General features: G+C 34.5%; 1 protein-coding gene across 1 annotated transcript; it reads left to right on the plus strand.

Annotated features, from left to right (window-relative positions):
- The first annotated feature begins 39,236 nt into the window (after positions 1–39,236).
- On the plus strand, positions 39,237–51,851 carry LOC120351143. Its single transcript, XM_039427335.1, has 4 exons — positions 39,237–39,559; positions 49,373–49,528; positions 49,855–50,013; positions 51,598–51,851. The coding sequence occupies exons 1-4, from the start codon at positions 39,482–39,484 to the stop codon at positions 51,787–51,789; spliced, it is 585 nt and encodes a 194-aa protein (XP_039283269.1). The 5' UTR covers positions 39,237–39,481; the 3' UTR covers positions 51,790–51,851.
- Positions 51,852–72,089: the final 20,238 nt, after the last annotated feature.

Genomic DNA, 72,089 nt, shown 5'->3' on the forward strand with positions numbered 1-72,089 from the left:
TCCAATGGCTATGATGCATTATTGGGTTGCGAAACATTGGAACAACTTAAAGCCTCCGTTAATTTGTCAAAAATGCAACTTGAATTCGAAAATGGTATCTTCATTCCCATAAAACGTGAAAAAACTAAAGTTGACCTGGAACGAGGATTGCATAAATACAAACTTCCTGTAAAATGTAACCTCAAATATGGAGTCATTCAAAAAATCTAAAATAATGATTTCGCAATCGAAGATTCCCTCGTGCAAATTGATGAACAATTTACATATTGTCTGATTCATGCCAACCAGGACAAGACTGTTTATCTTGATCCCCTTGACATTGAAGAAGTGCTTCGTGTACTCAATCATGGAATAACACCTGATACAAAAAATATCTCGGTCACTAGCCTCGATATGCAGTAATTGTTCCACTCTTTTAGTGAAAATACATTAGATGAAATACGCAATGAAATACCCTCTCTAATTCGTACATCTCACATGAACGAAGAAGAAAGAGAATTTATTATGGAATTGTTATCAGAGTTCCCTGAAATAATTAAGCGTGAACACGACTCTCTAACAAGCACTAATCTTCTCCAACATAGAATTAAAACCAAGACTGACGATTATATCTATACCAAGAACTATCGCTACCCCAAATGCTATAGAGAAGATGTTAAAATTGAAATTGGAAAACTCTTGAAGAACAAGGTCATTCAACATAGTAATTCCCCGTACAATTCCCCAATTTGGGTTGTCCCAAAGAAAAAAAATCCGGTAAGCGTAAAATTCGCGTAGTAATTGACTATTGTAAGCTTAATGACATCACTGTGAGTGATAGGTTCCCACTCCCTAACATTGAAGATTCATTCGGAAAAATCGGAAAAGCTACATACTTTTCAGCGATAGATTTGTCATCAGGTTTTCACCAGATTGAAATGGATCCTGAATCTATCCCAAAAACCGCTTTCTCCACAGAAAATGGTCATTTTGAATTTCTGCGCATGCCTTTCGGTTTAAAAAATGCTCCTCCGACTTTTCAAAGAGCAATGAATCTGATTTTCTCAGACACACCCAACGTCCTTGTCTACATGGACGACATAATTATTTTTTCAGACAGCCTTTCCGAACACAAAAAGCATCTTCGGACGGTATTACAAAAATTGAAAAATCACAACCTTCAAATTCAATTGGATAAAACCGAATTCTTCAAACTGTATTTAGGGCACATAATTTCGAGTGATGGCATATGCCTTAATCCAGAAAAATTAAACGCTGTAAAGAACTTTCCAATACCTAAAACACCTAAAGCAATTAAACAATTCTTAGGTCTCACTGGCTACTACCGTAAAATGATCCATGATTACGCGAAAATTGCTAAACCTCTTACGCGTTGTCTTCACAAAGATGCAAAAGTCGATCCCACAAACAAGGAATTTTTGAATGCTTTCGAAACTTTAAAATCTGCATTGCAAAACGAACCAATTCTCAGACTTCCAGACTTCTCAAAAAGCTTCACACTCACCACAGATGCAAGCCAATTTGCGATTGGAGCAGTCCTGTCGCAAAATTTTGAGAAAAACGATCTCCCTATTGCCTATGCCTCTCGCACTTGTAATGCCTTGTAATGGATTGTAAATAAGATATCAGTAATGGATTGGACTAAGTACATAGAAAGATAATATCAGGGAAAGCTAGATTAGACATTACACAATAAACAATAACAACTGATTAGACCAATTTAGCTTTATTATGTTGATTAATCATTGAACTGAGTATATAGAAAGTTATAATCTAACTGAAGTCAAAAGTTATGAGTGTTTGAAATTTTGATTCTTGAAGTGTTCTTGTACACTCCTCTCCACTAAATTAAGAGCAAATAATGGGTGATTCTCATAGAACATGATCCAATGAACTTACATCATGGTGCGAAATCTGAATGTGATGACAAAGGAGTTGCTGATGATGAATGAAGCTAAAACTCAGGTGTTTTCCAAAATACAAGGATCATTGTTGTCAGGTTTACCTGGAAATATCTATATATATAAGATAAAGCCTGTAGAGCACAAAACTACGCTCAGACTACTACTACATTTAAACATTCAAACATTTAACCATTTAAACATTTAAACATTTAAACATTTAAACATTTAAACATTTAAACATTTAAACATTTAAACATTAACATTTAAACATTTAAACATTAAACATTTAAACATTTAAAATTTAAACATTTAAACATTTAAACATTTAAACATTTAAACATTGAACATTTAAACATTTAAACATTTAAACATTTAAACATTTAACATTTAAACATTTAAACATTTAAACATTTAAACATTAAACATTTAAACATTTAAACATTTAACATTTAACATTTAAACATTTAAACATTTAAACATTTAAACATTTAAACATTTAAACATTTAAACATTTAAACATTAAACATTTAAACATTTAAACATTTAACTTTAAACATTTAAACATTTAAACATTAAACATTTAAACATTTAAACATTTAAACATTTAAACATTTAACATTTAAACATTTAAACATTTAAACATTAAACATTTAAACATTTAAACATTTAACATTTAAACATTTAAACATTAAACATTTAACTTTAAACATTTAAACATTTAAACATTTAAACATTAAACATTTAACATTTAAACATTAAACATTTAAACATTTAACATTTAAACATTTAAACATTTAAACTTAAACATTTAAACATTTAACATTTAAACATTTAAACATTTAAACATTTAACCATTTAAACATTAAACATTTAAACATTTAAACATTTAAACATTTAAACATTTAAACATTTAAACATTTAAACATTTAAACATTTAAACATTTAACATTAAACATTTAAACATTTAAACATTTAAACATTTAACATTAAACATTTAAACATTTAAACATTTAAACATTTAAACATTTAAACATTTAACATTTAACATTTAAACATTTAAACTTTAAACATTAAACATTTAAACATTAAACATTCAAACATTTAACATTCAAACATTAAACATTCAAACATTCAAACATTAAACATTTAAACATTTAAACATTCAACATTTAAACATTCAAACATTCAAACATTCAAACATTCAAACATTCAACATTCAAACATTTAAACATTTAACATTCAAACATTAAACATTCAACATTCAAACATTCAACATTCAAACATTCAAACATTTAAAACATTCAACATTTAAACATTCAACATTCAACATTCAAACATTCAAACATTCAACATTAAACATTTAACATTTGAACATTCAAACATTCAGACATTTAATTTTTCAAACATTCAAATATTCAAACATTTAAACATTAAGAGAAATGCCAAACCGTCGACTTGAATCTTAGACCTCACTTCGCTCGGTCAATAAAAACTAGCAGGTAACCCGTGCTCAGCTAAGGTCTAAACAAAAACTTGATAACCTGAAAACTTGACGTACTGAATTATGAAGTATTTCAAATAGGTCTATAACCATCCTCGGTAAATGAAGGGTCTATGTGCAAAATTTCAAGTTATTCGTTCTAGTTGTTCAGACGTGATGATGCGTCATTTGTGAATTTTCTATTTCGTATGTGTATAGGCCTAAGCCAATTCATTCAATATATTATCATCAAAGATTCAAAAATCCAACCTTGAATACTCTCAACACAAGATTATTTTCTCCCAAACTTTGAAAAATTTTGACATGCGATTTTTCGTTTTAAGATTTTAAAACAGCTGTAATAAAAAATTAGAAATTCATTCCTCATCAGTTAGAACCAAAGACCTTAAAGAGCATCTTTAAGGTCTTTGGTTGGAACCAATTAATTCGTAGCGTTTCCCAGGCGTTTTTTGACGATTCGGCAGAGCTTCCTACCACGAAAACGCCTGAAAAAACGCTCGTGTGGCCTCGCCCTTGGAATTGAATAGCAAGTCTTGTGATGCGATTTGCCTGTCTGCGATCTACCTCATGCGATCTACCTTTACTACTGCGAAAATTTAATTTATCTAATGTATGAACATAAGCTAGAAGGATCTATTCAATTATTAGGTTTTCAAGGTAAAAGGGGTGGTTGGGTGGTTAGGGAGGTTAGGCTTTTGCTTTTATAAGGCGATATTTCAATATTATTTGAAATGTGTTGATAATTTTATATGATAAACACAAATAACGAAAAATTGAAATAATCGCACGTTTGAGTATTATCGTACTCGTGAATGTCACCCATTAGTAGAAGTTACGAAGTTCATTCATCTCTAATGATAGGGTAAAGCCCCTGCTAGTCTTCCAAAAAGGAGACTCATGCCAGTCCATGAAGCTCAATTCCCAGTGTATCAATTTGAATGGAGTCCTTTAAGCCATATCTGATAAAATTTTTATTGGAAATAGACGAAATTGATTTTTTTCGAGAATGTGTCAGAGCTTCTCCAAATTTGTCAGAGATGAAGCTGATGTCGGTTGATAGGACTTTTGAACAGCTATCCAGGGTATGAAGTTGACAAAATCGTTGGAACCGTTTCCGAGAAAACCTTGAAAGACATCATTTTTGATTCATCATCCGCCATATTTATTGAATTTTATTGGGGTTCCTCAGGTCGGATCCTCATGCTATTAGCTATAAGAACATTACTTCAAAATTCAATGCCAACGGAAATCTCATAGCCTAATCCAATTAGAAATTTACGAGAAATGACGATGTTGTGTATACAGACACCTGCTTTCAAAAATCACTTTTTGGACATTTCTGAAACTGGAAATTGGGGTACCTTGATTTTTTGGTGAAAACAATACCTTCCTCAACGTAGTTAGGGCAAAAAGTGGAAATAACAGAAAATAATATAAACATTCAATAATGAACAACGTCCCTTCAAAACGTGAAAATCAGTAGAGGTATGACCTGTGCGCAAGCCTTATCATTTCAGGTGAGTGAACAGATTGAAAATTCATACCGAAGCAGTTAGTTCACCTGCAATCATAACCTTGCAGCGTGCTCTAATTGACAAGCGCGCCTAAAATCCGTCAGAGCTGAAGCTTGATCAACGAAGTGCAGGTCTGCTGGAAGCTCAGTTCGAATAACAATTTCAATTTCAACGTCAATTCACAGTGGGCGAGCGAGGAGGATCGATTCAATTATTAGGTTTTCAAGGTAAAAGGGGTGGTTGGGGAGGTTAGGCTTTTGCTTTTATAAGGCGATATTTCAATATTATTTGAAATGTGTTGATAATTTTATATGATAAACACAAATAACGAAAAATTGAAATAATCGCACGTTTGAGTATTATCGTACTCGTGAATGTCACCCATTAGTAGAAGGTTACGAAGTTCATTCATCTCTAATGATAGGGTAAAGCCCCTGCTAGTCTTCCAAAAAGGAGACTCATGCCAGTCCATGAAGCTCAATTCCCAGTGTATCAATTTGAATAGAGTCCTTTAAGCCATATCTGATAAAATTTTTATTGGAAATAGACGAAATTGATTTTTTTCGAGAATGTGTCAGAGCTTCTCCAAATTTGTCAGAGATGAAGCTGATGTCGGTTGATAGGACTTTTGAACAGCTATCCAGGGTATGAAGTTGACAAAATCGTTGGAACCGTTTCCGAGAAAACCATGAAAGACATCATTTTTTGATTCATCATCCGCCATATTTATTGAATTTTATTGGGGTTCCTCAGGTCGGATCCTCATGCTATTAGCTATAAGAACATTACTTCAAAATTCAATGCCAACGGAAATCTCATAGCCTAATCCAATTAGAAGTTTACGAGAAATGACGATGTTGTGTATACAGACACCTGCTTTCAAAAATCACTTTTTGGACATTTCTGAAACTGGAAATTGGGGTACCTTGATTTTTTGGTGAAAACAATACCTTCCTCAACGTAGTTAGGGCAAAAAGTGGAAAATAAACAGAAATAATATAAACATTCAATAATGAACAACGTCCCTTCAAAACGTGAAAATCAGTAGAGGTATGACCTGTGCGCAAGCCTTATCATTTCAGGTGAGTGAACAGATTGAAAATTCATACCGAAGCAGTTAGTTCACCTGCAATCATAACCTTGCAGCGTGCTCTAATTGACAAGCGCGCCTAAAATCCGTCAGAGCTGAAGCTTGATCAACGAAGTGCAGGTCTGCTGGAAGCTCAGTTCGAATAACAATTTCAATTTCAACGTCAATTCACAGTGGGCGAGCGAGGAGGATCGAGACCTGTCTATTAGGTTAATTCCATACATCCGACCAGGGATTACAATGGCAATTCCGTGTATTTGCGGAGCTCCCGCATACGAAATCTGCTTTCAATGTTTCCACGCTTCATATGCTTCGAAATAACGAAAGGCTAAGAACAAGCTTCAGGAATAAAAATGAACCGATTCAATCTAGGCTTGCCATGCTCCAAAGGATATTATGGTGATTTCATTACAGGACACTTAAATGCATCGAATTGAAAATTATCCTAATGTTTTTTCAATAGTGACTGAACACCCACATGTATTGTACAGGTGTTCATTCCTGATCTTCTTTAAAAGAAGAGACAAAATTTGTCTCTCGCATACTTCGCAACAACTTAGATGGTTGTTATAACAAGTACGTACATTCTAAGCTCTGTATACTATATACTATATGAATATACTAGCTTACCCGGCGAACTTCGAACCGCTGAAAAGTCAATGTATCCCATGTCACACTTGACGTTATTTGGTGAATCATGAAGTTCATCTGACAGTCAATATTTTCATTTACATTTCAATACGGACTTCCTATGTGCTTAGTCATGCAGCATTTACTATTCCGTATGTGTATAGGCCTAAGCCAATTCATTCAATATATTATCATCAAAGATTCAAAAATCCAACCTTGAATACTCTCAACACAAGATTATTTTCTCCCAAGCTTTGAAAAATTTTGACATGCGATTTTTCGTTTTAAGATTTTAAAACAGCTGTAATTAAAAATTAGAAATTCATTCCTCATCAGTTAGAACCAAAGACCTTAAAGAGCATCTTTAAGGTCTTTGGTTAGAACCGATTAATTCGTAGCGTTTTCCAGGCGTTTTTTGACGATTCGGCAGAGCTTCCTACCACGAAAACGCCTGAAAAAACGCTCGTGTGGCCTCGCCCTTGGAATTGAATAGCAAGTCTTGTGTTGCGATTTGCCTGTCTGCGATCTACCTCATGCGATCTACCTTTACTACTGCGAAAATTCAATTTATCTAGTGTATGAACATAAGCTAGAAGGATCTATTCAATTATTAGGTTTTCAAGGTAAAAGGGGTGGTTGGGGAGGTTAGGCTTTTGCTTTTATAAGGCGATATTTTAATATTATTTGAAATGTGTTGATAATTTTATATGATAAACACAAATAACGAAAAATTGAAATAATCGCACGTTTGAGTATTATCGTACTCGTGAATGTCACCCATTAGTAGAAGGTTACGAAGTTCATTCATCTCTAATGATAGGGTAAAGCCCCTGCTAGTCTTCCAAAAAGGAGACTCATGCCAGTCCATGAAGCTCAATTCCCAGTGTATCAATTGAATGGAGTCCTTTAAGCCATATCTGATAAAATTTTTATTGGAAATAGACGAAATTGATTTTTTTCGAGAATGTGTCAGAGCTTCTCCAATTTGTCAGAGATGAAGCTGATGTCGGTTGATAGGACTTTTGAACAGCTATCCAGGGTATGAAGTTGACAAAATCGTTGGAACCGTTTCCGAGAAAACCTTGAAAGACATCATTTTTGATTCATCATCCGCCATATTTATTGAATTTTATTGGGGTTCCTCAGGTCGGATCCTCATGCTATTAGCTATAAGAACATTACTTCAAAATTCAATGCCAACGGAAATCTCATAGCCTAATCCAATTAGAAATTTACGAGAAATGACGATGTTGTGTATACAGACACCTGCTTTCAAAAATCACTTTTTGGACATTTCTGAAACTGGAAATTGGGGTACCTTGATTTTTTGGTGAAAACAATACCTTCCTCAACGTAGTTAGGGCAAAAAAGTGGAAAATAAACAGAAAATAATATAAACATTCAATAATGAACAACGTCCCTTCAAAACGTGAAAATCAGTAGAGGTATGACCTGTGCGCAAGCCTTATCATTTCAGGTGAGTGAACAGATTGAAAATTCATACCGAAGCAGTTAGTTCACCTGCAATCATAACCTTGCAGCGTGCTCTAATTGACAAGCGCGCCTAAAATCCGTCAGAGCTGAAGCTTGATCAACGAAGTGCAGGTCTGCTGGAAGCTCAGTTCGAATAACAATTTCAATTTCAACGTCAATTCACAGTGGGCGAGCGAGGAGGATCGAGACCTGTCTATTAGGTTAATTCCATACATCCGACCAGGGATTACAATGGCAATTCCGTGTATTTGCGGAGCTCCCGCATACGAAATCTGCTTTCAATGTTTCCACGCTTCATATGCTTCGAAATAACGAAAGGCTAAGAACAAGCTTCAGGGATAAAAATGAACCGATTCAATCTAGGCTTGCCATGCTCCAAAGGATATTATTGTGATTTCATTACAGGACACTCAAATGCATCGAATTGAAAATTATCCTAATGTTTTTTCAATAGTGACTGAACACCCACATGTAGGCCTATTATACAGGTGTTCATTCCTGATCTTCTTTAAAAGAAGAGACAAAATTTGTCTCTCGCATACTTCGCAACAACTTAGATGGTTGTTATAACAAGTACATACATTCTAAGCTCTGTATACTATATACTATATGAATATACTAGCTTACCCGGCGAACTTCGAACCGCTGAAAAGTCAATGTATCCCATGTCACACTTGACGTTATTTGGTGAATCATGAAGTTCATCTGACAGTCAATATTTTCATTTACATTTCAATACGGACTTCCTATGTGCTTAGTCATGCAGCATTTACTATTCCGAAAACATATGATTCTCAATCAATTGGTAGTGATATCTATCAGCAAAGTATTGAATTGAAAAAAATAAATAGGTTAAATCAGTGTTTCAAAGAAGAATTCAATGTTTTTATAATTGTTGATTGTCAATGGATGGTCCATTAAATATGTCATGTATGATGTTACATCGTACATGAATGACACATAATTCCATATTGTTTCCATCTTCCATTTTAGGATGAAAAATTGAAGAAAAATGTAAATTAGTCTGTCATTCTCCAGTGATTAATGAATGCAATATGAACAACTCTCTTTCATGAGGTGAATAATTTTTTGACGTGACAACGTCTTATAAATTGGTTTGCCGGGTGACACTTCAAGAAACTGCGTTACGTTCCCACGTTATGCGCTCACAATGAGAGCGAGTGAGAGCGTTCGTTTCGGTTCACGGTCGTCTGGAAAGAGCACGAATAGGAGCAGTGGCGAGCAACGCTGGCAGCAGCACAGTAATCCGAAGGCTTTCACCTGGAGAGAGAGTGAAACGGAGCAGTCAACCTGCGCAGGCGCCGCAAGCAATCTCCTGCGACTGCGCCTGCTTAGGTGAATAAGTGAATATAGCCACAGAGAAGCCTCTGTGATATAGATTATGTTGTAGTAATCACAATAATGCATAATCACATAATCATGCATAAGTTAATAGGTTATGTTGTAGTAATCACAATGTTGTGGTTCAGTGCGAGATTCTTTGTATAATTATGTTTTAAATATAATTCTTTGTATAAATAAATGTTTTAAATTGTTACTATTATTTCATCCTTCTTCCTACTATACGATTGAATATTCACATTAAAATTATTTTACCACTCAAGTCGTTGTCACGTAAAACTTTCGCCCGTATACCAACTTTACAGGCAACCAAGCAATTTTTTCCAACATTTTCCAGTTTCTCGATGATAGGGGAGTGATAATTATTTGTATAGGTCTTCTAAAGAACGATTATCTACAGCTGGTACCAATCAAATACACTCACTTCAATTCCAAACTACCGTTCTATTAATACCAGTGCAATACCAGTGCAATACCAGTGAACTTTCATTCAAGTTTAATTCTACAATATTCCTTTCTCCAATTTTAGTCTAACTGTTTTTTGAGAGTTTAAAGAGGCACATTGTTTGATTCAAATAATCACTCCAGTTTCCTGGCTCTGCTAGGAATTGTGATTTATTTCAATGTTTCATTTATTAAATGAATACTGAATTGTGGTTTATTTCAAGTTTCACTTATTAGGTGAATATTGATTCCTGATATATTTCACGTTCCACTTATTAAGTGAATACTGAATTTTGGTTTATTACAAGTTTCACTTATCAGGTGAATATTGATTCCTGATTTATTTCAACGTTTCACTTATTACGTGAATACTGAATTATCATTTATTTCAAGGTTCCAATTATTATGTGATTACTGGATTGTGATTTATTTCAACGTTTTCACTTATTATGTGAATAATGGATTGCGATTCATTACGTCGTTTCATTCATTAGGAAAATACTTTATTATGATTTAGCTCGTCACATTTCACTTATTAAGTGAATATTGAATTGTGATTTAGTTCGGCGTTTTATATATTAGAGGAATAGTCAACTTTGAATCAGTCTGATGTTTTGTTTATAAAGTGAAACACTGTTTGTTAAGTGAATATTCAATTGAGTGTTTCATTCTTTTCGATTTGATAAATTGCCGGTATTAGTGAAACATCGTTTAAGTGGGTTTCATTTTGAGTTATAGAATGGGTCTCCATTTATAGTTTGGCATACCCATTTGGTTCTAACTGTATTTGCAGTTGGATTAATTGCCAACATCTGAGTATTAATTGTATCTTGTTATTTGTAGCTTAACTACACTTTCGTTTCTACACAGGGTTTGTGAGATTTATTTATTTATTTGAGATCTTAAGTAGTTTTGTGATCGACTGACTTGATCTGAGTTTTGTTTGAATTCATTTATAGCGAATTGAAGCTTTCTTGTACTTACAGTTACAGTTTGCAAACATATTATTTTATACCTTGCTTTGATTGCTATTATTGGGCTTTAAACCCATTTTTGAAACATTTTGTTTGCACTTGGACACTTGCCCACTAAATTGTTCTTTTACCTCCTCTCCTTCTCTTGTTTCATTGTAGCTGAATAGACCCCTCCCATTCGAATTTATCCTCGCCTTGCACCACCATTTCCCTCTCATTTCGGTTGTGGACGAATAGACCGCTCCCGTTCAAGGCTTCCTTTTCCTCTCGTTTCGGTTGTGAACGAATAGACTGCTCCCATTTGAGGCTTCCTTTTCCTCTCGTTTTGGTTTTGGACGAATAGACTGCTCCCGCTCGAGGTTTCCATTTCCTCTTGTTTCGGTTATGGACGAATAGACCACTCCCGTTCGAGGCTTCCTTTTCCTCTCGTTTCGGTTGTGGACAAATAGACCGCTCCCGCTCGAGGTTTCCTTTTCCTCTCGTTTCGGTTGTGGACGAATAGACCACTCCCATTCGAGGCTTCCTTTTCCTCTTGTTTTGGTTGTGGACGAATAGACCGCTCCCGCTCGAGGTTTTCTTTTCCTCTCGTTTAAGTTGTGGACGAATAGACCACTCCCGTTCGAGGCCTCCTTTTCCTCTTGTTTCGGTTGTGGACGAATAGACCGCTCCCGTTCGTGGCTTCCTTTTTACATCAGTGCAAATACACCGTTACCAACACAGACCTAAATTTGTCCATTTATAATTACTTCTTGTTATTCAGTTCAAGTCAGTGGTATTTATGGGTTAGAGTTGAGTCCCATTCTTGAATAGCATATTGTCATTATTCAAGTCTGCTGGTTGTGGTTGAAAAGCCGCTCCCATTTCCTGCTTTACTGATTCCCCAGAATAAGATTCCATTTCACAAAATAGCCACATTTCTGTGGCCGGAGTTTGACAATGATGACCACTTTGACCAAGAACTAGTTTTGTTCCTTTGGTCCTTGAATAAGAGCTGAGTCAACTCCATACACACATACACAGACACATATTACTCACCAGATCAATTAGTTCTATAGCCCCCTGGAGTGTATCCCAACACCCTGAACTATCTGGCACGTGGTTAAAACAGGTTGTCCTGACACAAGCTGTGCTAACCAATCAACCACAAATAATCGAATTATACAAGGGAAATTCCACCCTTACACACCTGAGTTTCTTCTCAGAAATTAATACTCTCCAAATTTGCATACTAATTATTCGGGATTGGTCAGATACCGTGACGTAGCAAATGCGCCAATTGAGTAGTGGAAATAGATCCAACTTTAAAGCTTTCAAATGAGAAAAATTCCATATTATAAGTTGTTGTAAATTATTATTAGGTTCCATTAAAACATAAAATGAACAATATAATCACATCTAGAACGATATACATTTGTTAAAAAAATGAGATGGGCTTGACAGTTCAAAAGAACTTGTGCTGGCGCTAATTTTGTGAACTTCCAAAATAGCTAATAGTTTGTGAAACAGACGTAATTTCATAAAATAAATTAGAAGTATGAATACATATAATAACACACATGCTTGTAATAATAATAATGAATATATATTTCTTTCGTTTATATTGCTTTTGCTGTAATTGGAAGTCAATCCCAAATCACTACACATAATTAAACCACATAAGAATTCTAAAATAAATATAGCTTTATGACAGCTAATGAATGAATATTTGGGCCCATTTGGTATATGAATTACAATATGAAAAGGTGAAAATTAATATCATATAGCTGTTGCAAATAATTATTACCCAAGCTGCCTTCTCAATTGGCTAGTTGTTGGCACAAGTAAGCTTTGGTTTATTTAGGGTTATGTATCGGTTCAATTCCAACCTCCAAATATTTGAACTACCATTCAAAATAGTAAACATTATGAATACATGAGGTTTTTTGTTAATAAATTTCTGAAAAATTTTCTATATCTGATTTACTAGTTGCAGCCTTTATAGGTCAGATAACCGTTGTTTATCGGCCTTTGATAAGATTATGATTCTTACTCAGTATTGGAATTTGTCTTGTCCGCTCAATAGTTTATAAAATTATTCAATTCATTATTCAGGAGTTGTGCAATCATTTGGTATATCACAATATAATATAATATATGCTGATAGGAAAGTTACAAGGGTTTTATTATTAATCGATACTAGTAAGCATAGTAAGATTTTTAATCAGTCATCTGTGATATTTTTTCTTGCATACTTTCTCATATTGTTTTTATAATTATCGTTTCATATGTTATTATTGCTCGTTGGATATGAATTATGTACAATTACATTTTTTTTTTTTTGAATGGTGTAACTTTCATTTATAATCCATTTCTTCATGCATGACCAATCTTGTACTAGTATTTTTTATCATTATTGACAAATTAATAAAATTTTCAACCAACTATATCCTTCACCGAATGTGTTGGATAAATCAGCGATATACAGCATTGATCGTTGAATCTTCAGAAATATTACGTTCTCTAGATTTATTTAAATGGTTCAACGTAATTACTGAAGTCGAATTGACGGAAACTCAGGGTCATAGAATTAAGCCGAAACAGTTTTACAAGTCATAGAAAGTATAAGGAATTCTAACTAAATACCGTCGTCGATCACACTCGGTATTATCTCACACTGCTGACCGCTTTGTCAGATGGTAGCGAGTTGGATTGGTGTCGGTACCATATTCTCTTGTGCAATATTTAGAGCCCTTATATTTATCTACCTCTTCAGCATCTATGATTGTGGAGTCGATCAGAGCAGCAGTAAGGATTGCCGATTGATAAAGCGGCAGCAGTTTGCAGTAATTGATAGCAGAAATTTATATAAGCTCCTTGAAGAGTTGGTAAGAACCATATCCTATACTATTAAACGAACAATTTCTGTCTATATGTTTAGATGTTTGGATGTTTATATGTTTGTATTTCACAGGATCCCGAAAACGGCTCTAACGATTCTCACGAAATTCAGAACATAGTAGGTTCATAATATAAAGATTCAATTGCACTAGGTCTCATCCCTGGAAAAACTCGCTGAAGGACATTAAAAGGATAATTTATTCATCCTTGGAAGAACAGATTTCGTCGTTTGTCGATAACAGAAGATGCTGTGCCTGTGTGGGAGATCAGCTGTGTGATCATTCAAACAGCTTACCGTATCTCGCGAGAAAAATATTATCTAGAAATTTTAATAGACTATCAAAATAATCTGATTTGTTGACATGACATGGTTCATCACTCACAATTAGAGTATATCATAATATTCAAAGTTAATCATTATTTTACAGTTTTAAGTGATTAGTGAGTGTTATTTTGTTATTAAATTTGGTTTGTAAACAATCTAAATTAGAACTTTTCAGTTTTCAAATATTTCGACTGAAAATTGGACCTGGATTTAAGTGTATGAAACATAAGCTACTTTTTGGACCATTTATAGTGTATAAATCAAAATTCGGGGAGGAAACAGTTTTGGGCTGTGCCTGTTTGTCCTTCCACAATCATTTTGAAAAATTGTGCTCTGTTTATCAATAAATAAATAACGAGCGAAGCTCGGTGCCCCGATATTGATATTTTTAAGTTGGGTTTACACCAAAGTTATTAACAAAATGTTAATAACTTAATCCTTACAGATTCTATAAGATTGAACATAACTTATCATACATTCATACGATGAGTATGACAAACATATGTGTTTGTCAAGTTCCGTTCAATCTAATAGAATCTATAAGGATTAAGTTATTAACATTTTGTTAATAACTTTGGTGTAAACCCAGCTTTATTCCAGCAGGCGCAAAAATATAAAAATCTGGTGTGGCGCACTCACACAACTTTCCTTGCCGTTATGAAAATTCATCATGTGACGCTAGTGTACACGCGCATCTCAAGTCTACTATTCAAAGCTTTGAGCCAGCTGGTGACAGGACTATAACGCTGGAGACACACGAGGTCTGCTATCTCTTCATAGTGAATGATTCAATAGAATGAACAGTTGCCAACAGTTTGCAATTGAAATAATAACATTTTCTCGAATTTTGAGCTTATTTTAAATTTTAGGTGAAAATGTTACGAAACATTAATTGTAGAGATTTTCATGCTCAATCTTTTCCACTTGGATTTTTTTGTTTAAATTATATCTGAGGCTTGATAATTGGGAATCTTGAATCAAACTTTGCATAGATGGGGCAGAGCTCCTGGAGTTTTCACAGATAAGGGATTTGTGGCAGTTGATAGAGCTTATCAATGACTATTCTAGATATAAATTTGATCAAAATCGTTAGAGTCATTTTCGAGAAAATCGCACACACACACACACACACACACACACACACACACACACACACACACACATCCTAAAATGGAAGATGGAAAGAATATGGAATTCTGTGTAATTTATCGTACATAACATATTTCCTGGACCATCTATTGACAATCAACAATTATGAAAACACTGAATTCATCTATGAAACACTGATTTAAACTATCTATTTTTTTAATTCAACACTTTACTGATAGATATTACTACCAATTGATTGAGAAGAATATGTTTTCGGAATAATGAATGCTGCATGACTAATCACATAGGAAGTCCGTATTGAGATGTAAATGAAAATATCGATTGTCAGATGAATTTCATCATCCACCAAATAAAGTCAAGTGTGATATGAGATACATTGACTTTGTGGCGGTACGAAGTTCGCCGGGTAAGCTAGTTGTAAATAAAACTTTATTATTAATAGTCAATGCTGAAAAAAGACAGGCTCAATCACCAGGAATACTATGAATTCTATGAGGGATCAGTAAGTCATTAATTTTGAGTAGTTCAATCACTTCCATTATGGACAATCATTACCGTACGAATGAAATTTATTAGCTACAGAATAAAAAACTTTTGATTGCAGTGACCCCGACTCCTACAATATGAATAACCATTTGGATCAAATGTAACGAATTACTCACATCTCGCATCAACTCGTACTTTTTATTCACAAAATATTAACAAAAAATATATATAAGTTATATTGAATGAACTCACGGCTAGTACTCAAGTTTGTCTTTTTCTGGCCTTGCTAGAAATAAATGTAGGTATATGTTTGACATTTTGTTTTTGTAATCTTGTTGTCTATTAAGAAAGATTCCAATGTGATTTCCGATGGCAATAAAATTTTAATTTGAAAAAAGAATTATCAACAAACTCCTAACCAAAGAAAATCTCTGTGCTCTGTCTCAATCGAAATGTATGAGATTCCATATACAGCTGATAGAAGGCGCAAAACAAACTGACTAAGCATAAGTAGCAACATACAACAATGGAACAAACACGTGGCATGCTCGCACTCTCTTAAAATTAATTCGATCAGCTAATATTGATAAGATTATTTTAAGCTTTCCAATGATTACAACATATGTTAGAATATCATGTGTCAATTATTATTTCAGTTCCATATGGCGTTCACCTTACCATGTTCATGACCTCACTTGATAGGATCCTTTTTCATCCTTTGAAACCCTTAGAGGCAAGATATCTCAAAATCCGTTCTTAGTGCGCGTCTAGCATGTTTGAAGAATATTTGTGCAAAGTTTTAAGGCTGTAGGCAAATTAGTTTGAGCTGTAGTGTGATTTTACATCAAAATTTTCGAAAAATGCCCTTTCCTGAACCCCCCTGTGCTCCTGATCGGAATTTTTCTGCATAGATCTAATTTTTTTTCGTAGCTGAACAAAAACGTTCCTCATGACTTTGCTGTGCAATAAGCGGTTAAAAAGTACGAAATTTTAGGGGGGCCCCAACAGCTCCCTGAGGGGGGCAAATTTCTGAAAATCCTTCTTTAGTGGATGCTTTGAGGCTACCACAAACAATTGTGCAAGATTTCAAGTTTTTAGGCTCAGTAGTTTGGGCTGTGGAGTGATTTCAGTCTGTCGGGGCTTAGCCTTTTATAGATATAGAAGAGAAGAAGATTAAAATTAAAATGTGTTTAGAATACAACTGCTGCTTGGAGCAGCACCAAAGTCTATTGGAATGACTGGAGAATCTATATATAAAAAATTAGTAAGATAATCAATGACTTGAAACTCTAGTTACATTACTTTGGGTCCAATATTTTATTTATTATTTTTCTTTGAACAGAACGTCCAGTTCGATTATGTAGCTTCCAGCGTAAGTCAAAATCGCGATCCACCTTCTACATACATCTATATCAATGACTAGAAATTATTACTGCCAGCTGTATAGTGGTATCAATTGGAATCAAAATCTACATCGCAACTTACTCGTTCTTTTCACATCTTAAAAAAACGAGATCTGGATTATTGGATACTTGATAATCGACGGTTTTCGAATGGATTTGTTTGTGAAAGTATGTTGTAACGTTGTAAGCACTGCTACCTTTCTTCCTATACATGACCATGAGTAGATTGGAAATAATGACAGGTAATCTCAAAAGGATACATAGAAACGAATCCATTATCTTTCCAAAGTAATTCTAATTAGTTACATAGAGGGTACTTGAAATTGATCTCAAAAGGAGGACACTTCTTCAGAGACATAATAATATACAATGAATTATTTATTGTTCATTTATATAATTTATTAATGTAGTTGGTTTCCATAGAACATAATAAATCATTGAAAATAACACATAAAATTGTTACTAAACTCTTTTGCATAATCTTGACTCAATATATTCTACAGTACTACAGTAACCATGATAAGATTGTTGTAACCTGACAAGTACCAAGCAGCATTGCATCTCGAAGCTGCGCCAAGATGCTATCGAGGATCGAGAATGGATGAGCTTATTGGAACAGCAGAACAAAGATGAGACTAATTGCTGGTTCAGCAACTAACCGTACTTTGTTTATTGAACCACTAGAATAATAGTAGCGTAGAATTAGTGGCTGACTGCACTGAATCGTTATGCATTTGCTAGTTACTATCAGAAGGTATTTCTGGTTGAAATACGGCCCTGTGAATTCCGGAGAACTAGATGCTGGGAAGTGAGATTTAATCTGGTAAAATGCCGTGCTCGGCCGCCAGCTGAGTTATGATACGTCTGATTCCACTATGGGAAGCTCGATCGGCTTTAGGAAATCACCTCCGTCAACTGAGTCGATATCTTCCTGGTATGGAATTGATGGCTCTTACTACTGCTTAGCTTTAAGAAGTATTTACTCATGAGAGGTGATATTCACATAATTCCTCATTAAGATCGAGAACTCAAATCCTCCTTCACGAATAGGGTATAGCAATAAAGAGAAGTATTACACATATTTTAGGAATTCCACACATAATATTATTCCACCTTGAAGTTGGAATAGTTGTTGATAATAATTATGAACTCACTTTTATGAACTGGTAGAAATCAGCTCTTAAACATTTAACCAACATTGGTGATAGGTTTATTCATAGAAAATTTAGTGAGTTAACATATTCTATTCTATTCAATTCCATTCTATTCTATTCTATTCTATTCTATTCTATTCTATTCTATTCTATTCTATTCTATTCTATCTATTCTATTCTATTCTATTCTATTCTATTCTATTCTATTCTATTCTATTCTATTCTATTCTATTCTATTCTATTCTATTCTATTCTATTCTATTCTATTCTATTCTATTCTATTCTATTCTATCTATTCTATTCTATTCTATTCTATTCTATTCTATTCTATTCTATTCTATCTATTCTATTCTATTCTATTCTATTCTATTCTATTCTATTCTATTCTATTCTATTCTATTCTATTCTATTCTATTCTATTCTATTCTATTCTATTCTATTCTATTCTATTCTATTCTATTCTATTCTATTCTATTCTATTCTTTCTATTCTATTCTATTCTATTCTATTCTATTCTATTCTATTCTATTCTATCTATTCTATTCTATTCTATTCTATTCTATTCTATTCTATTCTATTCTATTCTATTCTATTCTATTCTATTCTATCTATTCTATTCTATTCTATCTATTCTATTCTATTCTATTCTATTCTATTCTATTTCTATTCTATTCTATTCTATTCTATTCTATTCTATTCTATTCTATTCTATTCTATTCTATTCTATTCTATTCTATTCTATTCTATTCTATTCTATTCTATTCTATTCTATTCTATTCTATTCTATTCTATTCTATTCTATTCTATTCTATTCTATTCTATTCTATCTATTCTATTCTATTCTATTCTATTCTATTCTATTCTATTCTATTCTATTCTATTCTATTCTATTCTATTCTATTCTATTCTATTCTCTATTCTATTCTATTCTATTCTATTCTTTCTATTCTATTCTATTCTATTCTATTCTTTCTATTCTATTCTATTCTATTCTATTCTATTCTTTGTACAACGAGCGATGCAGGTAGGCACTGGGCTACTGCTCAACTATGCCGCGCACCTTTATCTTCTTCCACTCGGCTGCCAAGGGAGGCTCGCCGTGTAGCAGAGAGAGGAGTCTAGCACAGACAGTCGGTTGAGAACTATTGAAGGAAGCAGCACGCGGCCAGAGAGTGAGTGCAGCTCGTGACCAGAGTCTACTCTTACTCCTTCGACTACTTGGAATTACGCCTTCTATTAACTGGAGTTAGTAGAAGACGCTGGTAGCTCCAAGATATAAAGATAAAACACTTGCAGGAAGGCGAGTACTGTACGACCACTTCTGCGACTTCTAGCAGCCAGCCTGCCTGATTCGACCAGTGGCGACCAGTTAGGAATTGGGATAAAACCTGACTGGACCCAGAAATATCACAAAGAGGACCAGGAAGAGCAAGAGGACCTCGAGTAAGGCTTGGGAACGCCTTTCTCGACCCCGTGACGCCAGTCCTAGTAGCCAGAAACAGCCGGTGCCCGAGGTGAGGGACCCGGTGACCAGCTGCGACGCCCGGTACCAGGGCTCTTCTACTATGTCAATTCCATCGGGAATAGCAAGAGGTCATCCAGTGAAGACACCAGATTGTTCCTACTCCTATCTCTCCCCGCCCAACCCTGTTAGGCAGTGCGAAAGCACGGCCACTCTTTCCTAAAAGAGGGAATCACTTCCACAAGGTACTCAATGCCCTGTTCCAACCCCGACTCGAACAAGTGTGGTTGACGGACACCACACCAAGCCTCCCGTCCCGTCCCGTCCCGTCCCTAGACGCCGACTGAGTCTAGCCGGCCCAGAGCGACACTGGGAATTCTATTAGAAGAAGGTGTGGCCAAGAATCTAATCAGACTGTTATTAACTTTTACTTATTTCTGTGTGATTATATAAACAATACAGCAGCAGTTAACAAAGTTAGAATTCCCATGATTGTAGCCATCCTCCGTTATGATAAGGTACCTGAAGAAGAAGATATAACCAATAAAATCACCGAACATATAAACTCAATAATGGGCCACCAAAGGAATTACTTGTTTCTTCATAATCCAATCATATTTCATACAGTACAATGCTTTCTTCTATGACTCTGGTCAAGCATGTTACTTCCGATTCGCTTAATATTAGGCCTATGTTTATGTGTATGGGTGTCACTTTTTATAATAATTACAATGTGCAGTCAATTACAATTTCTCAAAGAAGCACATCAGTGAACTTATCATATTATCACACATAATATTGTAAAGTGTAATAAAGTGAGAAGAAAAGTGAATTATCTTCTTCTCCACATATTGATATCATTGATATCTTGATTCAAGCATTCCATCCGACATTCATATTTATATCCCCTATGCGGAGATGTTAGTTGATGACAGCCACAGCTTGTACATGAGCTAGTTTTCAATTTTCCAAATATAATTTTCACTATATTCAATACTCTTACTTATCCACATTCTCCTCTTCCTATATTGACGAAAGGTGAATGTAGTTTGAGTTACACTGAAGCAACAAAAATTGGTGAGATGGTGATTGTTGTTCATGGTTCAGGGCTCTTCCAACTTTTCTTCTTCTGTTATTTGAAGAGCTTTATTTGATGTTCGCAGGTTACACATGTGCCCTGGGACTTTCTGGAAAGAAAAGCATATGTGATCAGCGAGGCATCTCGCTGTCTAGAAAACTTCACAGGTAAAAAGAGAACGATAATGGAGGCGTTGGAGTGATATGGAAGGGTGACGGTGGGAGAGGAGAGGCCGTTATTGTATGTCTGTTGGTGAAGCGTTGAAAGTCCTCGGGGATCTCAACGTCTGCAATAATCTGCCACAGGCGCGGCAACAGTTTCGTGTAGGAATGCTCTTTCTCTCACACATCACATTCCCTTATTCCTTTTACTCGCCTTCTCATTCTCAGTGACTTTTCAACATTGAATTCCAGTTTTTGAGTTTCAGTTCATTAAGAGTTTGTTAGATAAGTATTCTATGACACTATTGACTATTGAAAATGACATCGATTGAACGAACATGTTCAATGTGTAAAGTGTAAGGGAAGCATTGCGATTTCCAATATTGGAGAAGTCAAAATTCAACAACATTAATATTATTCATCTGTAGATGTGCATGATTCAAGAATGATACACAAATTATGAGGGAGAAACATTTCAAAGCGTTCACTAACACATAGTTAAAGTGAACAGGATTTGTTATCATTGTTCAACAGTTTAGTCTAACTACAGTTTTTCATCAGATTCTATTAATTTTACAATTTTACTATTTATATTTTCTTTGATCCTTATTTTATAAACTTTCAGTAAATTAAATACGCATTTTCAATACCATTTGAATTGAAAAGTGAATGTTATTTTCATTTCCCACATTTATATTCCAAATAAGTTAAATCCATCAACTAGAATCTTCACAGATTAAAATATGGTCATTTTTGATGAGTAATATCAGAAGAATAATAATTGTTACTCATCTATTGTATCATCTCCGCTTAGGGAATAAAGGCGACTAAAATCGAAATCCACGCAGTGAAAACTACTTTCCGCTCGCACGTGACGATTTGACTTTTTCGTTCGTATTATAGCCCTAAGGCCGAAAAAATTCTACCTACTTGGTCAGAAAACGATCACTTTCGACCTTCATAAAAATTACATACACATTCGTAATCCTAGAAATTTATCAATTTTATCACAGAGTTATCCAATCTTTGTTGATAGATAGAATTATACTATGCCGAACGAATATCCCTATATTTTATTTTCTCAACTGAAGTAATATTGATCTCATTCATTAGTTCTCATAATTTTAATTAACTTGAAACATGTCGCCAAACACTGGCTTCGAACATCCAATCATTTTTATTCATGCTCCACCCCCACATCTATGAACACTACTAACATCATAACACTTTATGTAAGAGTTCAAGTGAGAGAATGGCAGAACATTTGAGTTACTCTCAGTGTGAGGAAGGGAATGTCATAGGATATCTTTCAAACATGCTGCAGTGAGAGAAACAGAACATCTTTCGAAACATATTTGCCTTCAAGCAGTGTATCCCCGACTCAGTTTTTTAATGCAGAACAATTCCATTTTCATTGAGTTGATTTGTGATGAGTGAGATGAAGCAGGGGAAAATGTAGTTCACAGGAGGTGGCAATATTTCTTACGGAAACGAATATTTTTCTGTGAGATGAATAACATGAAATAATGCTAGGAAGTTCACCCTATTATACAAAGTTTCAATAGCCTTTGAGCTTTAAAAGCTTGACAGAGAAAAGGAAACACTTGGAACTTGGGTACTGTCAATGGTTTTTACATTTCATTTCTGGTAGTATTCGATTTATTTTAACAATAGTCTTCCCAAGGACAAGTTTTTTATATTATTCAAGTTATCCAATACTCCAGAATCATTGCACGAAGAATTCAGCTTGAGAGTTTTTCCAGTAGTAAGTACCTGGTGACTGGAGGTCAGATGATAATGGAACTTAAAAACTCTTCCTGGCTATTTGGGCTCATTGATGAAGCCCAATCATGTTTTATATTAGACCAGGACCAGGTGATTGTGTGTGTGTGTATGTGTGTGTGTATGTGTGTGTATGTGTGTGTGTTTATGTGTGTGTATGTTTGTGTGTGTATGTGTGTGTGTATGTGTATGTGTGTGTGTGTATGTGTGTATGTTTGTGTGTGTATGTGTGTGTGTGTGTATGTGTGTGTGTGTGTGTGTGTGTATGTGTGTATGTCTGTGAACACGATAACTCCATTCCTAATCAACCGATTGACTCAAAATTTTAAACTTATGGTCCGACAATAAGAAATTCAATAAAATTCAATTCAAGATGGCGGAAAAAATGGCGGATAATTACTAAAAAACCATGTTTTTCACGTTTTTCTCAAAAACGGCTCTAACGATTTTCTTCAAATTTATACCATGGATAGCTATTCATAAGCCCTATCAACTGGCATGAGTCTCATTTCTGGGAAAATTTCAGGAGCTCCTTAATATTCTTGAGAAAAATGGCGGATAATGACTAGAAAACCATGTTTTTCACGATTTTCTCAAAAACGGCTATAACGATTTTTTTCAAATTCATACCCTGTATAGTTATTCATCAGCTGCATCAACTGGCATGAGTCTTTTTCCTGGGAAACCAATGGGGGGTCCTCCCCATCCTTGAGAAATGGACTTTGTAACCTCCTTCTCGTGCATGAGGTAGGTAGAGCAGTTTATAAAAAGAACACAGTCATAGTCAAGATATTATTTCATCTGTAGAACAGCTGTTTTGACGACTCGTCGACGTTTCGACGAAAATCATCGAATTTCACAATTTACACAAAGAAAAAAGTACTCTGAATACAATTTATTATACACATATACAGTAGTCTGATCGTAGTTGCAAATATGTTGACGCAAATCGTCATTATGTTATTCCCATAAATTATTCTCGTTTGAGAATGAGGCTTGCAGTTCAAAAAGCAAGGAAAGTTGTGTGAGTGTACCACACCAGATTTTTTCTTTCTTGATTCTCATGATACTCTCAGTATTTGATGTTGATATTGTGATGTACTATCATGATATATTAAGTTGAACTATATTGTTGAGATTGAGAATACTATCTACAAAATTTCAAACCAATTACAATCACTGTGTCTCGAGATATGGCATGTAGAAAAATCATCAGCTGTTCTTAGTGAGAATTTGTGTGTATTTTTGGCTTCAAAATTCATAAAATAACTTAATTAATACAATGTGTAGTGATAATTAAGTGTAATATTTAACTATAATTTGGTGTTTTGATTTTTCTAAATTTAAAATTTGCATCTCATATTTATTTTTGGACGAAAGTTGAGCTTGAACTTCTTACAGAAGAAACATAACCTATTTTTTAGACATGTAGGTAATCAAAATTTGGGAATGGAATAGTTTTGGGCCAAGCCTGTTGTTCCTTCCCAATCATATTTATATGATTTGTTATTGTATCCACGTATAAATAAATGTAAACAAAGCTGCGATAAGCAGTAATATTATTATCTGGCATTATGTTGTTAAATACTTAAAATAACAAATAGGAATCTGAATAACTTGAATCGAAATAAAAAGATAAATGTTGGGAAATATTTTATAGATGGTGGCTACTTTCTTTTTTAGATTTTCTATGTTTTTCTTGTCATCTATACTTATAAAATTCTCATCTCACTGACTCACTGATCACGATTTCTGGAAAACTACTCGATGGATTGCAACAAAACTTAGAATATAGCTTCCTCATACGTCCTAGGTGCTCACTAAGAAGTCTTTTGGCGATATTCCAACTCTAAGGGTGGTTTTTAAGGGTTTATAGTTCATCTTTTAGCATGTATATTCTTCTTCTCCAAATCTCTTAATTATAATTGAAATGTCCATATCAAATGTTACTATAGAACTATCTGTCAACAATCATAAACTTATTGAGAAGCCAACAAAATAAAAGAGTGGCCACTTTACCCACCCTTCCCCTACTATACAATATTTTTTTAAACTTCACCGTTCAATCCTATTTGAAACTCATCTAAAATAATCTAGCTCTTTCTCAAGCGTCTCCTCTACTTCTGATTTTTCTTTCTCATTTCTCTTCTCAATCTTATAGTTATTATGATTACTAGAATATTGTTGTAATTATTACATTTATTATAACTGTAGTGATTTTTGCAATGATGATTATTATTCTTTTCTATTCTTCTTCGTCTTCTTCCTCTTCTTCTTCTCCATCTCTTTCTTTTTCTTTTCTCCTTGATTAATTCAATATCACAATACGATGTTCTATTTCTTATTCTGTAGTTCAGTTTCATAATCTCTTCTCAATTGTGCACATTCCTTCTTTCTCTTCTCTTCTTCCCTATTATTATCATTATTTTCCCTGTGATTTTTCCACTAGCTATCCAGCATGTTCAAATGTTTATTTCTCTTTCTATCTCTATTTCTCTTTCTATCTGATTACTTTCCACTAATATCCATATTTGATATTCGGTTCTTTCTCACATTAAATCATACTATTCCTCTTCCATTTTATGCAAATATTATTCATTATCAGTTTTATTATGTATCTTTTCTCAATTGATAACTTTCTTCAAAGACTTTTCGTTTTGCTGCTGGCTTTTTCTTCTCTTTTGCAGTTTTCAATGGATCCCATTTCGCTCTATCTCCACCTTGAACACGATCTTCCACTACTGGATTCCATCTCTCTCTATCTCTAATTGGACTCGATTTTCCACCACTGGATTCCATCTCTCTCTGTCCCCACTTGGAATCGATCTTTCCACTACTGGATTCCTACTCGCACAATCTTCACTTTGACTCGATCTTCCACTACTGGATACCTTCTCGCTCTACCACCACTCGGACTCGATTCTTCCTCTACTGGATACCTACTCGTTCTATCTCAACTTGGACTAGATCTCCCACTACCAGTTCTTCCTCAATCTTCATCTTATTCACCATTAGGATTATTCATCACCGTAACTCCACAGATCACAACATCTACATCTTATTGATGTGTTTAGTGTATTTTTTGAACTAGTGTTTTTAAATAGTGAAGGGAGCCGAACTGTCAAGGCATACAGGATGCACTCGAATCAAGAGACTTTTTCATCAAGGTTAAGTTTCATCTCCATTTTCCGCGTCATGTGTCGTTCTGAGGTCGGTTCACGGTTGGTCTGCTGCTTCCATGATGCTTCTCACTGACACGTCAGCTCGCTCGCCCTCAAGTAGGTATGATTATTTCAATAATAGTAATAATGACGCAGGTATGTTTCTAGCAAATAAGCTCCACTCTTTCAAAAAACTTTTCAAGGCTGCTCACCTTAACGTCCAATCCCTCAGCTGCCACATTGATGAACTCAGAGCAATCTTCCGTTTTCAGGACTTCAATATATTTGGAATTTCCGAATCATTTTTGAAGCCTAGTATTTCATCAAATTTTGTTGCATTACCTGGATATAATCTTTTCCGGAATGATAGATTAAATAAAGCTTGTGGGGATGTAGCAATTTATGTGAAAGATGGTATCAAAACAAAAGTTTCATTCACATCTAAACAAGAGTATTGTTCCAGACCAGAGTTTATGCTACTTGAATTATCCTTATCTAGTACTGATAAATTACTCGTTGGTATCTGTTATCACACACCAAAAATAGGTCATTTTAAAGATTTCGAAAATGCCTTGCTTTCTCTTATGCCTTGTTATAGCCGTATACTAGTTATGGGGGATATGAACACCGACTTGAACATGACAAATCGTAACTTTGACTACTTTCAACTGACTACTATTTTCCAATGCCTAAACATGACTATTTTACCTCTCGATCAAACTCATCATACTGATGAATCTGACACACTCATTGACCTTCTCATTGTTAGTGATCCTAACGAGGTTGTTCAAGCAGGCCAAATCCCAGTCCCAGCTATTTCTGGACATGATTTGATCTACTGTGTACTTTCCCATAAGATACCTAAGTCAGAACAGAAAATTATCACTTATAGAGACTTCAAAAACTTTGATGAAGCCGCCTTCCTGACTGATGTGGCTCAGACTCCATGGCATCAAATTGAAGCAATACCCTCAGTTGATGACATGGTCAAGACTTTCGAGAATTGGACTTTGACTTTGTATGACAAACATGCACCTTATGTGACAAGGAGGATTAATAGAAAACGACGAGTACCGTGAATGACTGAAGACATTCTTAAGATGATGGGACATGGAAAATTTGAAAAGACATTTGACTTGGACTGTTTGATGGAGTATAGGAGCCTTAGAAATAGAGTTGAACAGGAATTACGGAACTCGAAGATTAGGAACTTGAATTCGTTTATGACAAACAATAGACTAGACTCTAAATCACTTTGGCAGGGAATAAAAGAATTCGGGCTTGGCAAACAGAAATCGAATTCACGAATTGACTTATCATTGAATAATATTAATGACCATTTCGTTTCACACTCTAACCAATGCGACGAAGTTGTCATTGCTAATCATATCGATGATCTTGAAGAGCAGGTTACAAACTTAGATTTACCAATTACTGATCAATTCCATTTCCATCCAATCTCAGAAGAAGACACTTTCAGAGCAATTCAACGTATTCATAGTAATGCTACGGGTGTAGACAAAATTCCTATTAATTTATCAAGAAGATGTTATTTGCTGTTTTACCAACCATTACATACATTTTCAACAAGTCACTTGAAGAAGGCAATTTCCCTGAAAACTGGAAGTTTGCCCTATAAATAAAGTTCCATCACCCAATAAAGTTGAGTATTTTAGATCAATCAGTATTCTACCTGCATTGTCCAAAGTGTTAGAAAGACTCATTCATGCTCAAGTTGTAAAATCTCTAGACAAGAATAGTAAGCTCCATAACTTTCAATTAGGCTTTAGAAGATTCCATTCAACTGAGACATTTCTGCTTCGTGTCACTGATGATATAAGGTTAGCTATGGACCAAACAAAATGCACCATCCTCACCCTATTTGATTTTTCTAAAGCATTCGATACTGTTGATCATACAGTCCTACTGAATAAGTTAGCTATTCTTGGTTTCAGTCACAACTCGTTAGTTTGGTTTAAATCCTATCTATTAGGTAGGAAACAATTTGTATCTGTCGGTGACGAAAAGTCTACTTGGAAAAGCGTTATGCATGGAGTACCACAAGGTTCAATTTTAGGCCCTCTCCTCCTCACTTTGTATGCTAATGGCCTTTCTTCCATTATCAAATTCTCCAGTTTCCATACTCTTATGCAGACGACCTTCAAATCTATTTAAGCTGTCCCATAACAAAAATTAATGAAACAGTTGGAATAATGAATAAGGATATCAATTCGATAGTGGAATGGACGAAGAAAAATGGCCTTAAGCTTAAACCCATCAAAGCACAACCCATTATAATTGGATATTCTCCTCTTATAAACAATATTGACCTTGAATTGATTCACAAAATTAGTGTAGACGGTAATGACATTCCTTATTGTAGCTCAGTTAAAATTTTGGCATTATTATGAATAATACTCTTGACTGGTCAGAACAAGTAAACAGAACTTGTAAAAAGGTAATCTCAGCCATGCATGCATTGAAGAAAATGTACAATATTCTCCCTAGAAACATAAAATTATTATTGGTTCAATCTCTCATCTTCCCACATTTAATGTATTGTAATTCTGTTCTTAACGATATAAGTCACTCTGAATGATAAACTACAGCATTGCCAAAATTATTGTCTACGTTTTGTCTACTCTCTCCAATGCCATGATCATATCACCCCAGCCCACATTGCTAGTTCAACATTAAAGCTTCCCAATTAGAGGCTTTTTCGAATGATCAAGCATGTTAGATATATCTTGAAATACGGTGATCCGAACTATTTTAAAGATGATGTCAAATTTGTCTCTGAAGGTAGGAGGATAGATGCTTCACATACTACAACCGGAGAAAGTACTTTAAGGATACCCAATCATCGAACTACTATTTTCACAAAATCCTTCTTAGTCAGTGCCTGTCGTGCATGGAATGCACTTCCAGTTTCTATCAGGTCCATCGAGAGCCGAGCGAGCTTCATCCTGACTTTAAAAAAACATCTTTTGGAACAAATGACTGAAACTGTCCGGCCTGGAACGATCACATGACAACCATCCCCCACCCATCCCACAAATACAAACCTTTAAACCTGTTATAGAATGAATTGTATATATTCATATATATATATATATATATATATATATATATATATATATATATATATATATATATATAATATCTCGTGCTAAAATACCCCAATGGCGACCTTCAATTTCAAGTGAGAGCTATCATTGGGAAGGCATAGGCATTTTGGGTCCATATCTTTTTAAGGTCTTTGGGTACTTGTGAATGAGAATACTGCGTGAGGTCTACTGTTTACAGAACTACTAGTGAGATATATAAAACTAATAAATAATAATAAGAATATACATTCAATTCATGACATCAAACAGATGATTGACTGCAGTTGCATATTCACTCTCATAAGCAAAGAAAGAATATTAATTAATAGAGCCCTTTGAATTAATATGCATGCACACAATATAAAAATAAGGAATAAATAAAAAACTGAGAACAATAACAAGAATACTCAATCAAAATAGTTCACTCAATGCTCTGATAGTCCAGGCGCTGGCTTAAATTGAGCATACATGAGAGAGGCAGAGAATTTGATTTCGGATTATTGTTAGGGGGTCTTCAGTGTATATGAGACTCGATGTCGTCATGTTCCAGGGTGGTCGACAGCTTGGGGGGAGGGAGGTAAGTTGAAAAAACGCGCGCTTATAAAATCGTCTGTCCTGTAGTTACTATTCATAGTACAGCTTAATATTATGATATTATGATAATATTCTCAATATTATGTACACATTACTGCTTTCAATGTGGTCCTCTACATTTTTGCGATAAACCGCATAGTTTTTCCATAAAAAAATAAAATTTCTCGAAAAATGTATTTTTTTATTATGGACTTTTTGTTATTTCTCGAAAATTCAAGTCATTAGCCGACTTAGGGGAAAAGGCTACAATAAACGTTGTAGGCCGTTTCTTCCTGAGTCCAATGATATACAGTATAGTTTGGGGGTTACGATCATAGATGTGCGTTGGGAGGGGGATAAGTAGCACTGTTACGCTGCGGCGCGGTCCTCCCACATGATTAATGCGCGTAATGGCCTGTGTATTGCATCGCTCCTACTAGTCTATGCATTCAAATTATGTATTTCAGGAACGCTTTCTTATGTATTTTCGGTCGCTGAACACGATTTTTCAATAATAGATTATTCTTATCATAATATTCAAAATTAAAAACTTTTCTCATTCTGCAAGGAAACTAAGAAATGACTGTTTGGAATAAACGAAACTTTGGTTTCAAGAAATATATTAGGATAGAATAATGATAATATTTATATGTGTTTATGTTCTATTGTTTTTATCTCAAATTAATTTATTGTGATGCGCTGCAGGCTAAATTATATTATCAATTGCACACTGGCCACGCTTACTTGATATAGTGGTCAGTTCATTTCCAAGAAATATTTGTGGAATTTCTTAGTTCTTCATGGTGGAAATGGAAATCCTCATTCATTTATCATCATAATAATTATTTTTAGTAAGAAAATTTTAATCTTTCGTGAATCTTCAGTTTGTCGTGAACTTTTGAGAAATTATAATCAATATAATAATAGATATGTGTCAAATCAAAATGAAATGAAAATATTCATTTATATTATTTCTAACAGTATTATTATAATGATATTACACTAACTTATGATTGATTCATCCATTATGGTATTCCCGTCCAGACTGTTTTGGAATGGTAACTTTCAGTTACCTGAATAACTTCCAGTATCATGTAATGGTCCCATTACAAGGTAGTTGATTTATTTAAAGTTCCCGCTGAAGCCATCTGGTTTTTCTCCCTTTTAACTCATTGTGGGAAATTTTCTTTAAATTTGTTGTCAGTCTGCCATGCCGACTGCATTGATTGGTAGTTGAGGTTTCGCTCCAACTAAAATAAACCTATCAAATCCATTGTTTCAACTGTTTTATTGCCCATCATTTGATTGGTAAATAAGTTCCCCTTTTACTGCTTTATCCAATAAAGTTTGGTTTAACAAAGTTGTAGAGGGCGCTGGCTGTCTACCTTCCAGGCAGTCTAGGAAGCTCAGCACCTTGTTTGGGAGAGAGAATGGCTGGCTTCTGTTTTGGCTTGGGTTTTTGAATTCTAACCAATGTAGCTATTTTGTGTTGTTAAAGAACAGTTTTTCTTTCTTTTAGCATTTAAATTTTGGCATTTTTACATGCCTAACTCATTTACCAAATTATCTCGTTCACCTAGCTATTAATTTATGTCTCATTTGAGTAAATGCACTTCTTTGCAAACGTTTGACTATTGAACAAGCCAAGCTAACCAAATGCTTCTGTTACTTGTTTATTAAATCCGCAAAAGGTATGTACTAGCATAAGTATTCAATTATTATTTGTAATAATTATACCAAAATTGGGAACATTGATTTCCATAGACTCAAAACAAGTAGTAATAAGACCAATATAAGGTTGCATCTTCAATGTACCGACAGTTAGATTGTAGGTTTGCAGGTTAGATCATGTAATTAAGTGATCCAATGGATTCTCTGGACGAGAATAACAAATTTTACTACTAGAATAGGAAGTCAGGATGCAGAAATATTACTTTGTTTTCTGTTAAACGTTATTTCATTTAAACATCGATAATTACTTCTGTTCAAAGTGGGGAGAGCTAATCTCCATAAATTTCAGATGACAATTATTCCAATAGTTATGTTGATAAAGAAATATTATAATTTTGATATTCCACTATTATTTGCCATAGTACTAGTTGATTATAATTCAAGAGTGGCCATACATAGCATGTAGGCTCCATGCTTAAGATAGAAATAACCGAAATGATTGTTATACAGTAGGTTAGGTGCGCAAAGCATAGATTTGTTGCATAATTCGAAACTCTTTTTGAACTCCTTAAAATTATTCCAATTGAAAATATTTGTTTTTGAATTCCTATTGTTAGAGGAGTAGAAACTATTGTAGATTGTTTATTATTTTAAGCGGTCCACGACATGGGGATTCACGATCTCGGCGTACTGTCCAACACTCCACGAGCTGGGCGACATTCTGATTCTGACGTCACGGACGATCTGTTGGACCACGGCTGTACAATGGCATAACCATCTAATTTTGCCGAATGCTGTTGAACTACCAGAGTTTGTTACTCCCAATTTGAAAGTTCTCCGAATCGAGGTAATACATCTCCCATTTTTCTACCAAACTGGAACAATCGGCGAATAGTGGGGGAAGTTATTCGTTTATCCTTGTCAGGTTGGGAATATAATAGTTTGTTCTCGATAATGAATTATTGTATTCCTTTCACTGTCCGTGTTGAGTCGGAAATGATCGAGCAGTGTATTTGAGGAACACTTGACCGCAACACTACTGGGGTGATGTTAGATGAACGAATTGGACTGCAACCTAATCACTAATTCACTGATTTTGTATTTGTGGAATCTTAGGTAATCCAAGTATCCCTTGAATAGTAATTTCTTTTATCTTTTTATTTTGAACATGCATTAATTCTTTTATTGGATATTGAGTAATACTTGGGTGGACTTGCTTATAATCTGTTTTGGATTATTCTCCTTGTATTCAAGATCAATGTTGATCTTCTGGGGATTTCAGTTACGTACTGGGTATCCTTGGATCCCCTAGATTCTTTCTTTTTGAGATTGTCATTTTCAGGTTTTGAAAATTATTAAGTAGTGGTCAACGACTGTTGAAAATCATGTATTGCCTTGTTCATAATGATTTTTTTTAATATATTGGTAATTTATCCACCAAATGAGCGTCAGTGAATTTTAGATTGATTAGACCCCTTTCCATAGGTTGGAAGTGGTCGGGCTGGATTCTTTCAAGTGATGAATCAATAACACTGTTCACACAAACATTTCTTAAGTGTGACAATCGAAATTTGGGATTCGAATAGTTTTGGGCCATGCCTGTTATTCTTTCCCAAACATATTTTTATGATTTGTAATTTTATCCACAAATGAATGAATGAATGAATGTATTCCTGCACGTAGCTAACGTATGGATTATTCCTTTATAGATTCTTGCATTTCACATTAATAAATCTCTGACACAGATTTTGAAATCAAGTCTCGATGGTTTGGAGAGCATATTATTGGAGTGATTCTTTTACTCTGCTGCTTCTAATATGTTCACTACCTTTGTTTGATTTTAGACCATAGACATAAAAAGCTATGTCCACCTGGATCACTCCATCTTTATTGAGAATTTTCATAACTCTTCTCATCACAAAGTTTCCATAATCTTGCAGCGTATTGAAGATTTGAAAAGTGAAGTAGGAGTTGAATTCAGGAGAGCCATGTCATCATTATGCGAATTTGTCAACGATATTCAGGGATTTAGTCAAATCCACAACTAGTTTCACTTACAATTTCATGGGCCAAGTGAGATCAAGAGTTTTTTTTCAAATATCCATCAGATGTTGACAGAGATAGCGGTTATTGTAGAAATGCATGCTGCACTAGAACTTCAATGCTGAATTATCTTTAAACAGCTACCTAGTACAAATACAGATATCAGATCTTTTTGTTCTAGAACTAACTAAGACTAAGATTTCTGTTTGATTGCATCGTGGAGGATGAAAGAACTCTGTTTCTTTTTATAGGTGAGAATACACTTTTACAATTTGCCACAACTATGTTCAGATAAAAATCGTTGGAGACCGAATAACTATTTCTTTCTCTACGTTCATAAGAGAATCACACACTTCTTCACTTGCTTTCAGACCATTGATAACATTATGCAGATTCTGTTGTCCATCAGAGTCTTGAAGAAAAATGTTATGTTCTCTTGACAAGGTTATGCTTCTGGAAATCATTCTCATCTCTCATTATTCTTGTTTTACTTCATTCGATGACTTTCTTCACAATTTCCAGTGATATCCATAATGATGTCAACATACTTGAACAGAATATCTTTGATGAAAGATTTATTTATGTAGTAACAGCCATTTTATGGAAGCCTTTGAAGAACTAGCTATACAATACTCAGTTTTGGATGATCGAATGAGGGTTTGCTCCAAAGCATGATCGGTTGTCACATTTATTAAATTTTCAAGGTTTCATTATTTGACAGAGAGTCAAACTGTATAGAGTCAAACTGTATGTGACTGTATAGAGTTAATGTTTCCTTATTGGAAATTATTTTCTACTTCTAAGGGGATTTTTTTAATATTTTCTAGATATAACACAGACTCCATAACATAGTTTGTGTGATTGAATGAAAAAAGTATGGGATCTTTTCTCGTACAGTTTCTATGTGCAATACCAGAGTCCTTCCTTATGAGCATGAATACAATTTAAGATAATTTAAACTATGTTACAATAATCAGTCATAAACTTCAAGTAGTCATTGATTTTGCATTGTGATTCTAAAAAAACTCCACAAATAGCCCCTGATTTCTTCCAAATATACTTTGACAATCTCTCATATTTGAACCGTTCATGAGTCCTTGTAGTTGTTTCATTGAATTGATTGCTTGCTCTCACACCTTAATTATACTGATCTCCCCTCAATAGATTTCCAATAGTATTCTCTCCAAATATTTCAAATTCAACAAAGATATCTCCCATTCCACTTTCATTCAAGTACCAACCCAAGACAATCAGTCAAACTCAGCCAGATGAAATGTATCTATTCGTAGATATAAGTTACAGAAATCAGTTGATAAAGCTGCGTTTACACCAAAGTTATTAACAAAATGTTAATAACTCAATCTTTATAGATTCTATCAGATTGAACGAAACTTGACAAACACATATTATATGTTCATGATGTGTATGATAAGTTATGTTCAATCTAATAGAATCTATAAAGATTAAGTTATATTAACATCTCGTTAATAGCTTTGGTGTAAACGCAGCTTTAGAGTTGTATTTCCTTTGTAATCGAATATTTAGTCATATCACATGGGAGTAATTGGCATTATTCGTGCTTCAACTGTAAACTTATATTAAGAAAATATTGTCTACTCCTGTTACACGGTGCTCTATATGGGGTAGCCTATTTATCATTTGTCCAACTTACTCCATTACTTGACTTTCGCAATTCCAAAGTGATCATTGAACACATATAGGATTCCTAACAAGATGGTTTATCATTACAATGTAATCATAAAATAATGATAATGAGATGAAGTTTGTAATTTTGACCATAATTTGTATATTATGATGAGAATTATCAATTATTGAGGCTTGATAGTTGAAAAATCGTGTTCAGCGACCAAAAATACATAAGATAGCGTTCCAGAAATACATAATTTGAATGCATAGACTAGTAGGAGCGATGCGATAGACAGGCCATTACGCGCATTAATCATGGGGGAGGACCACGCCGCAGCATAACAGTGCTACTTATCCCCCTCCCAACACCGCATCTATGATCGTAACCCCCAAACTATATACTGTATATCATTGGATTCAGGAAGAAACGGCCTACAACGTTTATTGTAGCCTTTTCCGCCAAGTCGGCTGATGACTTGAATATTCGAGAAATAACAAAAAGTCCATAATAAAAAAATACTTTTTTCGAGAAATTTTATTTTTTTACGGAAAAACTATGCGGTTTATCGCAAAAATGTAGAGGACCACATTGAAAGCCAATTATGTGTACATAATATTGAGAATATTATCATAATATCATAATATTAAGCTGTACTATGAATAGTAACTGTAGGACAGACGATTTTATAAGTGCACGTTTCTTACAACTTACCTCCCTGCCCCCAAGCTGTCGACGACCCTGGAATGTGACGACATCGAGTTTCATATACACTGAAGACCCCCTAACAATAATCCAAAATTAAATTCTCTGCCTCTCTCATGTATGCTCAATTTAAGCCAGCGCTTGGACTATGAGTAGATTTTTGCCCACACCTTCTTCTATCAGAATTCCCAGTGTCGCTCTGGGCCGGCTAGACTCAGTTGGCGTCTAGGGTGGGCCGCAGCATGGGACTGGAGGCTTGGTGGGGCGACCGTCAATCACCCTCAGTCGGGGGTTGGAACAGGGACTTGAGCCCCTTGGAGAAATGCTTCCCTCTTTTAGGTAAGAGGGGCCGTGCTTTTCGCACTGCCTAACAGGGTTGGGCGTGGAGTGAGAGGAACAGGAATGATCTGGTGTCTGCCGTGAAGGGGGTCTCTGATACGGGAGGAACGTTCCCGATTGCCACTAGATGTCCTCCTGCTATTGGGATCCTAAATAGCAGGGTTTAAGAGCCTCGGAACTGGTTGCTGTAGTTGGTCACCGGGTCCCTATCCTCGGGCACCGGCTTTTTCCTGTGGCCAGGATCGTGTCTCGAGGTCGAGTAAGGCTTGGGGAGGCCTTCCTCTTGCTATTCTAGGACGAGATAGCAAGGTATGGGAGCCCTTGAAACGGGCTACACCTCTGGTCACCGGGTCCCTAACCTCGGGCACCGGCTATTTCCTGCAGCCTGGATCTCGTCTCGAGGTCGAGAAAGGCCTTCCCAAGCCTTACTCGAGGTCCTCTTGCTATTCTAGGACGAGATAGCAAGGTATGGGAGCCCTTGCACCGGGCTTCAATTCAAGCCAGCGCCTGGACTATAAGTAGATTTTTGCCCACACCTTCTTCTATCAGAATTCCCAGTGTCGCTCTGGGCCGGCTAGACTCAGTTGGCGTCTAGGGTGGGCCGCAGCAGGGGACTGGAGGCTTGGTGGGGCGACCGTAAATCACACTCGTTCGGGGGTTGGAACAGGGTCTTGAGCCCCTTGGAGAAATGCTTCCCTCTTTTAGGTAAGAGGGGCCGTGCTTTTCGCACTGCCTAACAGGGTTGGGCGTGGAGTGAGAGGAACAGGAATGATCTGGTGTCTGCCGTGAAGGGGGTCTCTGATACGGGAGGAACGTTCCCGATTGCCACTAGATGTCCTCCTGCTATTAGGATCCTGAATAGCAGGGTTTAAGAGCCTCGGAACTGGTTGCTGTAGTTGGTCACCGGGTCCCTATCCTCGGGCACCGGCTATTTCCTGTGGCCAGGATCGTGTCTCGAGGTCGAGGAAGGCCTCCCCAAGCCTCACTCGAGGTCCTCTTGCTATTCTAGGACGAGATAGCAAGGTATGGGAGCCCTTGAAACGGGCTACACCTCTGGTCACCGGGTCCCTAACCTCGGGCACCGGCTATTTCCTGCAGCCCGGATCACGTCTCGAGGTCGAGAAAGGCCTTCCCAAGCCTTACTCGAGGTCCTCTTGCTATTCTAGGACGAGATAGCAAGGTATGGGAGCCCTTGCACCGGGCTTCATCTCTGGTCACCGGGTCCCTAACCTCGGGCAACGGCTATTTCCTGCAGCTAGGATCACGTCTCAAGGTCGAGAAAGGCCTTCCCTAGCCTTACTCGAGGTCCTCTTGCTATTCTAGGACGAGATAGCAAGGTATGGGAGCCCTTGCACCGGGCTACACCTCTGGTCACCGGGTCCCTAACCTCGGGCACCGGCTATTTCCTGCGACTAGGATCGTGTCTCGGGGTCGAGAACGTCCTTCCCAAGCCTTACTCGAGGTCCTCCTGCTGTTTTAGGACGAAATAGCAAGGTATGGGAGCCCTTGAAACGGGCTACACCTCTGGTTACCGGGTCCCTAACCTCGGGCACCGGCTATTTCCTGCAGCCCGGATCACGTCTCGAGGTCGAGGAAGGCCTTCCCAAGCCTTACTCGAGGTCCTCTTGCTATTCTAGGACGAGATAGCAAGGTATGGGAGCCCTTGCACCGGGCTTCATCTCTGGTCACCGGGTCCCTAACCTCGGGCAACGTCTATTTCCTGCAGCTAGGATCACGTCTCAGTGGCCGGCCTGCTCGTTGGACTCCGAGATCTCATCAAGAGATTACCAAGCGTCTTTAGAACAAGCCCTGAACTCGATTCCCCTCACTAGTTACGATATATATCGTGACAATGCACGAGATCAAAATGATTGTTCATTCAAAAGTTTATTCAATTAGAATAACCAATTATTGTGAAGTGTTAGCAAATCGAGAAAAGGGGAGCAAATCGTCGTCCGATTGAATCACAGAGACGGGTCCACCGTCCACAACTCTTGCCTTGATTCTTCCAGCTCGATCCACCCACAGGTTAAGAAACAATTTTTAAGAATACTACTATGATTCAGAAAGTAAAATTAAGCAAACACCTCTATACCAAGGATGCGCATTTTCAAAGTATCATGGAGAATGTAAACTCATATTGGAGGGATAAGGGAGGAGGGTTTTACATATATCATTGCTTTTTTACCAAACTGTTTGAATTCTTACTCTCATTATTTATTGCAATGGGAGGCGGGGTTCTTATTTATATCAGAACATTTTCTTACTAAAAGCTTATAAATTTTGGTGGACGTTTTTTGGTACACAAATATTAGTTTCCACAACAGAGTTTCCAATAGGGTCGTGGTAGAGGACGGGTAACGAATTATTCTTTGGATAACTTTTGGAGTGAAGAGGATTCGATTTTCAGTAATAATTTCCAAAAATGAAAAATGTATTGGAAAAGTAGTTGTTTCATCTCTATTTATTCACATCAATTGTCTCTCAAAACTCACGGAAGGCAAAGATGATTTATAGAGGTATTAAATTGCTGAAATTTAAGAAAGTGATTATACAATGGAACAATAGAGACAATCAATTCATTGGCTTTTGAATAAATATTGGCTATCTAATGATGTGAGGAAGACATGGACATTAATTTTGTTTCGATATTATTATTAGAACTGGAGATATGGACGATCTCCGTGATGCTTGCCATATAAAGCCTTGAGACTGCTCTGGCGAGGTACCCTCACCCACCCAATGAGTTGGTGATTGTTGGTTGGGGGGGGGGGTGGTGTCGAGCACGCTCCACTCTCCGGAAGGCAGCTCTATTACATTCACCGATACATTGGACATACATTTAAATCACATTGTATTTCTGATCACATTATTATCTCTTTAATTTAATTTAAAAAATTGTGCTAGATACAGGAACAATATTTTTTCCCAAATATACAGAAATTTATCGATAAGCAAATTCTTAGCAAATCTTTAAACCTCTCAAAATACATAATATGTCTCCAATAATTATAATTATAAGTATAATTCTGAGATCCTAATAACTATCGAACGCTTTTGTGTCCTGATAACTATGAAACTTGAGTTTGCTTCGACATATCAATTAAAAATTTCAGAAAAGAAAACAGTGTTGTGATAGTTGCCCAGTAGCTTCTCTATGCGTGACTTACGTTCATTATTTAGTATGATTATAGTGTATGGATGTTTCCTGAAATTAATTACTTCACAAAGCCAGATTCAACGAATATTTGCTTTTAATCATGATTGCAAAACAAAAGTCGAGTATCATTTTTATTATTCATCGAGAATATTCAATAATATGCTACATGATGGTTCCAAGTTTACATGATCTATTGTTGTACTTGATAGTCTAACTGATTATTTGCTGTGGCGTATAAGGCTTGCTACTTTTAGAATCAATTTTCAAATTCTACAGTTCAACACCAATGAAAGTTCAATAGTTCAAAAGGCAATAGAATTCCGGGAATGGCAACTCTATCACAGTACACACTTTACCTGTGTCTAGTGGGCATGGGAGGCTCAGCTTTGTGGAAGGAGATAGCGGTAAGTCACCTAATAATTGCCTAAAATTATAAATCAATTCAAAGATGCATGATTTGAAAATTCAATGATATCACATGTTGACACTATGCCAGCACAAAATAGAGGAAATGATACACTAAGGAACGCCATAATAAGCTGATTTGAAGTCAAATAAAGACATACATCAAACTACAAAGCAACATAGCATTCAAATTATCACAATACAAATCAATTAACGTGTATTTTATATTCTGCACTCTCACAAATAATACTCCATGAGTCATTGACCTATGGGAAAAATATCCCTGGATTATCCAGGTTGTGAAGTATTGTTTGTGCCCAGCGTGCTTTAGTCAGTATATGATCAATAATATCTGTGTAATAAAGGATAAGGACGAATATCTAAGTAAGGTAAACCATTTCATTGCAGATAACAATTTTATTGAGATTAACTCCAATCCCACCACCAAAATCAATAGCTTGATTAGAGATAAGTTGAACACCACCACCAAATTATTTAACAAGAAAGAAACTAAGTATCTAACAGTTATGAATCCATATCCACCTAGACTTTTCGGTCAACCTAAATTACACAAAACTAATGTTCCTATAAGACCAGTGGTATCTTTTGTTAATTCTCCCTGCTCCAAATTAGCTCACAAACTGAATAGCACCTTTCGGTCATTAACAGGTTTTCAACCAAAGTTTAGTATTAGAAATTCATTGGAGTTGGTCAACAATATAAAGCATATTCCTGTTCTATCATCTTATAAACTTGTGTCATTTGATGTTACTAATTTATTCACTAATATTCCGGTGGGAGAAAGTCTTGAAAGAGCTGAGGAAATAATGAAAGCCTCTATAAATGATCATACACTCAGAGAAGAATTGATAAGATTGATGAAGTTATGCACTCAGCATAATTATTTCAAATTTAACAATAGATTTTTTGAACAAAGAGAGGGGTTGGCAATGGGGTCACCCCTCTCACCACTCCTAGCTGAATTATTTATGGATAAGTTAGAAAGTAGAATCATTGAAAATAGTCATTTCAAAGATAAAATTGTTTACTGGTTTCGATATGTTGATGATATTATTTGCTTATGGGAAGGAAGTAACAGATAACTAGACAATTTTCTTTCCTATCTGAATGGATTACATCAGAGTATAAAATTCACTGTAGAGGTAAAACAGGATTGTGTATTGAATTTTCTAGATTTAAGAATAGATCATAGCACTGGTTTTTCACAAGTTTTCCATTTTCAGAAAACCAACCCATACTGATGTTATCATTCCTCTTCATTCTTGTCATCCTATTTCTCACAAACTTGCTGCTTTCAATAGCATGGTCTATAGAGCACTAACAATACCTATGAGCAATCATGATTTTGATATTGAGATCACTGAAATTAAACAGATAGCTGTCACAAATGGGTATGAAGGAAGTATGGTGGACAGATTATTGAGTAAAATTGATAGACAAATTTCAATCAATTCTAGCTTTGTAGGCTCAAACTGTGAGGAGAAGATTTGGATAACAATCCCATATTTAGGCCTTGTATCTGATGAGATAGGTGAGGAATTTAAGAGGAATGGATTCCATGTTGCTTTCAAGACCAAACCGATTTTAAATAGTCTATTTAGCTGGAGTAAAGACAGAATTGATATTTGGGATAAAAGCGGGGTGTACAAACTTAAATGTGATGATTGTAATGCTTGTTACGTGGGTCAGACTGGTAGAAGTTTCAAAAGTAGAATTAAAGAACACATCAGAGATTGGAATAAACAAAATGGGGAATCTAACTTTGCAGAACATTTGATAACAAATAATCACAAGTTCACAGTTAAGGAGAATGTTGAGTTTCTGCATGTTAATAACAAAGGCAGATCTTTGAATATTCTAGAGGCTTTAGGAATAACAAGAGTAATTGAGTAATTAAGGAAAATCCCCAGTATAGTTTAAATGACCAGATTCATTTCAACCAGTACAACACTACAAATTTAGTTTAATCATAAACATGTAAGCATACATTAGTCAATAGTTTTTCCATTTACATATTTATTCTATTATCTTTCACATTTGTTTTCTTGGTTCTTATTTTGTACTGAAAGTAAATTTTATTATCATGGCGATTCTGTTGCTTAAGCCGCCATTTTGTCACACCGTGTAGGGGGAGGAGACTGTCTAGCTAGGCCAATGGCAGGCGTTCATGCCCTCGACCAATAGCAGTACTCGCCTACTAGTATAAATTCTGCTGCTCGTGTATTTAGTTTTAGTTTATCAGAGATTGACAATGGTGTAATAACTGAAACCGGTCTTTCTAATTATCAATAAATCAGTGGTTTTTTGACAATTTGAAAAGTACTGTATTATGTTGTAAGGAGAAAATGTGTCTAAGATGGTATATTTGTGATATTTTTTGTGTTGAAAAGGAAAATTTGTTATTGTATTTGATGGAGATCTAAGGGGGGCGTAAGCAGATAAGGTCTGCGAATTATTGTGTTTTTTTGAGAGTATTTTTGGTGGATAAATCATGGATTATGTCGCTATGTTGAAGGGATGAAATTTAATTAAAAACATTATTGATTCTCTAAATATTTTGAATTCAAACTCAGGGGCGTGTGTAACGAATTAAAATTCGGATGGATAAATAAAAATCCCTACTTGAACGGAATGTATAGGTCTAAGTGGAATAATAGGCTAATATTGCCAAATATGATAACGTTTAAAGATTAGATAATATCAGGCATCATGGCTAAATTTATAACGGCCGATTAGAAATGAAAATAATTTTGCTACTTATATAATATTATATAAAATATTGAAAATATGAGGTTAGGTGTAAAATATCTATTGATCGGCGACCTAATGATTGACTGAGTCGCATAACGTAGAATCTAGCCAAACACCTTGGCAGAAATTTATTGTAACCGAATGGTATGCAACTAGAGGAACCAAAAATCCACATGGCTAATTGTTATAATATGAGAAACAACCTATAATCTTTAGAAAATTACTTTGCATGTAAAAAATGTACTCAAAAACCCAGATAAAAATAATTTAATGTATTAAGGAAGTAGGAGGTTCCTAGGCGCATGTATACTATAATAATTTGCATGCACCAATCAAATGGTAGCAATTGATGGGCGGTAATAGTGAGCCAATTCAAATATATTTGTATATATTCCTATAAATGATAAAAATTTATTAATTATTGTTGTTCAGTTTATGTTTTGGATACAGCCCAGAGGCAGATAAATTATCAGAGGTTCAATATAAGTAATAATTTAATAGATTGGCACGAACTATTTGAGCCTTGAGTAACAGATTATTTAAATTTTATGTAAATTTGCAAGTCGGAAATGAAAATTGTGAAAAAGAAGGTAGAACTTGCCCACTTGCCTGCCAACCACTACCATGAGATGTCACCAAAAATTGTAGAGTGCAATATCTTACTGTACCTTTTAATAACTTAAAGTTAAATCGAATTATTAATTTTCTCATAAGACTTTGTGATGCTGTAGTAAAGCAAAAGTCATTTAAATATTTTTAATCCCTTGGAAGAGACAACTTCGACCACCAATAATCCAGGACTACCAGGAGTTTGGATCGCCATCAGCAGCTTATAGAAATTCCAGCATGTGAGTGAATAATATTTGAAATAGTGATAGGGCGCCCTCAGTGCTTCGAATGAAATAAGAAATAAAAGCTAGCTCATCGAAAAGGTTTTGAAGATTAAGAAATTGGTAAAAATACTTGTGCAAGTTTTAAAATGGTATAAGAAATATTTTATTGAATAGTAACGAGTCAATTCATATATCAAAAGATACACCAATTAAAAGGAATACTAAGTTCTAAGCAAACAATACAAATGTTCACATGATCATAGATTCTATAATATAATTTGCAATAATATAATGTAGCTCTGGTTCATTGAATAAATTGATCTATCTATTTCCATCAGGTGCCGAATCTTGCACCCTGAGATAAATATATTTATTATAAAGAAATTTATCGGAAACTATAGAAATTAATATATATTTTGATTATTGATTTGTCAATTTATCATGATCTGATTTGGGAAGTTAATTTATATATAAAAGTAGGATTATTCAAAACGACAAGCAACAGCAAGTTGATGTCAAGCTACATGCAGATAAATGCATATGATCATGAAGTGAAAGCACATGGTAGAGTTTCGTGCTATAGAACTCAAAAATAGTATTAATCTGTGATATTCCATTTGATGTCGTTTCTTGTTTCATCATATATTTTTGTTGCTCTAGATATTTTTTCTTTGATCTGATTTTTGAGACTATTTGTTAATATATGTATCAAATTTTCCATGGTGTACCATTCATTTTATTCCTCAATACTATAGGATATAAGTAATATTTATATATATATATTTCTATGAATTATCAGTATTATATTATTGCGAAAGCTCCTGTCTGAGCCTATGAAGATTCTAGTGAGATTGTATCCTAGGAAAACCACGACCAGATTTTATAATTATTAAATAATTCTCATGCTCTACTGATTGACGCCAAGCAAGAGGCTAAGCGTTATTCCACCATAAGTAACGTGACAATAGACAAAAAGGATGAAAATTAAACTCATTTGAACATAATTATGAAATTTACATTGATGTCAATGACTGTTAGATTACACGGAACGGAAAAATTACACTAAAAGTCCTTTAGACATTTCTTGACTAGATTTGGCGAGCTCGTCAATAATATGGTTTTTGACAACATTATGAAACAAATCCCTCTCAACGTTCATCAATGGTTGAAGCCAGGTCCTGTCCAAGCATCGCTCTCAAATGCGTTTTCAGCTTAGAAAAAAACTCACTCGCATGTAACTTGTGTGCATGGAATTGTCAATACAAATTTGTAGGCCACATACCGGTACAAGTTAACATGCACTGCTCGCAATTTTGCCATCGTCACAATTTTAAGCTTCGTCGGAAGAAGCTTCCTCTGACTCGGAGTCTGACTCTGATGAAAGATCTGATTCTTCTAGCTCTTCTTTTGGAATGTCATCTTTATCCTTGGTGTTAGCTTCCTTTAAAAACTCAACTTAAGTTAACTCATTAACTTATTCCTACTCTGGTCAGTTTAGGGATAGCTCAAAGAACGTCTGCAGGAAAACTGTCAAGTGTTTTCATTTCTTTAAACTTTTTCGGAGTAAGCCAGGAACAGTCTTTCAAAATATCTTGGTTCGGAACAAATCGTTCTTCAATACTAACCAGGGCACAATTCATAAGTTGGAAATATGATAATGCAGATAATGCTTGTATATTTTATTTGTATAAGCAAAATGTTTGTATTGCAGACAATGAATGCATCTATTGTCTGGTAATGAGATTCGGGTACACTTTTTATGGTTTATGCGCGCACAAGAGCCTTCACTTTGGCTGCTTAGATTTGAATATCTTTTTGTTACCTTGTAGTCCAGTCAACAAAAATGATAGAGAGAAAAGTTTGGAACACAATTTTCAACTCCACAGCTCTTTTGAGGATAGTAAGAGGATTGACATATCAAAAGTCCTCACCCCTACCACCTGTGCTAAAGGGGTGAGTGTGGTTTGAAAGTACCATTTTTTTCATTTTTCGCATATATCTCGGAATCTATACATCTTATGAACATTTGTATCCTGTGCAAACTTGAAGTTTACAAAATTACAAACAAGTTTTGTCTCCTACATTTTTCCATATCTCTCATAGTTTCTGAGGTATCCGCTCTTGAAGGTGAGACATTTTTTGAAAAAGCACTTCTGTCTCCAATTTTTTCATATTTTCGGCCTTATAATTTTTGAACGATTGATGAAAAATTAGTTCTGATTATAAGCTGATAGAGCAGCAAATTATCTCCAATTTGATGTAGCCTATATTTTCACTATTCTACGCATTTCCCTACGACTGTTCAGCAGTTTTAGTGTTGAGAGTGAAATTTTCTGTTCAGCAACAATAGATCAGTTGACAATGAAATTTGGAGGGAATGTTTGGAACTCAATTTTCGACTTTGCAGCTTTGTTGACACTATTTTGGAGCATATAAAAAACTCCAACCCCCTACATCATGTGCTAAAGGGATGAGGGTGCTTTGAAAGTTGTATTTCCCACTTATTACACACATGCTTATATCTTGGAAACAATGCGTTCTATTGACATGATCAACTACACAAAAATGAAGCTTAATAAATTTCCTACAAGTTTTGTTCGGTAGAGGTTTTCGATAAATCTGATACTTCTCGACATATTTCTGTTCTAAAGTGATGCATTTTCGAAAAACCAGTTTTTCTTCCATTTTTTCACTCTTCCAAGTTTTACAACTTTTCAACAATTGATGAAACAAGAATGTGCTAATTACAAGATTGTAGAGCATTAAATTATCTTCCATTTCATTTGTAACCGCCCTTGATGGGGGTTGAAGATATCTTATTACTACTTCAAGGGAGTCATGGGAACTGGATAGACAACAACATTGTATTACCTAAAGAATTTCTCATTTATTAGGCTATGTCAATTACTTGAAATTCAAAGAATGAAATATGCAGTACATTTTATCAAAATATTATTCCTTCAAAAACTACCTTCCAATAAGATTCTGCTAGCTAGAAATTTACTACAACAATGATTCTATTAATTAGGGTCTCGGCCGGGTGAAAATGTTTTATAAGGAGCTAGAAATTTTGACACTTACCCACAGCTATCACTCCCAACGTAATCCCAAACCACAGGACACTCACGTATATCATAATGCCGGAAAAATAACTTAACTTTTTGCAATACGGTTTGGATTTTGATCCGCTCGATACCTCGGTTGTTTAACGACTGGAAGCTTTCCGTCCGGAAAACTTCCCCCTCTCCACGTCAGTGTGCCAGAAGGCCTAACTGCTGCTATTGTAAGAGTCGGTTCTCACGAGATTCGGCAAGCGGGTACTTGCCAGGTCTGCAGTATTCCTCTGTGAAAATATCTACAGGCTACCAAACATCCGCCTTGTCCTTGCCTCATGGAGCCGCCTCATCCGTGAGAACTAGCAAATATCCCTGAATTTGCTGGTTCCCAGAGTCGTTTAGACATAAGTTAGCAGAATCTTATTGTCGCTGCAAAAATACTACTCACTCACTAAATTATATATTTTCTCACTAAAGTCCAACTACGAAATTATTATTCTAATATCAGAGTCTTTTCTCCTGAAAAAATCTTAAATCTAAAACACGAAAAAAATCAATCAATAAATGAGTAATCAAATACTACTCATGTCACTCATGTATAATTCGACTATTTCACGTATTAACATACGACTGTTGCAGTAGTTTTAGTTTTGAGGGTCAAATCTCAAGATTTGCAACAAGTGACTTTTTTTGAATATCACACTATTCTGTCGTCATGAATTGGCAGTGTGCTTCAGTATGAACATTCATATTGAGTACCTATTGAACGTCTCCGGAACTCAACACAAGGGGTGTTTCTAAACTTCTTACCAAACAAAGACACTCAAAACTAAAACTGCTGCAACAGTCGTATGGGAATACTTGAGGTAGTCGTATTATACATGAAATAAAAGATAATTTAATGCTCTACAATCTCGTAATTAGCACATTCTTGTTGGTAATTATGTAAACTGAAACTGCTTCAAATTTGCACAGAATACAAATGTTCATAAGATGCATAGTTTCTGATATATATTCAAAAAATAAAAAAAATGGTACTCTCAAACCACCCCCACCCCTTTAGGACAGTTGGTTGGGGGTGAGGACTTTTGATATGTCAATCCTCTTACTATCCTCAAAAGAGCTGTGGAGTTGAAAATTTTGTTCTAAAATTTTCCCTCTATACCTTCATTTGAGCATTTATTGCCTGGATTTCTGTTACTATGAAAAACATTTAAAGTCCAAGTGAATTTGCAAAAGCAAGCCTTACATTTTGGGGGCCTCGGGGCCCTCGGGGATCCCCGACCAGCCGATCTGGCCAGACCGCCCCTGCTTCAGTGATTCATGAATGCAATATGAACAACTCTCTTCCATGAGGTGAATATATATATATTTTTTTAATATTTTCCAGTTTCTCAATATTATAGGGGAATGATAATTATTTGTATAAGTCTCCTGAGAAACCATTATCTACAGCTGGTAGCAATCAACTACACTTCAACTCCAAACTACCGTTTTAATACCAGTACACAATTCATCACAGGGTGACGTGTTTATTATAGCTGATATCATCAGATGCTGAATCTTATTATCACAAAAAGATCTTGAATCATGATCAACTTTTTGTTCTTCAATAGCCGCTCGGCCGACAATTTCGAAAACATAGGTCTGTAGAATGGATTAATAAATAATAATTATTATAGCACCCCTATTAAAATTTGTGGTCAGAAACCATCCCCAATATTCACTTAACATATTCCCAAAGTTTCGTGCCGTTCTGTCAAGTAGTTATCAAGTCTATAGGGAACAAACATACACACAGAGATTCATTTTTATATATACAGAGTGAGTGGAAAGTCCGAGAACGGCTTAATATCTCATACACAAAGTTAATTTGATAGTGGGTGTGATCGGTGATCCTACTTAAATTGAAAATACTACTTCACTATCACTTTAAAAATATGGTCCACCGTCTTGGATATGCCATATTGAATGCAACTTTATTTTTTCAAATAGGAAGGTGTCATTAGATACGTGATTTCGGTACGAAATTTGAAGAAAAAATGGATGGTGAAAACGGCAAATCGATATCTCAAACCTTTCAGAAGATATTCACATTATTAATCAATATCATGCATATCAGAAATGGAATACATAAGTGGTATTTATTGATAACGTGAATATCTCCTGAACAGTTTGAGATATCAATGTGCAGTTTTCACCATTCATTTTTTCTTGAAATTTCTTATTCAAATCATGTATCTCATGACCACCTTCCTATTTTTAAAAATGGAGTTGCATTCAATATGGCAGATCCAAGATGGCAGACCAGATTTTTATAGTGGAGTAGTATTTTCAATTTGAGTAGGATTCCTAATCACACCCACCTTGGAAACACAATCTTTTATGAGATACTAACTAAGCCGTTATCATACCTTCTTCTCTCCTTTCTGCTTTGAATAGTATTGATTAATAATGTGAATATCTTCTGAACGGTTTGAGATATCGATGTGCGGTTTTTACCATTCATTTTTTCTTCAAATTTCGTATCAAAATCATGTATTACATGACCAACTTCCTGTTTAAAAAAAAAGTTGCATCCAAGATGGCGGACCAGATTTTTGAAGTCATACCTAGTAAAGTAGTATTTTCAATTTGAGTAGGATCCACCATCAAATTACCTTTGTGTATGAGATATAAAGTCGTTCTCGGACTTTTCATCTACCCTGTATAGACTGAGACCAGAAATAGATCTAATATGATATTATTCCACTCATCTGACTGTGTCTCAAAACACGTCGTTACAAGTCATATTGGCATTATTCTGACATTTGTTTGCACCAATCACTATACTCTGTCCAGACTGCGATGAGCGCTGAAAGATTAAGCCGACCCTTCTACTACTCACATACACAAGCGCAGTCTCCTTTTGTGTGTATGAGTAAAGGGACGGTCTGTCTACCTGTATACTAAGCAGTATACATAGTATATGAATGGCGCAGGTAGGCCGGGCGAGTGTGCCTGCGCGTGAGGGAGCGAGAGTCGGCTTAATCTTCCAGCGCTCAGTCTGGATAGAGTATAATTGGTGATCTTTTTGCACTCATTACTCATTATTGTGTCATGTCAGCAAGTCCAAAAATTATTTTATTAGCAATGTATTTTTAACTTGCAGGGACCTTATGATGTCGCATTAAAACATGTGACTAATTGTGATAGAAGAGGATCAGTAAGTTTTTTTGAGCTCATGAAAGTAAGGAAGTTAAATAGAACACATTTCGTCTGCAATGGTCTTCTCACAATAGCAGTTGATCTGGATGACGATGCAAAAGTGAGTGAAAGCACATCAAAGTACCCTACTAGAGAATGAGTCTACTAAGTAACTATGTTTATATTGATACGAAAACTATTCCTTTTGACAAGATTTTTATTAATTTTATCAATATCAAAGAACTAAATATTATAGTACTAAACTTAAGCCTTCTATATCGTTTATTTCATGTAGCCAAGCTACATGAAGCGATTTCCAGTCGAGTTGGCAGGGCAGGAAGCTCTCCTCCTGTTTGGGAGTAAGAGTTCGAGGCTTCCTATCCTGCCGAATTGTCTGAAGAACGCTACATATGGCTTGGCCCTAACTCATTTTATAATTTTGTCCAGCTCAGAGGCGTGGCAGCTATCAAAGGCACAAATGGTCGGTATAATAATGTAATTGATGTTGAATTAAAGGCCTGTGATTTCATATTAAAATTCGGCAAGAACATTGTAGAGAGCCTAATTGAAAATTGCGACTCAACATACGTTTGCCCAATGAAGAGGGTGAGTATTCACATGTTATTTAAAAAAAATCAGAATTATCGGAAGTGATTAAATTTGAAAAACAATAAAAATGCATAATATCTCCTAGTGAACCCTTGGTTTTCGAGTTGTATTATAGTTTCTACCATATTTTTCGATCATAGAAGGTTTTATTTTCACTATTGATAGTAAATATCACAATGAAATAGCTAATCTATATCTATAAAAGCGAAATGGCACTCACTCACTCACTCGCAGAACTAAAAATCTGCTGGACCAAAAACGTTCAAATTTGGTAGGTATGTTCAGTTGGCCCTTTAGAGGCGCACTAAGAAATCTTTTGGCGATATTTTAACTCTAAGGGTGGTTTTTAAGGGTTTAAAGTTCGTCTTCTAGCATGTATATTCTTCTTATTCCAATATATTGAAATTAGAATTGAAATGTCCATACCATTTATGTTAATATAAAACTATAATCTAGAGAGAGTACCTCTTCGAAACAGTTGTTCTGGTAACTAAATAAAAAATTTTGTCAGGTTGGCATTAAGTTGGGTTGACTATGTTAGGTTGGCACCAAGTTGAAGATTGAAATAAATTTATCCAGGACCTCCTAAATACCAATTTATCCAGTACCTCCTGAATACCCATTTAGGAGGTCCTGATTTATCGCGGAAAAATTGATTGGGTACTGCTACTTCAATCAGAGCTATTCCTGGGAATATCATATTACCAGCCGTCAGGCTCGCTTCGCTCGCCATATCCGTTCAGCCAGACGTTTAGTCTGGACCCCCGACTGGATCGTTCTAACATATGATAAAAATATGACATTACATTTCAAATTTGGTAGGTGTGTTCAGTTGACCCTTTAGAGGCGCAATAAGAACGGATTTGGAAAAATTTCCAAAGATACGCCCAAAATCTGCGTTTTTTAGCGTTTTCTCAGCTTTATCGAGAACAAATAAACAGAAAATGTTCAAATTTACTACAAAAGCTCAGCTGAGGTGCAATAATGTTGTGTTACAAGGAATTTGAAATAACGCCAAAGATACGCCCAAAATTAGCGTTTTCTCAGCTTTTCTGCGTTTCCTCACCTTTCTCAATAATTGATGGAAATATATTTAAAAAAATTCAGTACACAGGTTTAGCTGAGGTGGAAGAATTTTATTCGCCAAAGATACGCCGATATAGTAACAGGGGTTTTTCGAGATCAAATTGACATAATACGTTTAAATTCGGTACAGAGGTTCCGTTGAGGTCTACATGCAGGCGAGCGAAGCGAGCCCGCTGTTCTCATTTTTGGACGATCCAGTCGGGGGTCCACGGGGCGGAGCTCCCTGGCTAGACGGATATGGCGAGCGAAGCGAGCCTGACGGCTAGTGAATAATATATGTTTGTTGCATATGTGTAATGTTACTTACTTTATGTATGTAATATTGTAATAAATAAATGAATAATAGCTGTGATACAGTAAAATTGATCTCATCAGGCCCTTCTTAGTACAAGTATACAGTATTAAGTAAACTGATTATGGATATTCAATCGCATGCTGTTTAACTATTATTTTTATATAAACTTGTGACGACTAAACTGAATCATTTTTCAACAGAACACTTGTGAATTAAAAAACTGGACTATCAGCCATGATTTCATCGACATACCTGCCCTTCCATATGGCGAGTACAGACTCGATTTGTCACTTCTCGAAGTTCTTCAAGACAACAAGAAGCAGCTGATATCCTGTGTCCGATTCTATGGCACGATTACTCCAAAAAACCTCAATAAATTGAAAAAGGCATGAGCAATACAATATTATAATTATTGATGTCTGTTGTAGAGTTATATTATATTGTGGTATAGCAATTTTTGTTTTGTAGAATTTTATAGTAAGACACGTTTCTTGAAGTTTCTGGTTTTTTGGTGAATCTTAAATATTTCAATATCTCAATTTACCCAAGCAGCAAAATAATCAGTTTAAAGTACTTTGAAATGTAATTTTAAATCACTTTCAAGCACTTTTAAATGATTGTACAATGATTTACAATGCTTTAAGTGGGCAAAATTGTGATTATAAACTACTTGAAAATCATTGAAATCACTTTCAAATGATTGAATAAGTTCTTCAGAATCATTTAGAATCATCGATCTATGTACTTTTCAAATCACTTCAAAGCATTTCAAAGTAGATTTAAATCACTTTTAAATTACTTTTAAATGATTGTACAATGATTTACAATGCTTTAAGTGGGCAGAATTGTGATTTATAAACTACTTTCAAATGATTGAATAAGTTCTTCAGAATCATTTGGAATCATCGATCCATGTACTTTTTAAATCAATTTAAAGCATTTCAAAGTAGATTTAAATCATTTTTAAATTACTTTTAAATGATTGTACAATGATTTACAATGCTTTAAGTGGGCAAAATTGTGATTTATAAACTACTTTCAAATGATTGAATAAGTTCTTTAGAATCATTTGGAATCATCGATCCATGTACTTTTTAAATCACTTTAAAGCATTTCAAAGTAGATTCAAATCACTTTTAAATGATTGTACAATGATTTACAATGCTTTAAGTGGGCAAAATTGTGATTTATAAACTACTTGAAAATCATTTGAAATCACTTTCAAATGATTGAATAAGTTCTTCAGAATCATTTAGAATCATTGATTTATGTACTTTTCAAATCACTTCAAAGCATTTCAAAGTAGATTTAAATCACTTTTAAATTATTTTTAAATGATTGTATAATGATTTTCAATGCTTTAAGTGGGCAAAATTGTGATTTATAAACTACTTTCAAATGATTGAATAAGTTCTTTAGAATCATTTGGAATCATCGATCCATGTACTTTTTAAATCACTTTAAAGCATTTCAAAGTAGAATACACATACTTCCAAATCATGTTTGAATTACTTTACAATGATCAAAAGTTCTGTGAATGGGCAAAATTTGGATTTTTCAACTACTTGAAGATAATTTTGTATCACTTATATTATTGAAAACGTTCTCAAGAATCTTTCAAAATGTAAGCTACTCTAAAATCACTCTATATAGCATTTCATGGTATAATAAAATCACATTCGAATTCATTTCTAATGAATTACAATGCTTTAAGTGGGCAAAATTTCATGTGTAAACCAGTTGAAAACCATTTGAAAAGCACTGTCAATTGATGGAATAAGTCCTTTAGAGTCAGTACCGTATTGTTCATTCCATATATCAGTACCGGTACCATATTATTTGAAAGTCGTTTCCAAGCATTATAAAATAACTACCATATCAGTCTGATTAAGATCAATCTGCATAACTGCAGGATAAACAATTTCATGATCACCCAAGTCATTAAAAGCTATGATAATCCACTTTAAATGTGTGATGGAAAATATATCTTCAATTTTATGTGACAAAAATTATAATCTACTTTCTAGAATAAAAAGGATATTCAGCTGGATGTGAAAAATTACATGACTTCAAAATTAATTAATAAATCCTTACTTGAACGCATTCACATCTTATACAGTATATTACTGGATTGGAATTAAATTTTCATAATATAATATTATTATGATCAGGTTCAAAAAGTGTTTAGACACTGTGCTTGCACTTCATGGCTGAAGCTCCAAAATCCTCTACTGTTTCGTCTTCATCGACTTCAGCATACAGCGAGATGTTTCTTCTTTTCTCCATGTCTGTGAACAAAAATTAAATAAACTTAATTTTAATTTCATCTTTACTGTATAACTTCAGGTACAAAAATTAGTAAAAAACGGAAGCATTTGCATGTAGGCCTACAGCAGATCAAGTTCAACAGATAACAAAATTGGAAGCTTGAGAAACTTAGTTATGTGCATTATCAATAAATCAATCAATCAATCAATAATAATTATTATGAAGAATGTCATCTAAATTTGGAAATAATATGTTTACTCCACTTATCTGTTAGAAATACAAAGTTATTGTCATAAGAGCTCGTCGTATTGAATTATCTCAGTTGCTCTCCTGAAAATGTAATTTTTCACCTCTAGATAAATACCACTAGAATATTTTAATGACGACTCTGTATTTCAAATCAATAGAACAAAAGAATAGAATATCAAATCATTAGAAATATCCGATTCGTCAATTTGAATGGGCATTTTTCATGTAAAAATTGGCATTTGTTCTATCAAATTATGACCAAATAATATTTCGTTGACTAAGTCCAATCTTGAGAAATTATGATTTTAGTATAGCCTACTGTTAATTGTTATAGCCTTATGTGTAGGGATGTCAATCCCGGGATCTCAGGATCCCGAATCCCGGGATCCCGGTCCATTTTTGATACCTAACAATCCCGGGATTTTTCAGCGTCAATCCCGGGATTTTCGGGATTGGAAACCTGAAATTGTGAATCACATTTTTCCAAAAACAATCGAATATGGAATTCATTTATTGATATTGGATAATCCCGAAATACCGGATTGGAAATCAGTCCCGGATCGACATCCCTACTTATGTGTCGATTGAAGTATATCAATAACTATGCAATATTTGAACTTTCATTTTATTTATTACATAAAATTGTTCTTCATTGCCCTCTTTAATAATAATAATACATTTTTATTGCTTCACAAGATACAAAGATGCAATATAAATTTGAATAAAAAAATAGAAAAAGGAAGAATATACCGTATCCAAAATAGTAAAATACGTATACTTGAATAATTATTTTACACAACAAAACAAGTATATTTTGAAAATAAGGTAGGCAACTCCCGAGGTATATAGTATATATAGTAGAGGCTTTAAAGCTTGAATAAAAGTTATCTCGGTGAATTCGACCTAATATTAACTATTATTGACTATCTATTTATTTGTTTCTCTTTATTAACACGACAAGTATTGGTTGATTCGTTGAAAAATATATTGAGTATCGGTAATATAATATATTACAGCGCATATTATGTAGGCTATAGCCTATATGTAATGTGATAAATTACATAATGGTATGTGCAATTAATGGATGTAAAACATCCATAAGTCATTACAGAACGAAACCCCGAATTTAGATAGCATTCACTTGACTATTGCTTGGTAAACTCTAATCCATTCTCATTTACAGAGATACAATTAAATCATAATGAACCATATTAAGACTTTTTTACCTGCGCGCTCTTCTAAATTTCGGTTGCAGGAGCCAATCGTTAACTTCTTCTCCAATGACAGACTCATTGACCATCTTTTAGAAATTTCTTTGGCAGACACCTGGAAGGATGAGATTAGATTTCAGGGTTGGAAAGAATCATAATACAGATACTTACAGATATATATACAAATATTAATGGAATGAGTGAGAAAAACCCCAGACAAGCATTATGGAAAATTGCACATCTTTCATGAACTAATTATTGATATCTTATTACAAAAGAATTGTTATTAAATAAGTTGAAGCTAAGAAATGTTCAAGGAGTATACTTATAATGGATGACAACGTTTTAATAAAATGAAATAATGTCAAGTATTAATTCATGAAAATATAGTTACAATTAGTGTTAATTGGGCTACTTTTATGGAAGCTGAATTCAAACTGAATGTAATAACAGAACTTTTCATTAGAAATGGAAGAAAAAGAGTGAAACTGGAATAAAAATAATTATAAAGAATTCTTTACCAGTGTGGAAGTGGGGTATGCAGAAAAATTGAAATTGGAAAAGAAAAATTGGAATGAAGATTCAATAAAAATTTAAATAGAGAAAGGGTAAAAATAATGGAGGAAAAATAATTTATGTATGAGCGGAGGATACAGAGAAATAATAGAAAGTATGCAGCCTCTCTTCATAAACTGTTCTGGCAGCCCCTCCAACTGGAGCGAGCTACACGTACATCACACCACACAGGAGGTTACCGAGCGCCAAGCGCGAGTCAAAAAAGGTGTCAGAGAAGAAAAAAATGAAATGAACACTGATAAATTGATTTCCTTAATGTAATTTTTTCAAGAAAAATATGTATTGAAGATCTTTCTTTGGAAAAATGTAATACCGGTACAGATCCGACAGTAAAAAATACTGTATAAGTTGAAAAGAATTCATCACTTTAGTACTGTATTAATAATATAATTAATAATTCACTATGATTTACTACTTGAACTTCTAGTTCATGAGTTCTAATGATTAAACTATTTTAAGAAAATCTAATGCCGTATTGATACTGACTTGATAACAGAACTTCCGTAAAAGGAATTCGGTTGTCATTGTGGATTAAAATTATTATTGTGATGATTCTGAAATAATATAATGTATAACGCCAAGTAGATGGTGTTTCTACAACAGCATTACTTGCCACTGAGTGAGTGAGTTGAGGAGTGTGAATTTTAATTTAAAAGTATTTGCGCAAAATGATGAGATGGTAGGTAATTACAATTATCTTACCTAATTATAAGGTGTATCTTACCTTTGAAAGTTTTATTCACATTGATCCCATGTGTCCTGAGTTTTCTTCTAGCAATTAAATTCTTTGTTGTTGCTGAGATATGAATTATGAATAATTAATGTATGCTTCCACTTTTTTGCTCATCTCTTTTTTCGATACCGTATTACTCTGTAGCATCATTATAATCATTCTCCATACATTGCCAATCGCAAACATTTCCCTGCAAATGAAAATTTGACAACAATAGAACAAATTTACAGGTATCAATATTGCAGGTAGAAATATATTCATCTACTTTTTGTAGGCTTATTGTTGTTACATCTACTCCATCCTCTACTTATGCATATTGAATTCAGTCAATGATAATAAACAGTTGAATAAGAAGCGTCGGTACCTCAACGTTTTGTAGCTTTTCACATGTGCGAAGAGGTACGATATATAAATATGTATGCTGGATTGTTGTTAGAAAGGTTTTATCTGGATTTTTTTTCTACCTTATTCATTGAACAAGTGTAGCGAGTTCTTAATTTGGACTCTAGGATTTTAGCGTTAGCACGATATGTTACTTGTGATAACAGCTACTGTACCGAACTCTTTGACTAAACTACTTCAAAATTTGAAATCAGCATATCTTTGAGACCATTCTACAGATCAAAGTTATTCGGTTGTCAATAAAATTGACTCTTTCCTTCGTCCTTTATGAGGATAACAGGATATCATGATTTGGAAGTAGATATGGAAAACATGTACAGTGGTAGCATAAATCATAATTAATCACAAATTACACGTTATAGAATCAGTTTGAATTTTCCACTTTCATATGGTGAGGAATATTTTTTGTTGTCATCATGGATGTTAACAACTTATTCGATTTATAATATTGAGCCTATCATTATATTGCATATCTTAGGTCCAATAGGCCCAAAAACATAATAATGAAGTAGAACCTTAATAAGTGAACAATATAACAGATGCTAAGTATAATTTGAAATGAATTGAGTAATATATTGATAATTGTTAAATGTAAATAAATAAATATAAACTTTCTCATAACATTTCAATAAAATTTGAGGTTGAATATTTCTGAAATAGCTAAATTATTTCTTTTTTCCATAGTCGAAACTACATACCGTAAGGTAATAATTAGATTGAATTTGCTGTTATATTCATAATTGTAAAATCATGTCATTGGGCTGAAATTTATTTATACGATATTAATACATAATTGGAACACATCCTCTTGCACATCCATATTCAGAACTGTCAGTATATAGTACCATAAGCATGAATATATTATCGTATTCGAAACTGTACCTAGAGTTCTAGAGTAATATTATGTACTTACATTTTTTGATAGAAGATCAAATATTCACGTTATTTTAAAACTAATAAACGACTGAAGCACTGTAAAGAGAACTGGAACTTTTCACTTACATGCGAAATGTGGTGCATGTTGTTGCATCCTTTTCGACTGAAACACTTACAGAGACTAGAGTAGGAGTAGATAGATGAGTAGACCAAAATCCAAAAACGCGGCAAAACGCTTCGATTTCGACAACGTGTAGTGAAGAGAAGGGAGGAAGTATGTGAGAGAGTGAGTGATGTTAGACAGAGAAGGAGTGGTTGTTGAACAGGGAGTGGACAGTGGACAATGGCCTGCCATTCCATTACAAAAGGAGAGAACCGAACGGTACTGATATTGTGGGCAAAGCATGCAGTCGAAAACATAAGGAAAGAATGGTTGATGTAGAGGTGTTGGAAGTTATGGAAAGGTGGGTGAGAGCTGTGCAGGGTGATAAACCCTGACGACCAAAAAGAAAAAAGCGAGGGCAATGTAGTCTGGTGATCTGTGTTAATTATTTCAAAGTTCAAGAGTCAAGATCCTTTTCATGTTCTATGATCCCTTTCATATACCTTTATTCACTAATAAGATGAGCTTTACAGTTTGTCTATAGCTCAATCGGCTACAGTATCTAAATCACAAGACAAAAAATCGATCATATGAGCACAATATTAAATATAAAAATATTTTTAAATTTTAAGCTGGTAATCAAGATTGATTACAAAGATAAGCCAAAAAAGTAGCGTCTTCAAGACAAAGTTGGAAATTCAAATCAAACAAATTATATTTTATGCATAATTGAATAATCGGACCGATTATGAATAAAGTATTCCCGAGAAAAAACTTTGTTCCATGCTTTAATATTGAAAATCGTTCTGTATTCTTAAGAATATCGAGCCTTCGATGTCTACAATCTGAGAATAAGAAGAGAAACCTACATGATGCAAAGTATTCTCGAATATTATTATCAGTTTCCCACATGTATATTAGTTGTAATGGAAAGTATAATACTTATGTCTCTTGCTATGATATCAAAGAAAGTACAGAATACTGATACTAAAAAAGACTTGGGAAATATAACCTAAAGATCTCAAAATTGGTGTTGTGAGATCTCAAAATAAATAAATAATATCGATCAACTTCGAAAAGAGAGAAGACCGAAGGCAATTCTTGTATTTAAAAGATGAATTTTGATATTTCCATGTAACACCAACATCAACTCGTATTACGTACGAGCACAGAATACAATAATTATAGGAGTTTTCTCTGGTACGAGTAAAGGCCTAATGTCATTCATCCCAATTTGAAAGGATTTTTAACTCCGGCCGCAAAAGACATGTCTTGTCAAAACAATTTCGCCTGTATTTGCTAAGAATTAAGCACCTGAAATGTAGTGACCTCTATCTACTTCCTCCTCCATGTTGCTTGATGAACAAACCATATTGTCTTGTGTGAGATTTCAATAATAATTGTACAAGCTCATTCCCAGCCTTTAAGAACCACAGATTAGTCTAGAATTACGATTCTCAAATATGTAATTGCAATGATTGAATTGACTGGGAGTATGGCTTTTGTTATCATTTGCTGTTCTTATTGTTCACGCAACTTTCTTCGAATTGATTCCTCAGATTATTCAATACAATTCAATTTGATTCCTCTAATCCATGCCAATCCCCGATCATGGAAACCAATTTTGAATCATATTCTCAATCGGAACCTTTGTAAATTGATATTCTGGAAGTTTGTAGTTCAAATCTTCCAAACAACTTTTAACAAATCCGGAGTGTAGCATTAGGATATGCAACTCACCAATCACTGGTCAAGTCAAGATAACTTTTGTTGAAAGAATGTATTTGATTAATGAATGATTATCATAGTATCAATTCGGTCGAGGTAATAAAGGAATATTTCTTTACGTAGGGCTTTGGTTGGGGTTGGCGCTAAGTCTATTAATATTGTGAATGAAAATGGAAACATTTTCCAATTTTGAGATAAATTTTATTTAAAAAAGAGGAGGAATCTTATTCGAAATACGGTAGTCTCCATTTTATCATGAATGTAATAAAAGTTCTTCTTTGATAGTCTATATATCTTGGTTACCGGTTATCGAATTAAGCTTAATCTGATGTTACCATTGGTATTTCAGTGTTCTTTGATAATAATATTTATATAACTTGCAACAGTTACCAATTTTCAATCCAAGTGAGAATTAATTTAAACTAGATTCATTTATATATAATCTACTGGGTTTTAATCATTGTATGCGATCGGTTCATATATGGCACATATGGTACATGTGATAAATCTATAGCTCAAGTTGATTGAGGAATTCTGAACCGACTCACTGATCACAATTTATGAAAAACTACTCTATTGATTGCGATAAAACTATAAAGGATTTCTTATTCCTAAAATCACATTACAAGCGAAAAACAGCACAGCTTTCTTAGGTCCTAGGTGCTCTCTGTGAAGTCTGGTGAAGATAATAATTACTTTAACTTCAAGAGAGTTTAAGGACCGTTTTCAGATATTTTTTTTAACGTTCAAGTCATGTTAGCTTATAGCAAATCAATTAATCAATTGATGTATTAATAATGATCTCATATTGGGCTCATTGAGGATGGGTATAGTAATGACAATCGTTCAAGTATCTAGTCCGCATTATTGTAGCTTATCTGAAAAAGTCTCTCCATAATTTAATACATTAAAAGAAATAAATTATCATGATTCGCATGATAGGCTACCAAAGAGAATGAAGATCTCAAACGTTTATTTTCATAATTTTGCTGTAAACTTACTATAATCATAATTTATATACTATATATTATTAGGATAGGAAGAGAGTAATGAATAACTTATAACCTTTCATCAACAGATATTTCAAAATCTACCTATCATTCCTGCAACAAAACTGTAGTCTAGTGTGTTCTATAAAATTTTGCTGCTTTCACATTATATTCGCAACAAGTTTTTTTAAATACTTTGACAGATTATACTTTCATAAGACTTCAAACGTTAATTCATTTTTATAGGCCTACTTATTAGTTATTAATTATATTAATTCAAGTTTATAGGCCTACTTCTTAGCATTTATTATTTTATGGAGATTATAGTTTTACTCATCCTACTGCTAGTATTAACTGATCTAATATTGGATTTTAAAGAAAAGGATTGGCTTATGACGTGCGGGATGAGAAATTCTGAATGACACATTATCATGTCTGAACTACTGGACTGATTAACTTGAAATTTTGCATCTGGACTCTTAATTAATCGAGGATGGTTAAAGGCCTATTTAAAATTCTTCAAGATTTCAGTAGGTCAAGTTTCCAGTCTGTCAAGTTTTCAATTAGAGGGTTACCTGCTAGTCAGTAATAAGTGCACAGTTCACTCACAACTCCCATTACACAGTTATTAAGAACTCTATACTATATTATATCAGGTCCTACTACGATGTAGCCTACAAGGAACTCCATACGTTACGTTAACGTGTAGTATAGAATTCCGTGCCTGCCCAGCAAAGCAAAGACAAGAGTGTCATCATCAAAGAGCCAGCTAGTGCCGTTGACGCATTCTTTTGAGTTCTGAGCTATTGATAAACTAGAAACATTGTCTACGTTTCAACTTTCTTCTTTCAGAAAATGTTGAGAACGATGTTCTTGCTTTGTAAATACATGTATGTATTGGTAGCTATAGTTAGACTACCGGGGGTAGTTGGATGAGCAACTAACAATAGGACAGAAAGTCCTACCTCACTTTCTCACTATCATTTTTCCCTCTCTCTTTCGTCACCTAAATCTTATTTTGTCTCTCTCTCACAATAATTATTATCCTGGTCGTGTGGAAAGGATATTATATTTTATACACTTTTCAGAGTCGACAATTATTTGTTGAAACACCGCCGATTTATGTAGATATATTACAATATTATATTATTGTCATTCAAATTGCATTCTATCTTTATTTTCATCAATTGATTTTTCATACTTTGTAGAATTCATTAAATTTATTGATTAGCAATACTGCCATTCAATGTTAATTAGTGTATAAGCAAGTATATACTGTAACATGGATAAAGAACTGTGATCTATCTATCTAATTTATCTCACTTTGCTTGAATATATTAACAACTAGCAGGTAACCCGTGCTCCGCAAGGGTCTAGTTAGAAGCATGTCAAACTAAAAATTGACCTAATGAAATCCTGAAGAATTTAAAATGTGCCTATAACCATCCATCCTTGATGAATAAGGAATATTTATGCAAAATTTCAGTCTAGAAGTTCAGACGTGTTGATGCGTCATTCGTGAATTTCCCATCCCCCATAACGAAAACCTCTTCAGTTTACCCTTCACAAGGTTTTCACAAGTTTATGTGAGAAGTTTTTATTTAAAGTCTATGGTAATGATTTAAAAAGGTTTTCGTTGCTATCTGGGTATTGTAAGAATTTCAAGATAAATTTATGTCAATTGATTAATTTCCAGAAGTGTGATAAAATATGTGGATGAGTGATTTTTTTATATAAACGAGGGTTTATCAGTTAATTCACTTGAACAGGAAGCTGATCAGATCTCTCGGATTTTGAATTTGGCGCGCTATTTGGTAATGGTTTTCAGCTATTTTTATGGTTCCTGATGGAAAAACATTTTTGTTTCTCTCGGTATTTGATAGGTGGTTGTATTATATCTATATTCGATTTTGATTTACGAGTTTATTATGATAGGGGTCTGAGTTTAGAGAAGGTTATAAGTTTTAAAATTTCGCAAGCTACTAGTTTTACTGATGATTACATTTATTTACAAGATTTCCATTAACTATTACTCACATATTTCGTTCATAAGACTGCATCCATTCAGGTCCTGAATTTTACTATTTCCAGTTACAGACTTACAGTGTTAGAAGATTATTACACACACATCGATTTCTACTCGTCCAATTTTTCGCCGTCCCCATAAATTCTATTAGATTAAATATAACTTGATAAAGGCATGATTTTGTCCATTCAATCTGGTAGAATTATAAGAACGGCAAAAAATCTATGTGTTTGTGTAAGTGGCTTATTTAATATTTATCCCTGGTTCAATCACAGTACTTCCAAGTTATGTTTTCCCATTATTTCAATTATTATCGTATATCATAAATCATTACATTTTGGGGTCAGATTTGCCACTCTATTCATTGCCTCGTCAAGAATAACGTTAACTATTGATACATATTTTCAAGACTCTGCAGGAGGGGAACCATGTCGAATTGCTATCTCCATAATCGTAATATTAATTGGGATTCCATATAACTCGGTTGATTTTCATCCGAACGTTCCGGTCAATATCTCATTTTGAAGGTTTGTTAATTCTCTATTCAAGTTGCGAGGTGAAAAATTGATATTTCTTGAGAAAACATTTATATTGCTCTATTAAGTGGGAAACTTTTATGATTTTTTCCTGGCGTTTTTGATGAATATTTTGGAAATTTATCTTGCAACATGAATTAGTTTTGATGATTCTGTTGAATCAATGTTTTCATAAAAATCTTCACATCCGTACGGTTTTTAAATGGAATCTAGCGAAGGAATTTATCGTTTGCAAGCCACTGAAAAATGGAGGTGACAGACCCTCACACGCACGCACAAGCGGTGCGTGACCGCCTTCAGTTGACTGAAGGCGACCGGTTTTGGGCTCAGTTTTCCTGTAAACAATAGTTCTTACATTATCCAAGTATGGTAAGATCTGGTCCATTCCATACATTGGTTATCTTCAGGGATACTTTTGAGTCAGTGACTCGAGTGACCCAGAGCCGAACAAAATGGCGGCTGACCCGGGGCAGACTAGTGATCCCATGGAACGACAACCAGACATCGACCGGTCGATGCTGTTTGGCGCGTACTTTTGAATATTCGGATGGCGCGAATATTTGAATAAAACACACACACATACACTGGTGTGACACTAAAAGTAAGTTGTTTTGCAAAACAAACATGGCTCATGCTGTAATAAATGAGTTTATTCTAGGAGAATTGGATAAGGAACAGAATAACAATAATAATAATTATTATTATGCACCAAACATTGTAGGGCCAGTTGCTGCGGTTGTTGTGGAGGAATTGGGAAATCCTTTAAGGGTTTTCAATGAATTATTCCAACAGGAATGTAATAATACGAGACCTCACAACTTGGGTTATTTTGAAATTATAATATCACTTTATAATATGAGTGAGTTTAAAAGCCATTTTAGAATGTCTTAGCAAACCATGCAGATAAAAGATTCCATACTATTATCATCAGAATCTTTCCACTGAAATTTTTTACACATGGTTAATGTAGCATTATTCTATTCAGGTCACCTACTGAGAACATACCAAGTGGGTCGCGGTGTAGATTTTGGATTCTTGTTTAGTAATCATATATTATAGGACTATATTTTTTGGCGTCATCAAAGAGACCACTGGACTAGTCTTCATTGAATGAAAATAATACCATTCTCCCTAGAAATATATTTTGGCTGCTTTTAAATTGTATAAAAATGAAAGAAAAACTTATTTACTTTCGACATTTTAAAAGAACCAAAATGAGTTTAGAAATAGAGCCAACATTACATTTTCTAAACCAAATTTTTATAAAAACATTTTGAGAGACTAGTTTCTGTTGTTGCACCATTTCTCTCAAGTTGTTACTCATCTCAAGTAACTGGTTTGTTATTTTATTCGAAATTGACTATATCATTTTTTATGATGGAATCAGTGCTGTAGACTATTTCAAATTATTATCATTTATTTCCAATGACCAGGCATTCCTGGATAGATCGATCACGTCTTCAGTTATAGGATGGTCATAGTTGACTAGACCCAACTATAGGCCCGCCACAACGTAGACCCACGCTAATCCATGAAAAGCAACCCACGCCGTGGGATGTTTTGTAAACCATTGCTAAGCTTCTCCAGACATCTGTGTAATACATGCAATGAATAATCCACTTGTCAGCTGATTGATTATGAATAATTCTATAGCAATGGTTTACAAAACATCCCACGGCGTGGGTTGCTTTTCGTGGATTAGCGTGGGTCTACTTTGCGGCGGGCCATATGAGCGTATAATAGAGGTACTGTAAGATATAGGCCATACGAAAAACCAAACATGGTGTATTTCAAATCGAAAATTGGTGGATTGTTTGTTTTTTTTTTATTAAATTCCAATTTTACAAAGATTTACATCAACATTTTTAGGTGCTCTTAGAAGTTATAGGAAGGAGAATTAATCAGCCTGCAAATATAAAAATACCTCTTGAGGAGAAAATACTTTTTACAGTTTGGATGTTGAGCAAACCAGAGACATTCTTAGCTGCTGATGACAGATATAATTTTTCTCAAAGTACTGCTCATAGAACATTCTATGAGATAGTGGATGTCATTGCAGCTTCAGTAGATGAACATGGTCGACACCCTTGCAGCAACAAAAGTCATCTGATGTAATTAATAATAATAGCCTTTACCAACTTCATAACTTGTGCTTGCTACATAAGAACTTCCTTTAATACAAGATTATCACCGGGTTGCACAACGGTCTGTTAACTTTTAATCCCAAATAAATTTCACTTTTGTTGCATCAGTAGTCCACACATGACCCTCTGTGGTGACTTCTGTAACATAAAAAAAACAATGATATTAAAAAACCATTAAGTAGTGAACATGATTGACTTCCATAAGGTAGGTCTACTAAGCATTATGTTATAATTACAAGTAGTGCAGTCTATATACAGTGGTGCTTGCAAAATACATTGTAGTTCTTAATTTTCAATATGTTATAAATCACTCTCAAACAGGCTGTATCATTGCCACTTTTTTGAAGTTGTCTTTTGAAGGAAACTTCAAGCTTGGCTACAAAATCTTACAGAAGCTTGATTAAATTACACCGGAAGAGTAGCTCAAATTATGTTATAATCACATATAACATAGAAGAAACGCGTCTATAGTGAGGTCACGTTATATTGGCAGTAGAGTAATATAGAAGAACAACGTTGCCGATTCTCTGCCTTTTATAGCTGATACCAGTATATCTTATGTAACTGTTCATTCTTCTTTAGAACAATCAATTTATTGTACTCAAGTGAATTTACTTTTCAATAAATAATACACTTGCATAATTAGATTGAAAATTTTGTTAATAATTAACAATTATTGATCATATTTCAACATTGTAAAAAATCTGGCAAAAGGATAGCAACACCAATGTTAATCAAATACTGACTATCCTAGGAAAAATTAAAGGTTACAAATTTTCCTAAACATTTTATTCGTCTCACAGTTTTAGAGATTTCTCTATACTGTAAGTCTTCTATGTTTTTCTCTGTATCTTCTTTAGTATTGACGAAAAGACAGACTTCTTTCAATTGTGGAGTAGCTTGGTTTAATTTTTCAAAATGCAATGGGTTTAAAGCTGCATATTATACACCAAAGTTTTCACAGATTCTTCTATAAAAAAGTTGTTGATTATCTTTAAAAATTTGCTGTTCTCAAACAATGTAGAGCAACAAGAGCTGTCAAAATTTTCGCTAAGAAAGCATAGTCTGCATGGACTTGTAATGAAGGAAAATTTTGTTGGCAACTTTCTCAGTGTTTAGAATGTATGGAAAACAAAAATCATGTTAGATAGAGGGATTTTTACAAGTTGAGGAAGCAATTTTGCTGTAATTTTAACATATTGCCATAATTTGTTGAAAACTTTTAATGACAACTCTAATGTAAAAGCTCCAAGTTTTTAGCTTGGCATAAATTATCACAGTATCTACAAAAAATAGCAGCAGAATATGGTAAAATTATTTATACCAATGTGACTACTATCACTAATCGTTATTACGGTATGTGATAGAAATTATATTATAAGAGGATTGCATGAAAGCGCCTTACCTGCTGCTAAACCAGCCATCTCGATGTGGCCATAGTTTTGTTTCAGATAGGACTGGAAGAAGTCCAAGCTGCCTGTAAAACAAAAATCATAAAGTTTCAGTACTTGAGCTATTAAATTTAAATTAAAATCAATCTTTATGAAATGCAGAGGACCTGCATAGCAAATAAAATTATTCTTATAGAAAGCAAGAGATAATTTTTATAATCTTTATAATGCATAGGCCTATTCCATAGAATAACAAACTTTTTAATGAAATGAAAATGAGTGAAGTTTATTAGGTTTAAGTTTATGTTTAGCCGATTAAGTATTCTGAAATTTGATAATGAAATTCTATTTATTTTTTAATAAATTATGTCATAAACAAAATACGAATAGGTATTGAGGTTAAACAGCTATGAAAATCTAAGAAGTAGCCAAAATCAAAAGTAAATATTTCAATGCTATTTAAATGGATCAATAACTTTCATGACCACACAGAATAATATTAACAAAATATTATATTATTTATTTTATTATTCACAATTTCCTTGATGAACACTAAAAAGCCTACTGTAACAGTTTTGGATACCGTAGATCACGTCATGAGCACAATATATTTTAATATAATAGTTATACTAAACTAATAATATTGTCAAAAATGCAATTAATAAACTTACCAGCCAATAATGTGTGAATTTCCTCCTTTCCAATTATTTTATAAAATATGCCTTCAAAAACAAACTCATGTTTGTATTCGTAATAATCCTCCATATTTGCATTTAGTTGTGTTGTTTACTTGACTGCAGACCAGAGCAGACGACGCGAAACTTTCAACCAATAGGAGCGCTCCGATTCCGGGTGACTCGAGCTAGAACTTCGTAGCCCGTACTATTTGGTCGGGTCACGATTCCTGACCCGGGCTAGAAAAATCAAAGATGGCGACCGGGTGATGAACTGTCAAAAGCTCCCATGAAACGCGGGTCACCTAGCTCGAGTCACTCGAGTCATTGGAGCAGTGTATCCCTGCTTCTTTATTTTACCGCTTGTATCACTCTCACCTAGTTGAATTAATATACTTGATTCGTTCATGCTTAGATCTTTTTCAGCTGCTGATGGTGATGCAACTTCTATTGTTTCATCATCATGTTTTTCTCCCAATTCCATACTTTCGTCTTCTTCTTCTTCTTCTTCTTGTTCCTCCTTTTTTGGTATAAAACTCTGATCAGAGTGGTGAGAAGATTTAGTTTTTCCCCATTTCAACTAAAGGTGTGATAATCGGTTTAAAAAGTTTTTCTCTGTAATTGTCAGATTGCTTTTCAAAATGTACAATGCTTCTATGTTTATCTCTAATAACTTTCCTCAATTTCTTAATCTTATCGATTAGAGCAACACTAGCGTTTTGTCTTCTACGAGACATCCTCATTCTTTCACTGCTACTCATTCTCTACTGAATGTCAATAAAGTTATCCAGACCCTGTCTATATTTTCCACTATTAGCTGTACATTCGGTCATAATAGTAAGAAAACTATGCTTCTTAGAATTCCACACATTTGAACACAATTTACTGAAATCTCTGAAGCAAATATCTTCACCCCATAGTCTCTATGTATTAATTTGAGTGATAATTGATCAATTTTGAATATAACAATCATATTTGCATTATCTCTGGTGAAATGTTTTTGTGTTGCACCATAACTTTGAATTAAATATGCTGTATCAATATTACGATGTCTACCCATAGTAAAATAATCTCTTATTTGAGGTGTGTGACTAAGTTGTAAATCGTCGAATATGACAAGAGAAAATTGTTGAATTTATTCGGGTGGAGAATTCTCTCAGGAATATCATTGACATAAATTCATACCTTTCATTTCTGAAAAGACTTTTCTTAAAACAAGTACTATCTTGATATTGGCTTTTAGTATTTAAATAAATATGTTTAAATCTCAATCCATTTTTGGAAAAAATCAAGTTGAACAATAAATTCGTTTTACCGCATGCAGACGGGCCTACAATGAGAATTCTAGCGTTATGCGGTATCAATGTACCATTCTTACACCATACAGGCTTTTCCTCTTGTGCAATTAACTTATCGAAATTTACAATGTCGAGTTTTGTTTCATGTTGAAAAGTGAGATATACAAACAGACTGTTTCATGTGTCTGGTTCACTCGGTAATGAAGCGTTTCTAGGTGAGTAGATGTACTCACCCATTCAACATCTAGTCACCTTGTGCCACATGCTACTAGCACTTCTCTATGACAAAAATGAGAAATGAAGAGGCGAACATTCAATTCAAGTTGTTTTTATTTAAGAACACACACAATGTAAGAATATTACAACAGATGTGGATAGATAATGTACATTATTTACATCATATATGTCTTACTCTAATTATTTACAACACATGTGATTCGATAAAATTAACCATGTGATCTTACTCTAATTATTATTATTTACTCTATAAGTTCTCTCGTTTATGAATGATGGTTGTGGAAATCCAACCCATTTCACAAGCAACTTATCCTTATCTCGTCTCAATATTTTTTCTACCAAATAACATTTCTTTCAGATTCATTCAAATGCGTTTTTTTAATTTCTTCTTGATAAAACCTACCCTGTATTATCTCACCACTAAGATCTTCTAAGAGTAAGTGATAGGTCTTGTGGGATGTATGCTCACAATTCGGAAATATTCGGATGACCAATTCATTAGATATTTTTTATCAATATCTGTTTCTTTTTAGAAATTCTCACAATATCACCTAGCTTATATTTTGGTTTCAACACTTTTAATTTGAATCGTCTATTAAATGCAGAGTTTAGTGATTCTAAAACACGTTTACGATGTTTTTTAGTTACATCTTTAGGTCGCATTCCAATGCTACTGTGTACTGTATTGTTATAATCATCTACAATATTTTGTAAGTTTTTAACCCAGTTTTTACTCCCACGTTCAGTTAAAGATCGATATATTTTTGATTTTATTGTACGATTAAATCTCTCAGCGATACTAGCTTTCTTATCAGTAAAACAGAATAATGCTTGATATTATACTTATCTAACAAATCTTTCCAATGCTTATTGAAATACTCCTTCCCTCCATCTGTCTGGAAAAAACGCATATGTCTATTCTTACAAATAATGGGTTCGAGTGCATTATAAACACTTTGTGCATCTTATTCTTTAAAGGTATACAATAAGCGTACTTAGTAAAACAATTAATACCAACTAAAATATAACGATATCCTTTATTGAATTTAGATAAGCTACCCATCTCATCAGATCTGATTGATATAAATCGTTCTCATTCTTCAACTCATATCTGTGTGTGGGGTAATTTACACGTGCAGCAGAGTGAAGCTCTGCTGCTAATTTTGCTCTAATATTACTCATTCTTCTTCTTTGTGTGAAGACATGCTTGAAACAGAATTCGATGTGTTGGTCACTAGGTTGTTACACACACACTGATCTGTGCCATCAGTTTGCTATTTTGTAGTGACCGAATGGTAATGTATCGATTCCGTTCTCTGCAATAAAGCGCTTGTCATCGACGGGCTTAAACAAACCTTTGCGCATTCAATTTGATGCATGTTATGATTGAAGGATCTCAACATATTACATTTTTCTATATTTGGCATCGTTCAATCAAACATTTCTTATACAATCAAAACTAAGTTTTCTATTTTTCACATGTGTCTTCACACCTTTTGCTACACACTTATTTACAGTTTCCTCCTTCTCATATTTACAAGATATGAATATAATTTCGCCCGTAATCCCAGAAAAGATTTTAAAGGAATTGAAGCTGCCTCATCCTTAAATTCCCTACAACTTTATTCCTCTCATTGGAGAAGCATTCGTGCTCAGCTGGGTAATTTGAAGTGTCAAACAATTCTAGATTTTTTCTTATCAGTTGGTAGACGTCGGCGTCTCCAACGATAAGAGGAAGCTATCTTATCAGTCATACAAGCTGGATGCGTTGCCATGGTATGATTTTTTGCAATTTACAATAGAAAAAATCATACATGTGTAGTTTACTCAAATCCAGGATGCAGAAACCTGAATAGATTGGCTTATTCATTTTTAGTTCCAACTTTCGCGAGAAAACCGCAATCACATCCGAACTTATTATCTGCCAGCGTTTACATAGGGGATTTGAATGAACTTATCTAGACGCTTGGCGTCTGTGATATTTGAACATTACAATGATGACGAGTATTCTGTAACGACTTCCCATAAATTAGTTACTCATCTGTTTAAAAGGACACTTCAAATTTATTTTTCGCGGCTTGCCTATTACAGGTATTGAACTCAATGTAGTTCATCAACCAAGGCGATTGGGAAAAGCTAATGACGCGATGTACCTTTGTTAATTGCAATCCGAGTTGAAGGTACAGTTTTAAATTCATGTAATGAACAATGTACCTCTCTTGATCAAAAAGTGTGTTCATGAGTTTTTTAGTCAGAGTTTGACCGTTCTCATTGGTTTGGTACTTGGAGAACAATTCGCTAGGAGGAATTTGATGAAGTGGAGCGAGAGGGAAATTGGCATGCATATCATGTAACTCCTGTGGGTACTTGAGATCACATTCAATTACATAACCAGTTTCTGATTCACTCTCCAAATTTGTAAAGTCAAGAGCATGGATTTCTTCCTCTGAGAGGAACTTGAAATTTCCATAAGATAAGAATTGATTCATAGAGTGCGCATACAAAGAATTACAATCTATATAAAGCAAATAGTTACTTGGTTTTGTGGGATCGTATGTGTCAGGGATGTGTTTGTTATTGACTTCGCAATAACGCTTGCCAATAAACAAAACACCACCGCGCATTCCTGATTTAAACAATAGATGTATATCGGGATCGCTAATCAATTGGAGTTCAACCCGGGTGAACTTTAACATACAATTCCAAGTGTAATGAGCAAGCGAAAGAAAATGGTCACATCGAGGCCATATGACCTAAAAAGCGTTGACCTCATTTCTTCAAAACCTCAACTAATAGCATGACGGCTTTTTTGTCAACAAAGTTGCCTTTGTTCGAGATCGGGGTCATAAATACTGAAAAAGCGTTAAACTTCGATTCCATATCTGTACTATTACCAGTTGCGCACTAATACTTCTAAAGATTCATTCATAAATTTAATGAATCTAAAACTTGATTTTTCCCACTGTCAATGTCAAAAATCTTTCTGATGTATTGGCGATACAGGAAATTTCTTTTTTACATTTTCGAGAGCTTTTAGAATAAAATGACTGTCAAATCCGCTAAAATTATGGAAGTACAGCTAATCGTATCGTCAGTTCGAGTATTTAAATTACACGACACATGAGCAGCACACAAAACTTTCCATTTTCATGTGCATGATGGCGTACCTTTGTGTCTGTTTCGGTAAAAACTTCATCGCAAAGGCTGCACTTATCAGCGTTTTGAAATTCACTTGCTGACGTTCACTTAAT

This window comes from Nilaparvata lugens, chromosome 4, assembly GCF_014356525.2.
Source record: "Nilaparvata lugens isolate BPH chromosome 4, ASM1435652v1, whole genome shotgun sequence".
In the NCBI taxonomy this organism is placed as follows: Eukaryota; Metazoa; Arthropoda; class Insecta; order Hemiptera; family Delphacidae; genus Nilaparvata; species Nilaparvata lugens.

Excerpts from the sequence above, each read along its gene's own strand:
- LOC120351143 (XM_039427335.1), top strand. The coding sequence starts at position 39,482 with ATGGCAACTCTATCACAGTACACACTTTACCTGTGTCTAGTGGGCATG. Across the intron at positions 49,529-49,854 it reads ATCTGGATGACGATGCAAAA|CTCAGAGGCGTGGCAGCTAT; the intron begins GTGAGTGAAAGC and ends AATTTTGTCCAG. Across the intron at positions 50,014-51,597 it reads ACGTTTGCCCAATGAAGAGG|AACACTTGTGAATTAAAAAA; the intron begins GTGAGTATTCAC and ends ATTTTTCAACAG.